Source organism: Pristiophorus japonicus, chromosome 20, assembly GCF_044704955.1.
Source record: "Pristiophorus japonicus isolate sPriJap1 chromosome 20, sPriJap1.hap1, whole genome shotgun sequence".
Taxonomy (NCBI): Eukaryota; Metazoa; Chordata; class Chondrichthyes; family Pristiophoridae; genus Pristiophorus; species Pristiophorus japonicus.
Genome location: NC_091996.1, coordinates 86,589,454 through 86,661,393, shown reverse-complemented (window position 1 = coordinate 86,661,393; position 71,940 = coordinate 86,589,454). Strand labels below are relative to the sequence as shown.

At 52.4% G+C, this 71,940-nt stretch overlaps 1 long non-coding RNA gene across 1 annotated transcript; it reads right to left on the bottom strand.

Annotated features, from left to right (window-relative positions):
- Window positions 1–31,649: 31,649 nt before the first annotated feature.
- Window positions 31,650–65,430, bottom strand: LOC139232650 (uncharacterized). Its single transcript, XR_011588065.1, has 3 exons — window positions 65,355–65,430; window positions 58,821–58,877; window positions 31,650–31,839 (listed from the first exon to the last, which is right to left on the bottom strand). It is a non-coding gene; the product is annotated as an uncharacterized lncRNA (long non-coding RNA).
- Window positions 65,431–71,940: the final 6,510 nt, after the last annotated feature.

The window sequence follows — 71,940 nt, the reverse complement described above, 5'->3', positions numbered from 1 at the left end:
GTCTGATCATTGCCCCCTGATTGCCCTCCCCCTGCTCCGTTTCCCCCCCCCCTCTCCCCGGGGGTACTACCCCGTGCTGGGGTACCAGCTGTAAGGGGGCCCCGATCGCCAGAGTCCAACATCCCTGCCGGGGTGGCTGGGCCATCCCACGCGCGACTGGTCAAGTCGGTGCTATTGGACCGTGGAGGCATCGCCTGAGCTTGTCCTCGTCCCGACTGTTCCCGTGCAGGCGGGCCACTGGATAGCGATTGTGGTGTATGAAATGATACAACGAACTCCGTACTGTGAGCCGGTGACTAGGTGTAACCCCCTGGTCAGTCTTTAATGGCTTCCAGAAGTGAAGATACAAAGGTGACGTTCAGGTTATATACCGGGCCCAGCACGAGAGTCTCTGACGGTAGTGCCCCCTGTTGGTGGGCAGACCTTATGTACATACAGTACAGTGATCACTGGAACCCCCTCAGATATCCACCCTCTTTGCCCACAACCCCCCCCCCAAACCCCGCCCCCCCCACCTCCTCCTTAACCCAGAGCAGTTTTCTAGGCCGCCTACACCACCCATTCCCGCGCAGTGATAACACATAATGTAAGATACTGGCCCTGAAACCCCAGCCTCCCAGGGTCTGTGCGGAGTGTGTCCGGACCCGGGAAGGCATCGGAAAAGCTGGTTTTCGGCGCGCAATGCGCATGCGTTTCTGGCTTGACAGATCTCTCGCATATCGGGAATGGGAACAGTCCCACGGGCAGAGATTGAGCTACTTGCCCATCTCTTGCCCAGCAAATGTCCTGAAAGCTCTTGTGCCTGGTAAAATTCCTGCCCGCTCAGGTAATTTTATTTTAAACCATAATTAAAACTTTTTTAAAAAATCGGCAAATATATTTTTCTTTCAAAAACATTTCTAGCAACTTTAATTTCTATAGTGTATTTATGTGAGGTGATTTTAAACAATGTTTTATGTCGTGTTTGGTACTGTTTCTCATTCATAGTAATAGGGGTTTCGGACTTACGAAACTCCTATTCATCATCATCATAGGCAGTCCCTCAGGATCCAGGAAGACTTGCTTCCACTCTTAACATGAGTTCTCAGGTGGCTGAACAGTCCAATACGAGAGCCACAGTCTCTGTCACAGGTGGGACAGACAGTGGTTGAGGGAAGGGGAGGGTGGGGCTGGTTTGCCGCACGCTCCTTCCGCTGCCTGCGCTTGCTTTCTGCATGCTCTCGGCGACGAGACTCGAGGTGCTCAGCGCCCTCCCGGATGCTCTCCCTCCACTTAGGGCGGACTGGTCTTTGGCCAGGGACTCCCAGGTGTCGGTGGGGATGTTGCACTTTATCAGGGAGGCTTTGAGGGTGGTCCCTGTAACGCTTCCTCTGCCCACCTGGGGCTCGTTTACCGTGAAGGAGTTCCGAGTAGAGCGCTTGCTTTGGGAGTCTCGTAGCTGGCATGCGGACAATGTGGCCCTGCCCAGCGGAGCTGGTCGAGTGTGGGTCAGTGCTTCGATGCTGGGGATGTTGGCCTGGCCGAGGACGCTAACGTTGGGTGCGTCTGTCCTCCCGGGGGATTTGCCGGATCTTGCGGAGACATCGTTGGTGAAACTCCTATTACTATGAATGAGAATATTCTCTACCTGATTGGGCTGCCCAGAGCCATGTGACTCTGGCTCCAGGCCTGCGCGCGTTCTGACGTGCACGCACTGCGACGCGTAGTCAACGGAGGCCGCAGGACCGGGATCCCGAGCGGGAACAGACCGGTGCGCATCTTTTTTCCAGTATCCAGTCGAACGCCTGCGGGAAGGAGAAACTGGGATTTCCGGGCCATTATCTTTAACGTCTCAGAGCTCGAAGCGTTTGAACAATAAGGTGCGAGAATCTGAGTGGAGTCAGGTCACCAACTCGTAAGTAGCCAAGAAGGCCCTAGAGAGGGTGCAGAAGCGATTGACGAGAATGATTCCAGGGATGAGGGACTTCGGTTACGTGGATAGACTGGAGAAGCCGGGGTTGTTCTCCTCGGAGCAGAGAAGGTTGAGAGGAGAATTGATCGAGGTGTTCGAAATCCTGAGGGGTATGGGCAGAGTAGACCGAGAGAAACTGTTCCCATTGGTGGAAGGGTCGGGAACCAGGGGACACAGATTTAAGGCGATTGGCAGAAGAACCAAAGGCGACATGAGGAAAAACGTTTTTACGCAGCGAGTGGTTAGGATCTGGAATGTGCTGCCTGAGAGGGTGACGGAGGCAGACTCAATCGCTGCTTTCAAAAGGGAGTTAGATAAGTAGCTGGAATTCTCTGCCCCAGAGGGCTGTGGATGCTGAGTCCCTGAATATATTCAAGGCTGAGATCGATAGATTTTTGGAGTCTAGGGGAATCGAGGGATATGAGGATCGGGCAGGGAAGTGGAGTTGAGGCCAAGATCAGATCAGCCATGATCTTATTGAATGGTGGAGCAGGCTTGAGGGGCCGAATGGCCGACTCCTGCTCCTAATTCTTATGTTTTTATGCATTTCTACAGCAAAGTTCACAACCTCAGGATGTCCCAAAGCTCTATACAACCAATTTCCTTTAGAGTGCAGTCACTGTTGTAATGTGGGAAACGCAGCAGCCAATCTGTGCACAGCAAGCTCCCACAAACAGCAAAGTGATAATCACCGAATAATCCGTTTTTTATGATGTTGGTTGAGGGATAAATATTGGCTTGGAAATTCCAGCCTCCCGGGTCCGTACGGAGTGTGTACGGAGTGTGTACGGAGTGTGTACGGAGTGTGTACGGAGTATGTACGGAGTATGTACGGAGTGTGTACGGAGTGTGTACGGGCCGTGTACGGGGTGTGTACAGGGTGTGTACGGAGTGTGTACGGGGTGTGTACGGAGTGTGTACGGAGTGTGTACGGAGTGTGTACGGGGTTTATACGGGCTGTGTACGGGGTGTGTACAGGGTGTGTACGGAGTGTGTACGGGGTTTATACGGGCTGTGTACGGGGTGTGTACAGGGTGTGTACGGAGTGTGTACGGGGTGTGTACGGAGTGTGTACGGAGTGTGTACGGGGTGTGTACAGAGTATGTACGAGGTGTGTACGGGCCGTGTACGGGGTGTGTACAGGGTGTGTACGGAGTGTGTACGGAGTGTGTACGGGGTGTGTACGGAGTGTGTACGGAGTGTGTACGGGGTGTGTACGGAGTGTGTACGGGGTGTGTACGGGGTGTGTACGGAGTGTGTACAGGGTGTGTACGGGGTGTGTACGAAGTGTGTACGGAGTGTGTACGGGGTGTGTACGGAGTGTGTACGGGGTGTGTACGGAGTGTGTACGGAGTGTGTACGGAGTGTGTACGGAGTGTGTACGGAGTGTGTACGGGGTGTGTACGGAGTGTGTACGGAGTGTGTACGGGGTGTGTACGGGGTGTGTACGGAGTGTGTACGGGGTGTGTACGGAGTGTGTACGGGGTGTGTACGGAGTGTGTACGGGGTGTGTACAGAGTGTGTACGGGGTGTGTACGGAGTGTGTACGGGGTGTGTACGGGGTGTGTACGGAGTGTGTACGGGGTGTGTACGGAGTGTGTACGGGGTGTGTACAGGGTGTGTACGGGGTGTGTACGAAGTGTGTACGGAGTGTGTCCGGGGTGTGTACGGAGTGTGTACGGGGTGTGTACGGGGTGTGTACGGAGTGTGTACGGGGTGTGTACGGAGTGTGTACGGGGTGTGTACGGGGTGTGTACGGAGTGTGTACGGAGTGTGTACGGAGTGTGTACGGGGTGTGTACGGAGTGTGTACGGGGTGTGTACGGAGTGTGTACGGGGTGTGTACAGGGTGTGTACGGGGTGTGTACGGAGTGTGTACGGGGTGTGTACAGGGTGTGTACGGGGTGTGTACGAAGTGTGTACGGAGTGTGTACGGGGTGTGTACGGAGTGTGTACGGGGTGTGTACAGAGTGTGTACGGAGTGTGTACGGAGTGTGTACGGGGTGTGTACAGAGTGTGTACGGGGTGTGTACGGAGTGTGTACGGGGTGTGTACGGAGTGTGTACAGGGTGTGTACGGGGTGTGTACAGAGTATGTACGAGGTGTGTACGGGCCGTGTACGGGGTGTGTACAGGGTGTGTACGGAGTGTGTACGGAGTGTGTACGGGGTGTGTACGGAGTGTGTACGGAGTGTGTACGGGGTGTGTACGGAGTGTGTACGGGGTGTGTACGGGGTGTGTACGGAGTGTGTACAGGGTGTGTACGGGGTGTGTACGAAGTGTGTACGGAGTGTGTACGGGGTGTGTACGGAGTGTGTACGGGGTGTGTACAGAGTGTGTACGGAGTGTGTACGGAGTGTGTACGGAGTGTGTACGGAGTGTGTACGGGGTGTGTACGGAGTGTGTACGGAGTGTGTACGGGGTGTGTACGGGGTGTGTACGGAGTGTGTACGGGGTGTGTACGGAGTGTGTACGGGGTGTGTACGGAGTGTGTACGGGGTGTGTACAGAGTGTGTACGGGGTGTGTACGGAGTGTGTACGGGGTGTGTACGGGGTGTGTACGGAGTGTGTACGGGGTGTGTACGGAGTGTGTACGGGGTGTGTACAGGGTGTGTACGGGGTGTGTACGAAGTGTGTACGGAGTGTGTCCGGGGTGTGTACGGAGTGTGTACGGGGTGTGTACGGGGTGTGTACGGAGTGTGTACGGGGTGTGTACGGAGTGTGTACGGGGTGTGTACGGGGTGTGTACGGAGTGTGTACGGAGTGTGTACGGAGTGTGTACGGGGTGTGTACGGAGTGTGTACGGGGTGTGTACGGAGTGTGTACGGGGTGTGTACAGGGTGTGTACGGGGTGTGTACGGAGTGTGTACGGGGTGTGTACAGGGTGTGTACGGGGTGTGTACGAAGTGTGTACGGAGTGTGTACGGGGTGTGTACGGAGTGTGTACGGGGTGTGTACAGAGTGTGTACGGAGTGTGTACGGAGTGTGTACGGGGTGTGTACAGAGTGTGTACGGGGTGTGTACGGAGTGTGTACGGGGTGTGTACGGAGTGTGTACAGGGTGTGTACGGGGTGTGTACGAAGTGTGTACGGAGTGTGTACGGAGTGTGTACGGGATGTGTACGGGGTGTGTACGGCGTGTGTAAGGGATGTGTACGGCGTGTGTACAGGGTTTATACGGGCTGTGTACGGGGTGTGTACAGGGTGTGTACGGAGTGTGTACGGGGTGTGTACGGAGTGTGTACGGAGTGTGTACGGGGTGTGTACAGAGTATGTACGAGGTGTGTACGGGCCGTGTACGGGGTGTGTACAGGGTGTGTACGGAGTGTGTACGGAGTGTGTACGGGGTGTGTACAGAGTGTGTACGGAGTGTGTACGGGGTGTGTACGGAGTGTGTACGGGGTGTGTACGGGGTGTGTACGGAGTGTGTACAGGGTGTGTACGGGGTGTGTACGAAGTGTGTACGGAGTGTGTACGGGGTGTGTACGGAGTGTGTACGGGGTGTGCACAGAGTGTGTACGGAGTGTGTACGGGGTGTGTACGGAGTGTGTACGGAGTGTGTACGGGGTGTGTACGGAGTGTGTACGGAGTGTGTACGGGGTGTGTACGGGGTGTGTACGGAGTGTGTACGGAGTGTGTACGGAGTGTGTACGGGATGTGTACGGAGTGTGTACGGGGTGTGTACAGAGTGTGTACGGGGTGTGTACGGAGTGTGTACGGGGTGTGTACGGGGTGTGTACGGAGTGTGTACGGGGTGTGTACGGAGTGTGTACGGGGTGTGTACAGGGTGTGTACGGGGTGTGTACGAAGTGTGTACGGAGTGTGTACGGGGTGTGTACGGAGTGTGTACGGGGTGTGTACGGGGTGTGTACGGAGTGTGTACGGGGTGTGTACGGAGTGTGTACGGGGTGTGTACGGGGTGTGTACGGAGTGTGTACGGAGTGTGTACGGAGTGTGTACGGAGTGTGTACGGGGTGTGTACGGAGTGTGTACGGGGTGTGTACAGGGTGTGTACGGAGTGTGTACAGAGTGTGTACGGGGTGTGTACAGGGTGTGTACGGGGTGTGTACGGAGTGTGTACGGAGTGTGTACGGGGTGTGTACGGAGTGTGTACGGGGTGTGTACAGGGTGTGTACGGGGTGTGTACGGAGTGTGTACGGAGTGTGTACAGGGTGTGTACGGGGTGTGTACGAAGTGTGTACGGAGTGTGTACGGGGTGTGTACGGAGTGTGTACGGGGTGTGTACAGGGTGTGTACGGGGTGTGTACGGAGTGTGTACGGGGTGTGTACAGGGTGTGTACGGGGTGTGTACGAAGTGTGTACGGAGTGTGTACGGGGTGTGTACGGAGTGTGTACGGGGTGTGTACAGAGTGTGTACGGAGTGTGTACGGAGTGTGTACGGAGTGTGTACGGGGTGTGTACAGAGTGTGTACGGGGTGTGTACGGAGTGTGTACGGGGTGTGTACGGAGTGTGTACAGGGTGTGTACGGGGTGTGTACGAAGTGTGTACGGAGTGTGTACGGAGTGTGTACGGGATGTGTACGGGGTGTGTACGGCGTGTGTAAGGGATGTGTACGGCGTGTGTACAGGGTTTATACGGGCTGTGTACGGGGTGTGTACAGGGTGTGTACGGAGTGTGTACGGGGTGTGTACGGAGTGTGTACGGAGTGTGTACGGGGTGTGTACAGAGTATGTACGAGGTGTGTACGGGCCGTGTACGGGGTGTGTACAGGGTGTGTACGGAGTGTGTACGGAGTGTGTACGGGGTGTGTACAGAGTGTGTACGGAGTGTGTACGGGGTGTGTACGGAGTGTGTACGGGGTGTGTACGGGGTGTGTACGGAGTGTGTACAGGGTGTGTACGGGGTGTGTACGAAGTGTGTACGGAGTGTGTACGGGGTGTGTACGGAGTGTGTACGGGGTGTGTACAGAGTGTGTACGGAGTGTGTGCGGGGTGTGTACGGAGTGTGTACGGAGTGTGTACGGAGTGTGTACGGGGTGTGTACGGAGTGTGTACGGGGTGTGTACGGAGTGTGTACGGGGTGTGTACGGGGTGTGTACGGAGTGTGTACGGAGTGTGTACGGGATGTGTACGGAGTGTGTACGGGGTGTGTACAGAGTGTGTACGGGGTGTGTACGGAGTGTGTACGGGGTGTGTACGGGGTGTGTACGGAGTGTGTACGGGGTGTGTACGGAGTGTGTACGGGGTGTGTACAGGGTGTGTACGGGGTGTGTACGAAGTGTGTACGGAGTGTGTACGGGGTGTGTACGGAGTGTGTACGGGGTGTGTACGGGGTGTGTACGGAGTGTGTACGGGGTGTGTACGGAGTGTGTACGGGGTGTGTACAGTTTGTGTACGGGGTGTGTACGGAGTGTGTACGGAGTGTGTACAGAGTGTGTACGGAGTGTGTACGGGGTGTGTACGGAGTGTGTACGGGGTGTGTACCGGGTGTGTACGGAGTGTGTACAGAGTGTGTACGGGGTGTGTACAGGGTGTGTACGGGGTGTGTACGGAGTGTGTACGGAGTGTGTACGGGGTGTGTACGGAGTGTGTACGGGGTGTGTACAGGGTGTGTACGGGGTGTGTACGGAGTGTGTACGGAGTGTGTACAGGGTGTGTACGGGGTGTGTACGGGGTGTGTATGGAGTGTGTACGGGGTGTGTACAGGGTGTGTACGGGGTGTGTACGGAGTGTGTACGGGGTGTGTACGGGGTGTGTACGGAGTGTGTACGGGGTGTGTACAGGGTGTGTACGGGGTGTGTACGAAGTGTGTACGGAGTGTGTACGGGGTGTGTACGGAGTGTGTACGGGGTGTGTACGGAGTGTGTACGGAGTGTGTACGGAGTGTGTACGGAGTGTGTACGGGGTGTGTACAGAGTGTGTACGGGGTGTGTACGGAGTGTGTACGGGGTGTGTACGGAGTGTGTACGAAGTGTGTACGGAGTGTGTACGGAGTGTGTACGGGATGTGTACGGGGTGTGTACGGCGTGTGTAAGGGATGTGTACGGCGTGTGTACGGGGTGTGTACGGGGTGTGTACGGGGCGTGTACGGGGCGTGTATTGAGTGTGTACGGGGTGTGTACTGGGTATGTGCGGGGTGTGTACTGGGCGTGTACAGGGTGTGTATGGGGTGCGTACGGAGTGCGTACTGGGTGCGTACGGGGTGTGTACGGAGTGTGTACGGAGTGTGTACGGGGTGTGTACGGGGTCCGTACGGAGTGTGTACTGGGTATGTGCGGGGTGTGTAGGGGGTGTGAGCATAGTGTGTACGGAGTGTGTACTGGGTGTGTGCGTAGTGTGTACGGAGCGTGTACGGAGCGTGTACTGGGTGTGTGCGCAGTGTGCGCATAGTGTGTACGGAGTGTGTACGGAGTGTGTACGGACCCAGGGAGGCATCGCAAAAGCCGATTTTCGGCACACAATGCGCATGCGCTGAAAACCGTTTTTTTCGATCTGTCTAGATCTAGCTTGACAGATCCTCTGTATCCCCACATCCAGGACATTCACGTGTGCGGTATTTACCCATATCGTGGCCAGAGAATGCCCTGAAAACTCTTGCGCCCGATAAAAGCAGGTGCATAGCCTACTTTTACAGGCTTAAGAGTTTTAAAACATACAAAAACATAGTAAAATAAAATTTTTTTAAATACTTTTTAACGTTAAAAACCCTGCCCACTAAGGTAAGTTTATTCTAACCCATAATTAAAAAAGTTTTTTTTTTAAATCGGAAAAATATATATATTTTAACAAAACATTCATTAACTTTAATTTAAATTAATCTTAAATATGTGGTGTATTTTTTTTTCTATTTTTTATTAGTGTTTTGTGTGTTTGGGGGGGTGTTTCTCAATCACAATAATGGGAACTCCAACCGAGGGGGTTCCCGTAATTGTCAATGAGAAAATACTGTCGCTGGATTGGCTGCCCAGAGCCATGTGACTCCAGCTCCCGCTTACGGATGTGCCGACGTGCACGCGCTGCAAAGCTCAGGGAGAGGAGGCCTCAGGACTGGGATTGCTGGCGGGCGCAGCAGGAACAGGTCGGCACGCCGCGGGAAATAGAGGACTGGAATTTCTATGCCATCGTCCCCAGGACAGTGTGGATAGCTCTTCTTCGAAATAATACCATTGCATCTTTTATATCCACCGCAGACGGGGGCCTCGGTTTAACGTCTCATCCGAAAGACGGCCCCTCCGACAGTGTGGTGCTACTCCATTCCCGCTCCCCCTCATTCCCCCCACCTCACCGACTTTTGCCTTCGGCCTTTCCCAGTGAGGCAGACGTACATCATCACAGGCAGTCCCTCAGAATCGAGGAAGACCTGCTTCCACTCTTAAGGTGGCTGAACAGTCCAATACGAGAGCCACACAGTCCCCGTCACAGGTGGGACAGACAGTGGTTGAAGGAAAGGGTGGGTGGGACTGGTTTGCCGCGCGCTCCTTCCGCTGCCTGCGCTTGGCTTCTGCACGCTCTCGGCGACGAGACTCGAGGTGCTCAGCGCCCTCCCGGATGCACTTCCTCCACTTAGGGCGGACTGGTCTTTGGGCCAGGGACTCCCAGGTGTCGGTGGGGGATGTCGCACTTTATCAGGGAGGCTTTGAGGGTGGTCCTTGTAAACGTTTCCTCTGCCCACCTGGGGCTCGCTTGCCGTGTCGGTGTTCCGAGTAGAGCACTTGTTTTGGGAGTCCCGTGTCGGGGTGTGTGGGACAATGTGGCCCGCCCAGCGGAGCTGGTCGAGTGTGGTCAGTGCTTCGATGCTGGGGATGTTGGCCTAGTCGAGGACGCTAACGTTGGTGCGTCTGTCCTCCCAGGGGATTTGCAGGATCTTGCGGAGACATCATTGGTGGTATTTCTCCAGCGACGTACATCGCCGGAGAGGGGGCCATGATTTGAGGTCAGGGTAATGACTAGTACCCCAGGAAAGCAAAGTTTGGATTATATCGTAGGCATGCAGCATGGCCGACCCATCCTCTAAGCGAACTCTGTGTCCCCTACGAACTGGAGTGCACCTTTGTCTTGTGTCAACAATGGATAGCACACTCCCCGCCTTTGAGTTGGAAAGTCCGGGTTCGAGCCCCACGGCATAATCCAGGCCGACTCTCGGTGCAGTACTGAGGGAGCGCCGCACTGTCGGAGGGGCAGTACTGAGGGAGTGCCACACTGTCGGAGGGGCAGTACTGAGGGAGCGCCGCACTGTCGGAGGGGCAGTACTGAGGGTGCGCCGCACTGTCGGAGGGGCAGTACTGAGGGTGCGCCGCACTGTCGGAGGGGCAGTACTGAGGGAGCGCCGCACTGTCGGAGGGGCAGTACTGAGGGTGCGCCGCACTGTCGGAGGGGCAGTACTGAGGGAGCGCCGCACTGTCGGAGGGGCAGAACTGAGGGAGCGCCGCACTGTCGGAGGGGCAGTACTGAGGGAGCGCCGCACTGTTGGAGGGGCAGAACTGAGGGAGCGCCGCATTGTCGGAGGGGCAGAATTGAGGGAGCTCCGCACTGTCGGAGGGGCAGAGCTGAGGGAGCGCCGCACTGTCGGAGGGGCAGAACTGAGGGAGCGCCGCACTGTCGGAGGGGCAGAACTGAGGGAGCGCCGCACTGTCGGAGGGGCAGAGCTGAGGGAGCGCCGCACTGTCGGAGGGGCAGAGCTGAGGGAGCGCCGCACTGTCGGAGGGGCAGTACTGAGGGAGCACCGCACTGTCGGAGGGGCAGTATTGAGGGAGCGCCGCACTGTCGGAGGGGCGGTGCTGAGGGAGCGCCGCACTGTCGGAGTCTTTCAGGATAAAACATTAAACCGATGCCCCGTCTGCCCCCTCAGGTGGGCGTAAAAGATCCCATGGCCGCTATTTCGAAGAAGAGCAGGGGAGTTCTCCCCGGTATCCTGGGCCCAATATTTATCCCTCAATCAACATCACAAAAACAGATTATCTGGGTCATTATCACATTGCTGTGTGTGGGAGCTTGCTGTGCTCTAATTGGCTGCCGCGTTTCCCAAATTACAACAGTGACTACACTCCAAAAAGTATTTAATTGGCTGTAAAGTGCTCCGAGACGTGCAGTGGTCGTGAAAGGCGCTATATAACTGCAAGTCTTATATTACAATGACTGCCCCTTCAACAGCAAATAGTTTGGCGCGGTGCGCTATGGCACATGACGAGGTTTGGGGTAAGGGGGGTTATATAAAAGACGAGCTCTTTATCTTAAGCCTTACTGCCCCTCCGCCAATTTCCCCGTTTTATTCCCCCTTAAATCCCAGCACGGGTCGGGGATGGAGCAGGCCTGGATTTAGCCCTGGAGGAGATCCTGTCATGGGGGTTCGATTGCTTAGGTCTGGGCAGGCCCATTTCTTGACCGTCAGCCAAATTTAGTCAGGCTTGGTAGACGAAGACTTACGGCAACTCAGCAGTCAGTACAAGGCAAAACAATTTGACCGTTCCTCCAAATTCATTGGATGCAACGCTACAGATGACCTCTTAATTGGTGGCCTTTGTGGACTCTCTGCCAGTTTTAATAGACAGTGAACAGTGTACTGGCCCGGAACATGGTGCCTCGAGGAGGCAATCATCATGGGCATTCCCTCGTATCTAGGATGACTTGCTTCCACGCCAAAAAGGGACGAGTTCACAGGTGTTTCAATGAAGGACCTAATATTCCGGATCCCGAACTACATCCTGAAGGGTGGAAGATGCCTGTGGGTGGATTTTTTTAACGTGGGGTGGCCGTTGCACACCAGCCACCACACGGGGCTTGACAGAGCGAGGTCTTGGTCCAGTGGCAAGGGTTGACCAGGACGACTGGAGACCAGCTCTGCTGCACGGACCCAGTGCGCGCACATATCGCACAGTGTGGGCTGGGCCCCGTGCTGCCCCTGGGCCCCTGGCCTCTTCTGGGCCCCCGAACTCACGCCTCTCCTGGGACCCCCGATCACGTGCCTCTACGAACTCTCGCCGCTCCTGCTGTACCTGCCCGCACTGCAGTCAGCCGTCGCCCTCATGCAACAGCACGCGCTGCTCCCTGCCGTGGTATACCACCGCACGCGGCTAAGACAGTGGCCCAACAGTGCAAGGTCCCTAAACTAATCTTACTGAGCACGAGTTGATCCATATGAACATTGCTCTCTGTCATGTATGTACTTGCTGTTTGTAGCCACCGGATGGTGCCGTTGTTGGAGGCCACTGAGCAGCACGCACTGGTATAAAAGGCCAGCCATTTTGTGAGTCAGGCACTTTGGGCCTGAATAAAGCAGAGCCAAGGGTGTTCCTTGTTCAGTTAAATAGGACTCAGTTTGTCCCTTTATTGCATACATAGCACCCTCCCAGTCAGACTCTCCCTCGCCTCTGAGTCAGAAGGTCGAGGGATTCACATAGGCTTGCTTTTCACCACCACCGGACGCCCCAAAGCGCTTTACAGCCAATGAAGTACTTCTCGGAGTGCAGTCACTGTTGTAATGTGGGAAAGCCAATTCGCGCACAGCAAGCTCCCACACACAGCACCGCGATAATGACCCGGATAATCTGCTTTTAGTGTTGTTGGCTGAGGGATAAATATTGGCCCCAGGATACCGGGGGGGGAACTCCCCCTGCTCTTCTCGTGGCCGTGGGATCTTTTACGTCCACCCGAGAGAGCAGGCGGGGCCTGCGTTTAAGGTCCGGGTCTGGGTGTCACCTCCTGCGGGGCAAAGGGAAGAGAAGATGGAGAAACGGCCCCAAAAATAAAAAATTAAACTCGGGGGGGAATTAAGAGGGAGACAGGCATAAGAACATAAGAAATAGGAGCAGGAGTCGGCCATACAGCCCCTCGAGCCTGCTCCGCCATTTAATACGATCATGGCTGGTCTGATCATGGACTCAGCTCCACTTCCCTGCCCGCCCCCTTATTCCCTTATCGGTTAAGAAACTGTCTATTTCTGTCTTAAATTTATTCAATGTCTCAGCTTCCACAGCTCTCTGAGGCAACGAATTCCACAGATTTACAACCCTCTGAGAGAAGAAATTCCTCCTCATCTCAGTTTTAAATGGGCGGCCCCTTATTCTAAGATCATGCCCCCTAGTTCTAGTCTCCCCCATCAGTGGAAACATCCTCTCTGCATCCACCTTGTCGAGCCCCCTCATAATCTTATACGTTTCGATAAGATCACCTCTCATTCTTATGAATTCCAACGAGTAGAGGCCCAATCTACTTCTGTGTGAGGCAAATCCACTCCAGACCAGGCACTAGAGCTCAGCCAGTCCTGAATTTTCACCAGAAGGCAATCTCATCTGGTTCAGTAACTGTGTTCAGTCCTGGGCCCCTGCCCCTGAGGAAGGATATACCGGTCTTGGAGTGGGAGCAGCAGAATGATACCCGGGGCTACAAAGGGTTACGTTTCGAGGGCAGGTCGCACAGACTGGGCTTGTGATCCCTCGAGTATAGAAGATTAAAGAGGGGATCTAATCGAGGTGTTTAAGATGATTAACGGATTTGATCGGGTCGATAGAGAGAGACAGAAACTATATCTTCGAGTGGGAGGAGTCCAGAACAAGGGGGGCGTCACCTTAAAATTAGAGCCAGGCCGTTCAGGGGTAATGTCAGGAAGCACTTCTTCACACAAAGGGTGGTGGCAATCTGGAACTCTCTCCCCCAAAAAGCTGTTGAGGCTGAGAGGACAATTGGTGCCTTCAAGATGCAGATCGCTAGATTTTTGCTGGGCAAAGGGTACCGAGGGATGTGCAGCACAGGCGAGGAAATGGAGTTAGATACGGATCAGCCACGATCTCATTGAATGACGGAACAGGCCGGAGAGGCTGAACGGCCTCCTCCTGGTCCTCGATAATTGCAGCCTGTCGCTCACAGGGTGGCGTTCCTCCACACGAGATCCAGACGGGTCGGTTTAACCGGTTTGGTTGCTGGTATCACAGTCAGAATGTGAATGAAATGGCATTTTCTATCACCCATTTCACAACCTCAGCTTACATAAGAACATGAGAAATAGGAGCAGGAGTCGGCCATTCGGCCCCTCGAGCCTGCTCCGCCATTCAATAACATCATGGCTGATCCGATCATGGACTCAGCTCCACTTCCCCGTAACCCCTTATCCCCTTGTCGCTCAAAAATCTGACTCCACCTTAAATATATTCAATGACCCAGCCTCCACAGCTCTCTGGGGCAGAGAATTCCAAAGATTTATAACCCTCTGAGAGAAGAAATTCCTCCTCATCTCAGTTTTAAATGGGCGGCCCCTTATTCTGAATCTGTGCCCCCTAGTTCTAGATTCCCCCACGAGGGGGAAACATCCTCTCTGCATCCACCCTGTCCAGCCCCCTCAGAATCTTACACGTTTCGATAAGATCACCCCTCATTCTTCTAAATTCCAATGAGTACAGGCCCAACTTGCTCAACCTTTCTTCATAAGACAACCCCTTCATCTGAGGAATTAACTGAGTGAACCTTCTCTGAATGCAACGCAAGTCTATCCTTCCCTAAATATGGAGACCAAAACTGCACGCAGTACTCCAGGTACGGCCTCACCAACACCCAGGTTCGGCCCAAAGCATGACGTACTTTTGGAGTGTAGTCACTGTTGTAATGTGGGAAACGCGGCACAGCAAGCAAGCTCCCCCACACAGCAACGTGATAATGACCCACATCATGGTATGGGCCTCGGTTTCACGTCCCATCCGAAAGACAGCACCTCCGACAGTGCGGCGCTCGCTCAACACTACCCCTCCGAGTGTCAGCCTGGATTTATGGGCTCAAGCCCCTGGAGTGGGACTTGAACCCACAACCTTCTGACTCCGAGGTGAGCGAGAGAGAGAGAGAGTGCTGCCCACTGAGCCACAGAAGCAGCAGGGACCACAGCCCCAGGAGAGCATGCACTGCCCCGTGAAGGTTTCCTCGCTCTTGTTTTGACGTTTCACTCGTCCCAAGGGACATTAAGTCTTCCAACATGGTGTTTAGACTGAGTAAAAACGAGTTCGTGTGGATTGGTGCTCTACCTCCCTCTGCTGGTGGCGAAGGGAATTGCTCACGTGCACGTCATCCTCCACCAGGCCTTTCTGCCACGAGCTCGCATTATATATATGTGGCAGTTCTCCCGGCTACTGCCAGCCGTGGCTCAGTGGGCAGCACCCTCACCTACTGGGTCAGAAGGTTGTGGGTTATAGGCTGGGTCATTGAATATATTTAAGGCGGAGATAGACAGATTTCTGAGCGATAAGGGAGTGAAGGGTTATGGGGAGCGGGCGGGGAAGTGGAGCTGAGTCCATGATCAGATCAGCCATGATCTCATTGAATGGCGGAGCAGGCTCGAGGGGCCAGGTGGCTGACCTCTGCTCCTATTTCTTATGTTCTTTGCAAGAGCTGGCCAACTGGCCTCTTTCTGTGCTGTACGTTGGTCTGCTTCTGCAAGACTGACATTTATAGGAAACGTTTTGGGTGTCTAGTTTGTTGGCTCCACTGGTCAACAAGAGAATGAAGGGCTGTGTTTTCCCAGTGGGGATTGACAGGGTAGATGCAGGGAGGATGTTTCCCCTCGGGCTGGGGAGTCTAGAACCAGGGGTCACAGTCTCAGGATAAGGGGTCGGCCATTCAGGAATGAGATGAGGAGGAATTTCTTCACTCAGAGGGTGGTGAATCTTTGGAATTCTCTGCCCCAGAGACTGTGGATGCTGAGTCTCTGAATATATTTGTTATGTATGTAAACATTGTAACTTTGAAGACTTGCCACCAGAGGGCGCAACTGTTGGAGGCCTTCATGCGAGAAGGTATAAAAGGTTGTCTGTCATGGAGTTGTATTAAAGAGATCAAGGTCACATCAGTTTTAGCTCACAATAGCTCACGAAGGCAGAATATTATCTGAATGGCAACAGATTAGGAAAAGAGGAGGTGCAACGAGACCTGGGTGTCATGATACATCAGTCATTGAAAGCTGGCATGCAGGTAAAGCAGGCGGTGAAGAAGGCAAATGGCTTGTTGGCCTTCATAGCGAAAGGATTTGAGTATAGGAGCAGGGAGATCTTACTGCAGTTCTACAGGGCCTGGGTGAGGCCTCACCTGGAATATTGTGTTCAGTTTTGGTCTCCTAATCTGAGGAAGGATGTTCTTGCTATTGAGGGAGTGCAGCGAAGGTTCACCAGACTGATTCCCAGAGACTGTATCGACTGGGCCTGTATTCACTGGAGTTTAGAAGGATGAGAGGGGATGTCTTAGAAACATATAAAATTCTGATGGGACTGGACAGGTTAGATGCGGGAAGAATGTTCCCGATGTTGAGGAAGTCCGGAACCAGGGCACACAGTCTAAGGATAAGGAGTAAGCCATTTAGGACCGAGATGAGGAGAAACTTCTTCACCCAGAGAATTGTGAACCTGTGGAATTCCCTGCCGCAGAGAGTTGTTGAGGCCAATTCACTAAATATATTCAAAAGGGAGTTAGATGTGGCCCTTACGGCTAAAGGGATCAAGGGGTATGGAGAGAAAGCAGGAATAGGGTACTGAGGGAATGATCAGCCATGATCATATTGAATGGCGGTGCAGGCTCGAAGGGCCGAATGGCCTATTCCTGCACCTATTTTCTATGTTTCTATGTTTACTCAGTCTTGTGGAGTTCTTCCACACTTAACAATATTCAAGGCTGAGATCGATAGATTTTTGGACTCGAGTGGAATCGAGGGATACGGGGATCGGGCGGGAAAGTGGAGTGGAGGTCGATGATCAGCCGTGATCTTATTGAATGGCGGAGCAGGCTCGAGGGGCCGAATGGCCGACTCCAGTAGTCCTGGTTAACCCTTGCCACTGGACCAAGACCTTGCTCTGTCAAGCCCGTGTGGTGACTGGTGTGCAACGGTCACCCCACGTTAAAAAAATCCACCCCCAGGCATCTTCCACCCTTCAGGATGTAGTTCGGGATCCGGAATATTAGGTCCTTCATTGAAACACATGTGAACTCATCCCTTTTTGGCGTTGGAGCAAGTCATCCTCGACACGAGGGAACGCCTATGATAGCGATGAGGCCTGTGTATTTTCTTTTTATCCAGCAGGAATTGATTGAGGATTATTGCCTCTTGTCTGTGAGTGACTCCAGCTCGCTGTGTCAGACTCTAACCAGATCTCCGCTCTCTCTTTCTCTCTCTCTCTCTCGCTCCCCCCCAGCTGACTGACGTCCTGCTGATTTACACTACCTGCCGATTGGGGGGCGGGGAGGAAGAAGAAGGGTAATGTGTGAGGAGGACATAAAGAGGCTGCAAAAGGACATAGACAGTCTAAGTGAGTGGGCAAGAATTGGGCAGATGGAGTATAATGTGGGAAAGTGTGAGGTTATGCACTTTGACAGAAAAAATCAAAGAGCAAATTATTATTTAAATGGAGAAAGATTGCAAAGCGTCGCATGAAACACAAAAGGATAATATGCAGGTACAGCAAGTGATCAGGAAGGCCAATGGTATCTTGGCCTTTATTGCAAAGGGGATGGAGTATAAAAGCAGGGAAGTCTTGCTACAGTTATCCAGGGTATTGGTGAGGCCACACCTGGAGTACTGCGTGCAGTTTTGGTTTCCATATTTACGAAAGGATATACTTGCTTTGGAGGCAGTTCAGAGAAGGTTCACTCGGTTGATCCCGGGGATGAGGGGGTTGACTTATGAGGAAAGGTTGAGTAGGTTGGGCCTCTACTCATTGGAGTTCAGAAGAATGAGAGGTGATCTTATCGAAACGTATAAGATTATGAGGGGGCTCGACAAGGTGGGTGCAGAGAGGATGTTTCCACTGATGGGGGAGACTAGAACTAGGGGGCATGATCTTAGAATAAGGGGCCGCCCATTTAAAACTGAGATGAGGAGGAATTTCATCTCTCAGAGGGTTGTAAATCTGTGGAATTCGCTGCCTCAGAGAGCTGTGGAAGCCGGGACATTGAATAAATTTAAGACAGAGATAGACAGTTTCTTAACCGATAAGGGGATAAGGGGGCGGGCGGGGAAGTGGAGCTCAGTCCATGATCGGATCAGCCATGATCGTATTGAATGGCGGAGCAGGCTCGAGGGGCCGTATGGCCGACTCCTGCTCCTATTTCTTATGTTCTTATGTTCTACAGGCCCAGCTCTATTGAAGGGATCATTGTGAGGACCAGTGGAGCCGTTATCCCAGGTAAGGGGGGGTGATAGAGATGCTCGTTTCCCCCAATGATGGGGATGAGGGGGAGGAATTTCCCCCAGTGACGGGGAGCGGGGGTTTGTGAGTTGGAAGTAAAGCTGTTCCTTCCCACGGGAAGAGGAGGATGCACAGCAATGCAATCGAGCCCCGCTGGGTCGCGTGCTTCTCCGCCAAGGGGGCCAAGGGACGTCTGTCGATCTCGCTGCGTCTGATAACGGCTGAGTGAGGGCCAGTTGTCTACCATGTAAATTGGTAACCCTTCCTTGGAACTGAGTGAGGTACTGAAGCTCAGTCTCTCTCTCACTCTCGTGTGTTCCAGATGACTGGCGTGCAAAGCGTGCCTCCAATATTTACCGCCTGGGTGACCTCATTCCCATCGAGGTCTCTGCTGTGGCCGTGAACCACACGCCTCCGAGGCTCTACATTGACCGCTGCATCGCGACACTGAGCCCAGACCAGGACTCCACCCCCAGATACCAAATCATTGACTACAGCGGGTAAGGTCTTGAGCTGGCCTCCCACATTCTATCCTACGTAAACTAGAGGTGATCCAAAACTCGGCTGCCCATCTCCTAACTCGCACCGAGTCCCGCTCACCCATCACCCCCTGTGCTCACTGCCCCGTGTCCTAACTCGCACCGAGTCCCGCTCACCCATCACCCCCTGTGCTCGCTGCCCCGTGTCCTAACTCGCACCGAGTCCCGCTCACCCATCACCCCCTGTGCTCGCTGCCCCGTGTCCTAACTCGCACCGAGTCCCGCTCGCCCATCACCCCCTGTGCTCACTGCCCCGTGTCCTAACTCGCACCGAGTCCCGCTCACCCATCACCCCCTGTGCTCGCTGCCCCGTGTCCTAACTCGCACCGAGTCCCGCTCACCCATCACCCCCTGTGCTCGCTGACCCGTGTCCTAACTCGCACCTAGTCCCGCTCACCCATCACCCCCTGTGCTCACTGCCCCGTGTCCTAACTCGCACCGAGTCCCGCTCACCCATCACCTCCTGTGCTCACTGCCCCGTGTCCTAACTCGCACCGAGTCCCGCTCACCCATCACCCCCTGTGCTCACTGCCCCGTGTCCTAACTCGCACCGAGTCCCGCTCGCCCATCACCCCCTGTGCTCACTGCCCCGTGTCCTAACTCGCACCGAGTCCCGCTCACCCATCACCCCCTGTGCTCGCTGCCCCGTGTCCTAACTCGCACCGAGTCCCGCTCACCCATCACCCCCTGTGCTCACTGCCCCGTGTCCTAACTCGCACCGAGTCCCGCTCACCCATCACCCCCTGTGCTCGCTGGCCCCGTGTCCTAACTCGCACCGAGTCCCACTCACCCATCACCCTCTGTGCTCGCTGCCCCGTGTCCTAACTTGCACCGAGTCCCGCTCACCCATCACCCCCTGTGCTCGCTGGCCCCGTGTCCTAACTCGCACCGAGTCCCACTCACCCATCACCCTCTGTGCTCGCTGACCCACATTGGCTCCCGGTTAAACAACGCCTCGATTTCAAAATTCTCATCCTTGAAAACAAATCCCTCCATGGCCCTCGCCCCCTCCCTATTTCTGTAATCTCCTCCAGCCCCCACAACTCCCCGAGATGTCTGCGCTCCTCTAATTCTGCCCTCTTGAGCATCCCTGGTTGTAATTGCTCCATCATCGGTGGCCGTGCCTTCTGTTGCCTGGGCCCCAAGCTCTGGAACTCCCTCCCTAAACTCTCCACCTCTCTTTCCTCCTCTGTTTGAGCTGGATCTGAATTCTAGCCCAAGAGATTAGAGATAGACTTGCAATTCTCTAGCGCCTTCATGACATCCCAAGGAGCTTCGTAGCCACAATGAAGCACTTTTTGTCAGCTGTGGCTCAGTGGGTAGCCCACTCGCCTCTGAGTCACAAGGTTGTTGGTTCGAGTCCCATTCAGGTACGCTCCAAAAGTACTTCATTGGCTGGTCCAGTGGTCGTGAAAGGCGCTATATAAATGTCAATCATTCTTTCTTTTTGGAGTGTCGTCACTGTTTGTAATGTGGGAAACGCGGCAGCCAATTTGCGCACAGCAAGCTCCCACACACAGCAATGTGATAATGACCCAGATAATCTGTTTTTTAGTAATGTTGTTTGAGAAAAAAATATTGGTCCCAGCACACCGGGGAGAACTCCCCTGCTCTTCTTTGAAATAGTGGCCCTGGGATCTTTTATGTCCACCCGTGAAGGCAGACGGGGCCTCGGTTTAACGTCTCATTCGAAGGACAGAACTTCCGACAGTGCGGCGTTCCCTCAGTACTGTCCCCCCGACAGTGCGGCGCTCCCTCAGCACTGCCCCTCCGACAGCGCGGCACTCCCTCAGTACTGCCCCTCCGACAGTGCGGCGCTCCCTCAGCACTACCCCTCCGACAGTGCGGCACTCCCTCAGCACTGCCCCTCCGACAGTGCGGCACTCCCTCAGCACTGCCCCTCCGACAGTGCGGCACTCCCTCAGCACTGCCCCTCCGACAGTGCAGCACTCCCTCAGCACTGCCCCTCCGACAGTGCGGTGCTCCCTCAGTACTGCCCCTCCGACAGTACGGCACTCCCTCAGCACTGCCCCTCCGACAGTGCGGCACTCCCTCAGCACTGCCCCTCCGACAGTGCGGCACTCCCTCAGCACTGCCCCTCCGACAGTGCGGCACTCCCTCAGTATTTCCCCTCCGACAGTGCTGCACTCCCTCAGTACTGCCCCTCCGACAGTGCGGCACTCCCTCAGTATTTCCCCTGTGACAGTGCGGCGCTCCCTCAGTATTTCCCCTCCGACAGTGCTGCACTCCCTCAGTACTGCCCCTCCGACAGTGCGGCACTCCCTCAGTATTTCCCCTCCGACAGTGTGGCGCTCCCTCAGTACTGCCCCTCCGACAGTACGGCGCTCCCTCAGCACTGCCCCTCCGACAGTGCGGCACTCCCTCAGTATTTCCCCTCCGACAGTGCTGCACTCCCTCAGTACTGCCCCTCCGACAGTACGGCACTCCCTCAGTATTTCCCCTCCGACAGTACGGCACTCCCTCAGCACTGCCCCTCCGACAGTGCGGCACTCCCTCAGTATTTACCCTCCGACAGTGCGGCGCTCCCTCAGTATTTCCCCTCCGACAGTGCTGCACTCCCTCAGTACTGCCCCTCCGACAGTGCTGCACTCCCTCAGTACTGCCCCTCCGACAGTACGGCACTCCCTCAGTATTTCCCCTCCGACAGTACGGCACTCCCTCAGCACTGCCCCTCCGACAGTGCGGTGCTCCCTCAGCACTGCCCCTCCGACAGTACGGCACTCCCTCAGCACTGCACCTCCGACAGTGCGGCACTGGGAGTGTCGGCCTGGATTTATGTGCTCACATCTCTGAAGTGCGGCTCAAACCCACGACCTTCCGACTCCGAGGCGAGAGAGCAACCCACCGAGCCACGGCTGACACCGAAGAGAGCATCACTGCCACCACTTTTCTAACCCACGTATAAAATCGCAGAAAGCGCCAGGGAAAAAAAAAAAAGATATTGGGCTGGATTCTCTGGTGCTGTCCGCCTCTGTTAGCGCCCCGAACTGGCGGCAACGGCAGCGGCCAGTTTCCAGCGCCCTGCCGGGGGTTCTCGGGGGACTAGTCACGGCGGGGGCGCGGAGCGTCGCTGCCCGCGAGAGGCGAGCCGGCGGGCAGCGCCCCCTGCTGGCGACACAGACTCGATTTTTCGGCTCCCGCCCGACCCGTAGCGCCCCACAGCGCCCCCCTGCTGGGACCGCCTGTGACAGCGGGCGGCTTGATCTGTCGCGGGCTGCATCGGTGTAAATCACGTCCACCTCAGGTAAGTGTGATCGTTTTTTTTTTTATTGTTAGCTATGTTTTGCGATTTGCGTCGTGGTGAGTTCTTTATCGGGAATGTTTTGGCCTCTCGCAGAGCGCTCCCGAGGCCGGCTGTTAAGCGCCGTGTTTTTCCCCTGCTCGGCCGGCCGAGGGAGCTAAGAGAGGTGTAACACCTCCCTCAGCGCTCCGCCCCACCCTCAGGGCCCGGCTGCCCAATTTTGCTGATGGAGGCGCAAACTGTTCACCAGGCGGAGTGACCGCCCTGAAATGAGCTGAAAATTAGCCCGGCGATGTGCTGTCTTCATTTCTTTTATTGAAGCATCCGTCAATGTGGTTTATGCAACGGGCCCGTACTTCAGGAAGGCAGCCAATGTAGCGCAGAACAGAACCCCAAACACCAGCATCAAGCCGCCGAACACCGCCATTTTAGAACTGCTACCACCTGGAAGGAACAAAAGCCAGTTACTTGGTCTGAAGGATCGAGACTGATGATGACATGCGGTCAGCCTTGACGGATATAGCGCGGGGGGAAATGCAAGTTCCCAACCAATCCCTCGCCCACCGCCCCAACCTGGAAGTGGTTGCACACGCGCAGTTCCTGTGTACTCTGTTAAAAGGCGGTTAAGTTACACATGCTTAGATGTTAGGAAAGGTCTTATTTAAAAAAAAAACAGGAACACATAAAGAACTTGAGATAAAGTTGAACCTGGATTGCCAATGGGAAAATGATACATTTTTCATTTTAAAGAAAGACTTGCATTTATATAGCCGCACTGTCGGGGGGGGGCAGTGCTGAGGGAGCGCTGCACTGTCGGAGGGGCAGTGCTGAGGGAGCGCCGCACTGTCGGAGGGGCAGTGCTGAGGGAGCGCCGCACTGTCGGAGGGGGCAGTGCTGAGGGAGCGCCGCACTGTCGGAGGGGGCAGTGCTGAGGGAGCGCCGCACTGTCGGAGGGGGCAGTGCTGAGGGAGCGCCGCACTGTCGGAGGGGGCAGTGCTGAGGGAGCGCCGTACTGTTGGAGGGGCAGTGCTGAGGGAGCGCCGCACTGCCGGAGGGGCAGTGCTGAGGGAGCGCCGCACTGTCGGAGGGGGCAGTGCTGAGGGAGCGCCGCACTGTCGGGGGGGCAGTGCTGAGGGAGCGCCGCACTGTCGGAGGGGCAGTACTGAGGGAGCGCCGCACTGTCGGAGGGGGCAGTGCTGAGGGAGCGCCGCACTGTTGGAGGGGCAGTATTGAGGGAGTGCCACACTGTCGGAGGGGCAGTACTGAGGGAGCGCCGCACTGTCGGAGGGGCAGTACTGAGGGAGCGCTGCACTGTCGGAGGGGCAGTGCTGAGGGAGCGCTGCACTGTCGGAGGGGCAGTACTGAGGGAGCGCCGCACTGTCGGAGGGGCAGTACTGAGGGAGCGCCGCACTGTCGGAGGGGCAGTGCTGAGGGAGCGCTGCACTGTCGGAGGGGCAGTACTGAGGGAGTGCCGCACTGTCGGAGGTGCCATCTTTCGGATGAGACGTTAAACCGAGGCCCCGTCTGCTCTCTCAGGTGGACGTAAAAGATCCCACGGCCACTATTTCGAAGAAGAGCAGGGGAGTTCTCCCCGGTGTCCTGGGGCCAATATTTATCCCTCAATCAACATCGCTAAAAACACAAATGATCTGAGTCATTATCACATTGCTGTGTGTGGGAGCTTGCTGTGCGCAAATTGGCTGCCGCGTTTCCCACAATACAACAGTGACTACACTCCAAAAGTACTTCATTGGCTGTAAAACGCTTCGGGACATCCGGTGGTCGTGAAGGCTTTATATAAATGCAAGTCTTTCTTTCTGTTCTGTAGCTTCCAGTTCGTTGGCAGGAGTCATAGGACGCGACTGCTGCCAACGGACCGGAGTTGTTGCGCATGGGCAATTGCAGTGTTTTTTTTAGATGATAGGCAAGATCTTAAACAAAAAAACAGAGGAACAAGCGTTAGCAAGCAATTAGGAAGACAAATGGCATGTTGGCCTTTATTGCAAGAGTGTTGGTGTACATAAGAACATAAGAAATAGGAGCAGGAGTAGGCCATTCGGCCCCTCGAGCCTGCTCCGCCATTTAATAAGATCATGGCTGATCTGATCATGGACTCAGCTCCACTTCCCTGCCCGCTCCCCATAACCCCTTATCCCCGTATCATTTAAGAAACTGTCTATTTCTGTCTTAAATTTATTCAATGTCCCGGCTTCCACAGCTCTCTGAGGCAGCGAATTCCATAGATTTACAACCCTCTGAGAGAAGAAATTCCTCCTCATCTCAGTTTTAAATGAGCGACCTCTTATTTTAAGATTATGTCCCCTAGTTTTAATCTCTCCCATCAGTGGAAACATCCTCTCTGCATCCACTTTGTCAAGCCCCCTCAGAATCTTATACGTTTCGATAAGATCACCTCTCATTCTTCTGAATTCCAATGAGTAAAGGCCCAACCTACTCAACCTTTCCTCATAAGTCAACCCCCTCATCTCTGGAATCAACCTAGTGAACCTTCTCTGAACAGCCTCCAAAGCAAGTATATCCTTTCGTAAATATGGAAACCAAAACTGCACGCAGTACTCCAGGTGTGGCCTCACCAATACCTTATATAGCTGTAGCAAGACTTCCCTGCTTTTATACTCCATCCCCTTTGCACTAAAGGCCAAGATACCATTGGCCTTCCTGATCACTTACTGTACCTGCATACTATCCTTTTGTGTTTCATGCACAAGTACCCCCAGGTCCCGCTGTACTGCGACACTTTGCAATCTTTCTCCATTTAAATAGTAACTTGCTCTTTGATTTTTTTTCTGCTAAAGTGCATGACCTCACACTTTCCAACATTATGCTCCATCTGCAAAATTTTTGCCCACTCACTTAGCCTGTCTATGTCCTTTTGCAGATTTTTTGTGTCCTCCTCACACATTGCTTTCCCTCCCATCTTTGTATCATCAGCAAACTTGGCTACGTTACACTCAGTACAAGAGTAAGGAAGCCTTGCTACAATTGTACAGGGCCTTGGTGAGACCACACCTGGAGTACTGTGCACAGTTTGGATCTCCTTATCTCAGGAAGGATATACTTGCCTTGGAGGCGGTGCAACGAAGGTTCACCAGACTGATTCCTGGGATGAGAGGGTTGTCCTATGAGGAGAGATTGTGTAGAATGGGCCTATACTCTGGAGTTTAGAAGAATGCGAGGTGATCTCATTAAAATGTGCAAGTTTCTGAGGGGATTGACAAGGTAGATGCAGGGAGGATGTTTCCCCTGGGCTGGGGGGTCTAGAACCAGGGGTCACACAGTCTCAGGATAAGGGGTCGGCCATTTAGGACTGAGATGAGGAGAAACGTCTTCACTCAGAGGGTGGTGAATCTTCGGAATTCTCTGCCCCAGAGGGCTGTGGAGGCTCAGTCGTTGAGTGTATTAAAGGCTGAGACAGATAGATGTTTGGACTCGAGGGGAATCAAAGGATATGGAAATCGGGCGGGAAAGTGGAGTTGAGGTGGAAGAACAGCCGTGATCTCATTGAATGGCAGAGTAGGCTCGAAGGTCCTATTTCTTATGTTCCTATGGAGGAGGTTACAGAGATGGGGAGAGGACAATGCCATGGAGGGATTTGAACACAAGGATGTGAATTTTAAATTCGAGTCGCTAGATGGACTAGGTGCCAATGTAGGTCAGGGGTTGATGGTAATCATAATTAGACTTTGCGCACAGCAAGGTCCCATAAACAGCAATGAGATGAATGATCACAAAATTGTTTTTTCTTCACTGTTTGTTGGTAACTTGGATAAATATTGGCCAGGACACTGGGGAGAACCTCTCTGCTGCTCTTCCATTGGTCGTGGGATCTTTTGCACCCTCCTGAACTGGCGACAGGACCTGGTCTTATTTGAAAGACGGCACCTCCGACAGTGCAACGCTCCCTTGGTACTGGCACTGGGAGGGTCAAGTCCCAGTGTGTCAAACCAAGACTGTCATGGGGCGGTGGCTGAACGCTCGCTTGTTGGAGGTGGTCATTGCCTGGCACTTGAGTGGCACGAATGTTACTTGCCACTTATCAGCCCCAGGCCCGAATGCCGTCCAGGTCTTGCTGCAAGCGGTCACAGACTGCTTCATGATCTGAGGGAGTTGCGAATGGAACTGAACACTGTGCAGTCTTCAGCGAACATCCCCACTTCAGACCTTAGGGCGGAGGGAAGGTCGTTAGCCCCATGATCTTGGAGCCAGCCTTGGTCATGGAGCCAAGCTGACATTGTGCAGCTGCAATTGAAGGATTTATGGCGATAATAAATTGTTAACATTTATAGGACTAAGCAAGACTGCCCACGGATTCTATCTTGATAAGATGTAAGGGGGATATCTGCACAGAGATATCTTCTGACACCTCGCACCTCAAGCCCCGTGTGGTGGCTTGTGTGCAACGGCCACCCCACGTTAAAAAAATCCACGCACAGGCATCTTCCACCCTTCAGGATGTAGTTCGGGATCTGGAATATTAGGTCCTTCATTGAAACACCTGTGAACTCATCCCTTTTTGGCGTGGAAGCAAGTCATCCTCGATACGAGGGAACACCTATGATGATGGTCCTCTGATGGAGCAACACGTTTGGGATTTGTTGTTACAGTCGCTATCTCATCAGTAGGGACCATGGTTTATACTGTGTTCACACCGAGCACTCGAGTCGTAATCTATGTTCCTTATGTAGATACTTGTAGGCATGAGATAAGTCTCGCACAATTAGCCTCCATCTCGCAATGGGGCAACTTGCAGTGGGCATGTATTGACACATCATTATCATAGGCAGTCCCTCGGGATCGAGGAAGACTTGCTTCCACTCTTAAAATGAGTTCTCAGGTGGCTGTACAGTCCAATACGGGAATTACAGTCTCTGTCACAGGTGGGACAGACAGTGGTTGAGGGAAAGGGTGGGTGGGGAGTCTGGTTTGCCGCACGCTCCTTCCGCTGCCTGCGCTTGATTTCTGCGCGCTCTCGGCGACGAGACTCGAGGTGCTCAGCGCCCTCCCGGATGCTTTTCCTCCACTTAGGGCGGACTGGTCTTTGGCCAGGGACTCCCAGGTGTCGGTGGGGATGTTGCACTTTATCAGGGAGGCTTTGAGGATGTCCTTGAGGGCCCTAACTCTGGGTCTCAGTTGAGAGTACTGTGAGCAATATTGGGCTCCACACGATAGGAAGGATATTGAGGAGTGAGAGAGTTATCTAGGGTTGCTTCCTGGAGTGAGGAGCCAGAACAGGAAGAAAGACTTGGAAAATCTGGGTCTTTCCTCAAGAGAATCACGCAGAGTCTGGGGCGATGGGACAAGAGGTGTGAAAGGGCAAAGCAGGGTAGAGAGAAACAGACCATTTTATAAGAACATAAGAATTAGAAGCAGGAGTCGGCCATTCGGCCCCTCAAGTCTGCTCCACCATTCAATGAGATCACGGCTGATCTTCGACCTCAACTCCACTTTCCTGCACTATCCCCATATCCCTCGATTCCCTTAATATCCAAAAATCTATCGATCTGTCTTGAATATACTCAACGACTGAGCCTCCACAGCCCTCTGGGGCAGAGAATTCCAAAGATTCACCACCCTCTGAGTGAAGAAGTTTCTCCTCATCTCAGTCCTAAATGGCCGACCCCTTATCCTGAGACTGTGACCCCTGGTTCTAGACTCCCCAGCCCGGGGGAAACATCCTCCCTGCATCTACCCTGTCGAGCCCTGTCAGACTTTTGTATGTTTCAATGAGATCACCTCTCATTCTTCTAAACTCGAGAGAATATTGGCCTGGTCTACTCAATCTCTCCTCATAGGACAACCTCCCCGTCCCTGGAATCGTTCAATCATTACAGAATCTGGAACGAGGGGGACCATGGATACAAGATTAAATGTAAGCGGTTTAGAAAAGGGCATCAGACAATCTTTGTACGGAGTCTTTGAGTTCGACAAAATTCACTTCCAGGTTTGGTAGTTGAGGCAGAGTCAAGATTAAACGGGATGTGGGATAAAGGGCATGGGTGAATGTGATCGGGACTATTTGCTCGCATGAACGGTAAAGGCCAACGTGGATTGGTTGGGCCGAATGGCCTACTCCTCCTTTTATTGGTAACTTTCCAGGTAGCTTGCGGCAGGAATCTGGGCGATGAGTCGGTTTACCTCTGCACCATGTCCGACCTTGAAATCTTTCCTTCCACCTCCATCCCGGCCCCCACCCCACCCCACCCTCCCCACCCCACCCCTTCCCAGTTGGATTCACTTCCATTTTGGACCGACTCGAGACGCTCAAATTCGGCAATTTGCCATGATCCGTGGTCGGAGATGCTCCTTTCTCCGACCAGCTCCTCACGTGCTTGTAACGGCCCCACCCGCGGGGTGAAAGGGGAAGTACCTACTGGCTTACTTCTTCAGAAAGGCCCCTCCTCCCAACCACCGGCCTATAGCAAAAGCAACCGTCGATCAGGTCCTGGGAGAAGGTTTGTTGCACCCCCCTAACTGCACCCCCCCGCCCCCCATACCCCAACCCCCCCCACCATCCCATCCCTGCCCCACTATCCCCCCACCGCCTGCCTCACAACCGCCCCCTGACCCCCGTACCCCAACCCCCCCACCATCTCACCTGTTCCCCCTGCCCCACTACCCCCCCGACCTCCCCGCCCCATCACGCCCCCTGACCCCGTTGCCCCACACACCCCGCCCACCACCCCACCGCCCCCACCCAACCACAGATCCTGTAGCCATATCTTTCATGGGCTGACTTTCTACTTTTCTGGGTATACTCTACCCTGCGTAAACTAGAAGTGATCCAAAACTCGGCTGCCCCGTGTCCTAACCCGCGCCGAGTCCCGTTCACCCATCACCCGCTGTGCTCGCTGCCCCGTGTCCTAACTCGCACCAAGTCCCGTTCACCCATCACCCGCTGTGCTCGCTGCCCCGTGTCCTAACTCGCACCGAGTCCCGCTCACCCATCACCCCCTGTGCTCGCTGACCCCGTGTCCTAACTCGCACCGAGTCCCGCTCACCCATCACCCCCTGTGTTCGCTGCCCCATGTCCTAACTCGCACCGAGTCCCGCTCACCCATCACCCCCTGTGCTCGCTGCCCCGTGTCCTAACTCACACCGAGTCCCGCTCACCCATCACCCCCTGTGCTCGCTGCCCCGTGTCCTAACTCGCACCGAGTCCTGCTCACCCATCACCTCCTGTGCTCGCTGCCCCGTGTCCTAACTCGCACCGAGTCCCGCTCACCTATCAACCCCTGTGCTCGCTGCCCCGTGTCCTAACTCGCACCGAGTCCCGCTCACCCATCACCCCCTGTGCTCACTGACCTCCATTGGCTCCCAGTTAAGCAATGCCTCGATTTCAAAATTCTCATCCTCGTTTACAAATCCCTCCATGGCCCTCGCCCCCTCCCTATCTCTGTAATCTCCTCCAGCCCTACAAACCCCCCAGAGATCTCTGCACTCCTTCAATTCTGGCTCCTCGAGCATCCCTGATTATAATCGCTCCACCATCGGTGGCCGTGCCTTCTCTGGAACTCTGGAACTCCCTCCCTAAACCTCTCCGCCTCTCCATCTCTATTTCCTGCTTTCCGACCTGTTTGACCAAGCTTTATGTCACCTGCGCTAATTTCTACTTGTGCGGCTCGGTGTCAAATTTTTATCGCGTAATACTCCTGTGAAGCACCTTGGGACGTTTCACTATATTAAAGGCGCTATATAAATATATGTTGTTGTTGTTGTTACTGTGCCACACTGGGAGGCCTGGTTACTATCAGGACCTGCTAGATGCTGTTGGAGACCTAACACATCTCCAGCCCCACTTTCCCTCTCTGTAAGCAGCTGGGAAATGCCCATTGACCCGATACGACAGACAGGCAGGCTTATCAGGGCCGATTTATTAACTTTTTCAATCTTTTCAAAAGGCAACACTTTGCTCTTGGCCAACCAGCAATTGCTAATGTGGCCGGTTGTTATGGGGAGCCCAGAATTCCTGCCAGCCAGCTCGGTCGGTAAGGGGTAACCAGCTCCAGCTTAATGCCAGCTGGGCCTTACTACAGGCCGCTGCTCTGCATGTTCTTTGTGGACATGAAACCATCAGCAGGCCGGGACCATTAGAGGGAGCAGCGTGAGGCGGCCTACCACGGCAGGGAGCAGTGCGTGCTGCTGCAGGAGGGCGACGGCTGACTGCAGCGCGGGCAGGTACAGCGGGAGCGGCGAGGTCGGGGCGAAGGAGCGGCAAGAGATTGTAGAGGGACGCGATCGGGGCCCAGGAGAGGCGTGAGTTCGGGGCCCAGGGGCAGCACGGGCCCAGGGGCAGCACGGGCCCAGCCCACACTGTGCGATATGAGCGCGCACTGGGTCCGTGCAGCAGAGCTGGTCTCCAGTCGTCCTGGTTAACCCTTGCCACTGGACCAAGACCTCGCTCTGTCAAGCCCCGTGTGGTGGCTGGTGTGCAACGGCCATCCCACGTTAAAAACATCCACCCACAGGCATCTTCCACCCTTCAGGATGTAGTTCGGGATCCGGAATATTGGGTCCTTCATTGAAACACCTGTTAACTCATCCCTTTTTTGGCGTGGAAGCAAGTCATCCTCGACACGAGGGACTGCCTATGATGATTATTGTGTTCCTAACACAGATGAGGCTGCACACAGGGAGATGAAAGTAACAGTGACCTCAGTCTTTAATAAGACACTCCAGAGTGAGGAACAGGCCTTAGGGGCCGGCTTATATACAGTGCTCCCAAGGGATGCTGGGATCCCTTGGGACTTCAGGGGATGCGCCCCCTGGTGGCGGAACATGGGAGTGCATGCTTTACAGATACACAACAATGATGATGATTACAGACCATTATGTCGGCCTCACTACAGTGGCCGTGTTTGCCTCTATTTACAGTGACCGCGTGGGCCTTATTCCAGCGATCAGTCAGGCCTAATCCACGTAGGCCCTATTATCGCGATCATGTAGGCATGCAGGTACAGCAGGCAGTTAAGAAAGCAAATGGCATGTTGGCCTTCATAGTGAGAGGATTTGAGTATAGGAGCAGTGAGGTCTTGCTGCAGTTGTACAGGGCCTTGGTGAGGCCACACCTTGAGTATTGTGTGCAGTTCTGGTCTCCTAATCTAAGGAAGGACATTCTTGCTATTGAGGGAGTACAGCGAAGGTTCACCAGACTGATTCCCGGGATGGCAGGACTGACATGAGGAGAGACTGGATCGACTAGACTTATATTCACTGGAATTTAGAAGAATGAGAGGGAATCTCATAGAAGCATATAAAATTTTGACGGGATTGGACAGGTTAGATGCAGGAAGAATGTTGGGGAAGTCCAGAACCAGGGGTCACAGTCTAAGGATAAGGGGTAAGCCATTTAGGACCGAGATGAGGAGAAACTTCTTCACTCAGAGAATTGAGAACCTGTGGAATGTGGCCCTTACGGCAAAAGGGATCAAGAGGTATGGAGAGAAAGCAGGAGTGGAATACTGAAGTTGCATGACCAGCCATGATCATATTGAATGGCGGTGCAGGCTCGAAGGGCCGAATGGCCTGCTCCTGCACCTACTTTCTATGTTTCTATGATTATTACAGCATCCGTGTCAGCTCGAATGACTGAGCACCATCACGAAGAGTTACGGCCTACTGGAATGAGGCCTAGGGTAAGTGCCTTGATTCTGTTGTTGGAGTTTATTGAACGCTAGCGATAGAACACAAGTCACCATAACCAAAAACTCACAGTGTTTACAAAATCCTTAAATAGGAGTAAAACATTTATAAATGTCAGTCTTTCGTCAACCAGTCAAACAATTTATGGGATACAACTTCTTAATCAAGGCACTACATAAGGCAGGTATTCAACAGAATCAAATGCTCCAGGGCACAGAGTTTTGTGGAGGCACTAGCAAATGGAATAGGTTGGTAGCAATCCTTGGGAGCCCAGAAAGTGATGCACTGCCTTCTTTGGGCTGGGATCTTGACAGTATTCTGCGGAAGAGAGAAAGCATGTCAGATCCGTGAGGAAAGGGAGCTGAGCTACACAAACGGTTTTTATTTCATCTTCCCGTCCTGTCTGCTTTTAATCCCGCCCTCTTTTGGGCTGTCCCTCCAACAAAGCACGCTTCCCCCGCCCCTACTCAACCGACGTGGGGAGTCAACAAAGAAAGACTTGCATTTATATAGCGCCTTTCACGACCACCGGACGTCCCAAAATGCTTCACAGCCAATTGGGTACTGTTTATGGAGTGCGGTCGCTGTTGTAATGTGGGAAACGCCAATTTGCGCACAGCAAGCTCCCACAGACAGCAATGTGATGATGACCCAGATAATCTGTTTTTGTTGTGTTGGTTGAGGGATAAATATTGGCCCCAGGACACCGGGGAGAACTCCCCTGCTCTTCTTTGAAATAGTTTTCTCTTTGGCAGTTGCCCGGAGTCGAGGAATATTTTGCTTCCAGATTAATGAGTTCTAAGGTTCTAAGACTGATGAGACCAACGTGGGATCTTCAGTCTCTGTCACGTCACAGGTCAGGGCAGACGGTGGTTGGAGGGACGGGTGGGTCGGGGGGGCTTGGTTTGTGCCGTGGGATATTTTACGTCCACTTGAGAGAGCAGGGCTAACAAGCCAAGGGAACACACATTAAATGGCAGGACACTGAGAAGTGTAGAGGAACAAAGGGACCTGGGAGTGCAGGTCCACAGATCCCTGAAGGTAGGCCAGATAGAGAAGGTGGTTAAGAAGGCCACCTTGATAAAGCGCAACATCCCCACCGACACCTGGGAGTCCCTGGGCCAAAGACCAAGACCGCCCTAAGTGGAGGAAGTGCATCCGGGAGGGCGCTGAGCACCTCGAGTCTCGTCGCCGAGAGCGTGCAGAAAACAAGCGCAGGCAGCGGAAGGAGCGTGCGGCAAACCAGTCCCACCCACCCCTTCCCTCAACCACTGTCTGTCCCACCTGTGACAGAGACTGTAATTCCTGTATTGGACTGTACAGTCACCTGAGAACTCACTTTTAGAGTGAAAGCAAGTCTTCCTCGACTCCGAGGGACTACCGATGATGATGGCGATGGTTAAGAAGGCATATGGAATACTTGAGGACCAATGTGAGGTTCCTCCGGAGCTCGGGGGTGGGGGGGGGATGGAACGTGCTAACCCAACGGCTTGACCAAGGCCTCATGTGGGACCTCTGGGGATAGTTCGGCCCGGCCTTCAGTCAAAGGGCCTCTAAATCCAAGCCAAATGGGGATGTCAAGACTCAGCAAGGCGCGAACGTTGGCAGGTCCCAATGCAAGAATTGGGGAAAGCGCTTGGCTCAGGACACGATGTAGCACGGGACGGAGACGAGTAAAGCACGCGGGACCAGGATGTGACCAGGGCGGGTCTTCTCGGGTCCGAGGTCGTCGAGAGCAGTGGCTTTAATCCCTTCGCCGAGGAAGACCGTTTACTCAGAACCACACGCGTGCCGGAACAGGGCGGCAAGTTCGGGGCACTGAGCCGGTTTGTGAGGTCTTCCTTCAACTATCTTGGAGTGGTAATTGTGATAATAACCAGATAATCTGGGGATTTTTTTTGTTCTGTTGATTGAGGGATAAATATTGGCCCCAGGGCACCGGGGAGAACTCCCTCTGCTCTTCCTCAAAATAGTGCCACGGGATCTTTTAGGTCAACTTGAGAAGGCGGGGCTAATGAGGCAACCCCCACAATACTGAAGTGGCGCTTTGCTTGACTGGAAGTGCATCGGTGCATCGTTGTGGCCAGTAACCAGGTTAGAATCGTGGCGGCTGACAGCACAGAAAATGATAGTTGTGGCCATCGTGCCGAAAGAGCTGTCCGATTTCATCCCACAGCCCAGCTTTCCAATCCCCCCCCGCCCCCCCGCTCCCTATAACCCCACAACCGAGTCCGCTTCAAGTACATGTCCCTTTGCCTTTCGAGACTTCCTCTGGTTTCCGCGAGCTTTCCGAAACGCGGGTGTGGCAAGTCTTCCCCGATTTCGAGGGACCGCCGACGATGATGATGTAATGCAGCAAGAGGCATGGGAGTTCTGTTTGAGATCGGAGGCGACAGCGAGGCCAATAGATTCGGTAGATGAAGAGGGTCCAGGGAGAAGACTTAGCACAGGTGGTAGATGGTGGTTGGACTTAGGAAAGACATGAATGAAGCCCACGCCTTTCAAGGAATGAGCGGTGAATGAGTTTCCACACAAGATTTCACAGGAAACAAGTTACACCACAAAACGATATCCTTTCAAACCGTCCAAAAGTCAGCTTCCAACATAACCACTAGAGGCACCCTTTCTTATACATGTCTTTGTGCGTGTTATATATGTGTGCGTACGCAAATATAGAATCAATTTTCACACAGTGTCAGCTGTGGCTCAGTAGGTCGCACTCTCTCGCCTCGGAGTGGGGTTCGAGACACAAGAATCCGTGCCGACACTCCCAGTGCTGAGGGAGCGCCGCACTGTCGGAGGGTGCCGCCTATCGGATGAGAGGATAAACCAAGGGCCTGCCAAGTCCAGTGGAAAAAAGCGGTCACGGTTTTATCTGAAGATCAGCGAGGGAGAGACGTGAGTGGTGGGGGTGTGGTGGGGGGATTGGGCGGGAAGCTCACACAGTGTCATAGAAACATAGAAACATAGATAATAGGTGCAGGAATAGGCCATTCGGCCCTTCGAGCCTGCACCGCCACTCAATAAGATCACGGCTGATCATGCAACTTCAGTACCCCTTTCTCTCCATACCCCTTGATCCCTTTAGCCGTAAGGGCCACATCTAACTCCCTTTTAAATATATCTAACGAACTGGCCTCAACAACTTTCTGTGATAGAATTCCACGCGTTCTCAATTCTCTGAGTGAAGAAGTTTCTCCTCATCTCGGTCCTAAATGGCTTACCCCTTATCCTTAGACTGTGACCCCTGGTTCTGGACTTCCCCAACATCGGGAACATTCTTCCTGCATCTAATCTCATCAGAATTTTATATGTTTCTATGAGATCCCCTCTCATTCTTCTAAATTCCAGTGAATATAAGCCTAGTCAATTCAGTCTTTCTTCATATGTCAGTCCTGCCATCCTGGGAATCAGTCTGGTGAACCTTCGCTGTACTCCCTCAATAGCAAGAATGTCCTTCCTCAGATTAGGAGACCAAAACTGTACACAATATTCAAGGTGTGGCCTCACCGAGGCCCTGTACAACTGCAATAAGACCTCCCTGCTCTTATACTCAAATCCTCTCGCTATGAAGGCCAATATGCCATTTGCCTTCTTCACCGCCTGCTGAACCTGCATGCCAACTTTCAATGACTGATGTACCATGACACCCAGGTCTCATTGCATCTCCCCTTTTCCTAATCTGTCACCATTCAGATAATAATCTGCCTTCCTGTTTTTGCCACCAAAGTGGATAACCTCACATTTATCCACATTATACTGCATCTGTCATGCATTTGCCCCCTCACCTAACCTGTCCAAGTCACCCTGCAGCCTCTTAGCATCCTCCTCACAGCTCACACTGCCACCCAGCTTAGTGTCATCTGAAAACTTGGAGATATTACATTCAATTCCTTTGTCTAAATCATTAATGTATATTGTAAAGAGCTGGAGTCCCAGCACTGAGCCCTGCGGCATCCCACTAATCACTACCTACCATTCTGAAAAGGACCCGTTTATCCCGACTCTCTGCTTCCTGTCTGCCAACCAGTTCTCTATCCACATCAGTACATTACCCCCAATACCATGTGCTTTGATTTTGCACACCAATCTCTTGTGTGGGACCTTGTCAAAAGCCTTTTGAAAGTCCAAATACACCACATCCACTGGTTCTCCCTTGTCCACTCTACCAGTTACATCCTCAAAAAATTCTAGAAGATTGGTCAAGCATGATTTCCCTTTCATAAATCCATGCTGACTTGGACCGATCCTGTCACTGCTTTCCAAATGTGCTGCTATTACATCTTTAATAATTGATTCCAACATTTTCCCCACTACCAATGTAAGGTTAACCGGTCTATAATCCCCTGTTTTCTCTCTCCCTCCTTTTTTAAAAAGTGGTGTTACATTAGCTATCCTCCAATCCATAGGAACTGATCCAGAGTCAATAGAATGTTGGAAAATGACCACCAATGCCTCCACTATTTCTAGGGCCACTTCCTTAAGTACTCTGGGATGTAGACTATCAGGCCCTGGGGATTTATCGGCCTTCAATCCCATCAATTTCCCGAACACAATTTCCTGACTAATAAGGATTTCCTTCGGTTCCTCCTTCTCGCTAGTCCTGGTCAATAATCAGCACCACTAGAAGCGGGCCGATCTCCTCGCTGCTTGCGCTGTGTGCAAACATGATGGCCAACACTTCAAAAAAAAAAACACGGCGCTTCGGAACGGCCTTAGGGATGTGAAGGTGCTAAATGAGTGCAAGTTCCAGCTTCGTGCTAAGGGTCGGTTGCTATCCCCATATCCCAGCAGGCGTGGGTCGCTACTCTGTGTTTTAGGTCACGGTCGGGCCGATGGGGTGAAGTGATGTCTCCCAATTATAACCATAACTTCTGCCCATATCTTTTCTCCCCTTTCTCCCTTGTTTTTATCTTTCCCACGGCAGCTGCCGATGATTCCACCATTCACACCCTATCTAGACTCATCTTTTGTTTCTTAACTTGTGCCGTTACCGTCTCATTACTTCCCATCATCTCTTTTGTCTCTCTAATCTCTCCTGCCTTCCACCCTATCCCCGACCTTCCCTTTTGTTTGTTCCTCCCCTCCCCCCTTTCCCCGCCCCAGCACTTACATAAGAACATAAGAAATAGGAGCAGGAGTCGGCCATTCGGCCCCTTGAGCCTGCTCCGCCATTCAATAAGATCATGGCTGATCTGATCATGGACTCAGCTTCACTTCCCCACCCGCTCCCCATAACCCTTCACTCCCTTATCGCTCAAAAATCTGTCTGTCTCCATGTTGAATATATTCAATGACCCAGCCTCCACAGCTCTCTGAGGCAGCGAATTCCACAGAATCACAACCCTCTGAGAGAAGAAATTCCTCCTCATCTCAGTTTTAAATGGGTGGCCCCTTATTCTGAGACTATGTCCCTTAGTTTTAGTTTCCCCTGAGCGGAAACATCCTCTCTGCATCCACCTTGTCGAGCCCCCTCATTATCTTATAAGTTTCAATAAGATCACCTCTCATTCTTCTGAATTCCAATGAGTAGAGGCCCAACCTACTCAACCTTTCCCCATAAGTCAACCCCCTCATCCCCGGAATCAACCGAGTGAACCTTCTCTGAACTGCCTCCAAAGCAAGTATATCCTTTCGGAAATATGGAAATCAAAACTGCACGCAGTACTCCAGGTGTGGCCTCACCAATACCCTGTACAACTGTAGCAAGACTTCCCTGCTTTTATACTCCATCCCCTTTGCAATAAAGGCCAAGATACCACTGGCCTTCCTGATCACTTGCTGTACCTGCGTACTATCCTTTTGTGTTTCATGCACAAGTACCCCCAGGTCCCGCTGTACTGCGGCACTTTCAACCAAGCCTTTTTTTTTGTTCTTCCTTCCGTTGACGACCCTGTGACCCTATCTCACTTGCAAATGACTCCTTAGATGTTTGGTACCATACCACTTTGGGCCCACGTCACTGGCCCCAACCCCGATCCCACCTCCTCCTCCCCGCCTCCCCCCAATGACACAGCCACAGTCTTTAGCCTTCCGTTGACATGCTTTCCAGGCCCCCTTTTAATGCCCCTTTCCTTCCCCCTCTCTTACTTTCGACCACCCAGCAAAAAAGAAGTATCGCTGTCCTCTCCTCTGTCTGTCTCTCTCTCTCTCTCTCTCACTTGGTCGCTGGCTCGGTTCCCGTTCATGGTAGACAACAGCATTTGCCGATCTTCCTGATCAGTGCTTCCTGCCAGGCCACGCGGCGATCGGACAACTGGGTAGCAGAGGCGGAGGCTGCGGCAGTGACAGAGACAGCGTCAGATTCAGATGGCGACATTCCCTCCGCAAGCTTCTCAACGGGTCCCTGCCAAGCTCCCACCCCCCCCCCCCCCCCGCCACCCCAGAGACCGACCGTCGTGGTCACAGGCCTTTTAATTACAAGACACCGTGACCTCCCTACACCCCCAACCCCTCACTGTTTCAGTGTCAGAGTCCCTCGTGTAATGTATACACCCATGAGTATGCTCACAGGTTTCTGGAGCTGTTCAATTGGGAGTGGCTTAGCCAGTCACATGATGTTCACCGCACTCAATAAAACCCCAACCAGTTGGGGCTAGGTCATCCAACGATGAGGTATGCAGTTGTGAGCCTAGTGGATGAACTGGTAATGTGCAGTGTGATTGTTAAATCTTTTGCTAATAAACCAACTCGTTCTGAATAGCAATGTGTTGCCATGAATTCTTAAGCAAAGAACCCATGAAGCAAATACATTACAGCTATAACCACCGCACAATGAACACAGTGCCTCGGTCACTTGAATCCCTGCTTTGTCCGAGTTCCAATCTCTTGTTACCCCCCACCCAGCACCTAGACGGGGCAAATGGCCACACACCTAGACGTATCAACGGGCCGATGGGTGGGGTGTTTGGGGGGGGCTGTTGGGGTGGGTGGGATTGTTAGGGGGGGTGTTGGGGGTGGTGTTAGGGTGGGGGTGGTGTTAGAGTGGGGGTGTGTTGGGGTGGGGAGGTACTGAGGTGGGGGGGGTGTTGGGGAGGCGGTGTGTTAGGGTGGGGGGGTGTTAGGGGGTGGTGTTGGGGTGGGGGGGCGTGTTATGGTGGGGGGTGTTAGAGTGGGGGGGGTGTTGGGGTGGGGGGGTGTTGGGGTGGGGGTGCGTTGGAGTGAGGGGTGTTGGGGTGGAGGGGTGTTGGGGTGGGGGGTGTTGGGGTGGGGGTGGTGTTGGGGTGGAGGTGCGTTGGGGTGGGGGGGTGTTGGGGTGGGAGTGTGTTGGGGTGAGGGGTGTTGGGGTGGAGGGGTGTTAGGGTGGGGAGGTGTTGGGGTGGGGATGGTGTTGGGCGGGGTGTTGGGGTGGGGGGGCGTGTTATGGTGGGGTTGCATTGTGGTGGGGGGGTGTTGGGGGGGATGTTGGGGTGGGGGGGGCGTGTTATTGTGGGGTGGGGGGGTGTTGGGGGGGATGTTGGGGTGGGAGAGTGTTAGGGTGGGGGGGTGTTGGGTGGGGGTGGTGTTGGGCGGGGTGTTGGGGTGGGGGGGCGTGTTATGGTGGGGTTGCATTGGGGTGGGGGGGTGTTGGGATGGGGGGTGTTGGGTTGTGTCTTGTGTGGGGGGGGTGTTAGGGTGGGGGTTTGCTGGGCAGCAATCGTGAGTGGTCACTCTGCGGCTGATTTCCCCGCTCTCTCAACCCAGGTGTTTGGGGGGTGGGGGGGACACTGAAGCCAATCGCAGCCCTCCTGCACGGCGGAGACCAGTGGGGCCGCCATGGGCTTGGGGACAGACCCTCGGGGACCCTGGAGGACTGAGAGGCCGCGGCGGGGAAATGGGCTGCAAATTGGACAGTGCTTGCCGACGATGCCTCCTACAGGTGAATAGTCAGTCCTTTTGGGCGCTGGGCGGACAGGGGGCTTGAGCGGCCTGTGGAACTGTGCCCTCCAGAAAGCAGCAGGAGGAAATTGGAAGGATCTGCCAATGTTTTGTGAGGATCTTGGCAACACGATGGCAAGGGCACTCACTACAAGTGGTGTCTATGCCAATGAACCAGGGAGCAAGGCAGGGGCGGGGGGCGGAAATAAGATTGGGTTCCCATGTGGATGTCATATGAGGACGATCCAAAACTCGGCTGCCCCGTGTCCTAACTCGCACCGAGTCCCACTCACCCATCACCCCCTGTGCTCGCTGCCCCGTGTCCTAACTCGCACCGAGTCCCGCTCACCCATCACCCCCTGTGCTCGCTGCCCCGTGTCCTAACTCGCACCGAGTCCCGCTCACCCATCACCCCCCTGTGCTCGCTGCCCCCGTGTCCTAACTCGCACTGAGTCCCGCTCACCCATCACCCTCTGTGCTCGCTGCCCCGTGTCCTAACTCGCACCGAGTCCCGCTCACCCATCACCCCCTGTGCTCACTGCCCTGTGTCCTAACTCGCACCGAGTCCCGCTCACCCATCACCCCCCGTGTTCGCTGCCCCGTGTCCTAACTCGCACCGAGTCCCGCTCACCCATCACCCCCCGTGTTCGCTGCCCCGTGTCCTAACTCGCACCGTGTCCCGTTCACCCATCAACCCCTGTGCTCACTGACCTACATTGGCTCCTGGTTAAGCAACGCCTCGATTTCAAAATTATTATCCTTGTTTAGAAATCCCTCCATGGCCCTCGCACCTCCCTATCTCTGTAATCTCCTCCAGCCCCACAACCCCCCGAGATGTCTGCGCTCCTCTAATTCTGCCCTCCTGAGCATCCCTGATTATAATTGCTCCACCATCGGTGGCCGTGCCTTCTGTTGCCTGGGCCCCAAGCTCTGGAACTCCCTCCCTAAACCTCTCCGCCTCTCTCTCCTCTTTAAGACGCTCCTTAAAACCGACCTCTCTGACCAAGCTTCCTGCACTAATTTCTCCTTATGTGGCTCGGTGTCAGGTTTTTTTTTCTGTCTTACGTGAAGCGCCTTGGGACGTTTTATAATGTTTAAGGCGCTATATAAATACAAGTTGTTGTTGTTGAGAGAATCATTGCCGTTCCCCTCCCCCGGAAGCAAACTCCACTTTCAAAAAGGGAACTGGATATATCTTTAAAAAAGGAGACGTCTGCAGGACTATGGGGAGGAATGATCCCGGCTCGGCAACGATGGGCCGAATGGCCTCCTCCTTCCCAGGACCACGCGGGAACCATGGGCCAGTGGGTGAGGTCCCGGGCAGATGGAGTATAATGTGGGAAAATGTGAGGTTATCCACTTTGGTAGGAAAACTAACTCAGCAAATTAGTATTTAAATGGAGAGATTACAGAATGCTGCAGTACAGCGGGACCTGGGGGTCCTTGTGCATGAAACACAAAAAGTTAGCATGCAGGTACAGCAAGTGATCAGGAAGGCCAATGGAATGTTGGCCTTTATTGAAAGGGGGATGGAGTATAAAAGCAGAGAAGTCCTGCTACAACTGTACAGGATATTGGTGAGGCCACACCTGGAGTACTGCGTGCAGTTTTGGTCTCCGTATTTAGGGAGAGATATACTTGCATTGGAGGCTGTTCAGAGAAGGTTCACTCGGTTGATTCCTGAGATGAGGGGCTTGTCTTATGAGGAAAGATTGAGCAGGCTGGGCCTGTACTCATTGGAGTTTAGAAGAATGTGAGGTGATCTTATTAAAACGTGTAAGATTCTGAGGGGGCTGGACAGGGTGGATGCAGAGAGGATGTTTCCCCGCGTGGGGGAATCTAGAACTAGGGGGCATAGTCTCAGAATAAGGGGCCGCCCATTTAGAATGGAGATGAGGAGGAATTTCTTCTCTCAGAGGGTCGTGAATCTTTGGAATTCTCTGCCCCAGAGAGCTGTGGGGGCTGGGACATTGAATATATTTAAGGCGGAGATAGACAGATTTTTGAGCGATAAGGGAGTGAAGGGTTATGGGGAGCGGGCGGGGAAGTGGAGCTGAGTCCATGATCGGATCAACCACGATCTTACTGAATGGCGGAGCAGGCTCGAGGGGTCGAATTAATAATTTGAGAATCTGCCCGTGATAGATTTTTGCAAGTCAAGGGGTATTAAGGGTTATGGAACCAAGGTGGGTGGGATGGAGATCGGACGCAGATTAAGCATGATCTGATTGGATGGCGAAACAGCCTCAAGAGGCTGACTGGCCTCCTCCTGTTCCTACATCCCCGTGTTTCTTGCCTTCGCAGTCCTCCCCAAATGGACCACCAGACCTTCACGAGCCTCCCAATCCCAGCCTGGCGACTCCCAGAAATCCTGCACTGACCCCCGAACTCCCAGTCCTGCCGGCACCGCCCTGCTCCGTCGGGAGGTCGGAGGTCGAAGGTTGGGAGCTACTACAACCTAGCCCCCGGTGACTGTGAAGGAACGCCACATGGGCCACAACCACAGCCGCCTGCACATCGACAGCGCCTTTTAACGTACGTGTAGTAAAATAAAGCCCCAAGGCGATAGCTGTGAGGAAACCGCGCTCAGGGAGGGAGGGGTTGACTGAATGTTTGGTCAAAGGAGACATGCTTTTGAGGTTTTTAAAGGTGGGTGGAGAGGTGGAGAGGGGTGTCATAAGTGAGGGAGGGCAGCCTAAAGAGGGGTCAAATAACGAAAGGAAACTAAGGTCGGACTCGCTGACACTCCACGCCCTTCTGTCCAGAAACAGTCGTCCCGCGCAAAGCTCAGACACGGCGCGAAACCACCCGGCTATTCTGTCGCGTGGGGCGTTCGACTGTTTTTAGCTCCTTCCCGTTCCTGGAGGAGGAGGAGAACGAGGAAATGGGGAGGGCGAAGAGGAGGAGGAGGAGGAGGAAGAGAGGAAGTCAAAGAGGAGGATGAGGAGAACGCGGAGGAGGAGGCACAACAACAACAACTTGTATTTATATAGTGCCTTTATATAGTGCTTCGCACGGGTGTTGTAAGACAAAACAGATAAATTTGACACTGAGTCACTGAAGAAGAAATTAGGGCAGGTGACCAAAAGCTGGGTCAGAGAGGTCGGTTTTAAGGAGCGCCCTGAAGGAGGAGAGAGAGGCGGAGAGGTTTAGGGAGGGAGTTCCAGAGCCTTGGGGCCCAGGCAACAGAAGGCACGGCCACCGATGGTGGAGCGATTATAATCAGGGATGCTCAAGAGGGCAGAATTAGAGGAGCGTGGTGTGGAAGCTGTCATAAGCCACGTAATCCCCACCGACACCTGGGAGTACCTGGGCCAAAGATCAGTCCGCCCTAAGTGGAGGAAGTGCATCCGGGAGGGCGCTGAGCACCTCGAGTCTCGTCGCCGAGAGCGTGCAGAAAGCAAGCGCAGGCAGCGGAAGGAGCGCGCGGCAAACCAGTCCCACCCACCCTTTCCTTCAACCACTGTCTGTCCCACCTGTGACAGGGACTGTGTGGTTCTCGTATCGGACTGTTCAGCCACCGAATGGACTCATTTTAAGAGTGGAAGCAAGTCTTCCTCGGTTCCGAGGGACTGCCCATGGTGATGATGACGATGAATGGACGGCGGCCGAGAGAAACCAATCGCGCTTGCGGCGCGAGCCCTCACCGGGATCGCCTGACACCCACGCGCAGATTGAAAAGGGCGCGGTCGCCAAAGTGTTTGGGGCTCAAGAAAATTCCAACAGTTCCTGATCGGCAGGAAGCTCACCCTGATAACAGATCACAAACTGCGCCGAGCAACACTGGGGGGCCCAAATCTGCCATCCCTGCAATGGCTGCCTCGAGGCTGGGCAGTGCAGTGTTGTCACAGTAGCACTACACGGCTGAATATCGCACTTCGAAGCAGAGCGCAATTGCAGAGGCCTTGTCCAGGGTGCCGCAGCAGGAGGACTCGTGTATTGGGGACGGGGGAGTGGGGGGGAACGGTGTGATTTTCAGTGCCGTTGACAAAGACTTTCCCCTGAGTGCAACTGAGACAGCCAAGGAGACTCAACAGGCCACCGTACTGAAAGGAGTGTATGAAAGCACCTCGAATGAATGGGCGGGTGAGTGTACGGACACAGAGTTGAAACCACTCCACAGCCGTCGCACTGAATTAGAAACATAGAAACATCGAAAATAGGAGTAGGCCATTCGGCCCTTCGAGCCTGCACCGCCATTCAATAAGATCATGGCTGATCATTCACCTCAGTACCCCTTTCCTGCTTTCTCTCCATACCCCTTGATCCCTTTAGCCGTAAGGGCCACATCTAACTCCCTCTTGAATTGTCGAGTGAGCAAGTTTTGTATCAAGAGGGGAAACAGTGTGGTGCTAACTACTTCTTTGGGTTCGGAACCAAAACAAAACAGTCCAACAATTAGATCAACACGCAAGCCAGTAGATCAGCAAAACCTGTTACTAAACTGGATTTGTAGTTCATTTAGCAACAACAGCAACTTATATTTATACAGCGCCTTTAATGTAGTGAAACATCCCAAGGTGCTTCACAGGAGTGTTTAAAGACAAAACGAATAAATTTGACACCGAGCCACATAAGGAGAAATTAGCGCAGGTGACCAAAAGCTTGGTCAAAGAGGTCGGTTTTAAGGAGTGTCTTAAAGGAGCAACGAGAGGTAGAGACGGAGAGGTTTAGGGAGGGAGTTCCAGAGCTTGGGGCCCAGGCAGCTGAAGGCACGGCCACCGATGGTTGAGCGATTATAATCAGGGATGCTCAGGAGGGCGGAATTAGAGGAGCACAGACATCTCGGGGAGTTGTGGGGCTGGAGGAGATTACAGAGATAGGGAGAGGCGAGGGCCATGGAGGGATTTGTAAACCATTTTGAAATCGAGGCGTTGCTTAACCGGGAGCCAATGTAGGTGGGCGAGCACAGGGGGTGATGGGTGAGCGGGACTGGGTGCGAGTTAGGACACGGGGCAGCGAGCACAGGGGGTGATGGGTGAGCGGGACTCGGTGCGAGTTAGGACACGGGGCAGCGAGCACAGGGGGTGATGGGTGAGCAGGACTCGGTGCGAGTTAGGACACGGGGCAGCGAGCACAGTGGGTGATGGGCGAGCAGGACTCGGTGCGAGTTAGGACACGGGGCAGCGAGCACAGGGGGTGATGGGTGAGCGGGACTTGGTGCGAGTTAGGACACGGGGCAGCGAGCACAGGGGGTGATGGGCGAGCAGGACTCGGTGCGAGTTAGGACACGGGGCAGCGAGCACAGTGGGTGATGGGTGAGCGGGACTCGGTGCGAGTTAGGACACGGGGCAGCCGAGTTTTGGATCACATCTAGTTTACGTAGGGTAGAATGTGGGAGGCCGGTCAGGAGTGCGTCGGAATAGTCCAGTCTGGAGGTAACGCAGATAAAAGCCAGGAGTTTCGGTTATGTAATGTTATGCTGGGAAAAGTGGAGCCATTGTTTTTTGGTACTGGGGAGGGGAATATATAATTATATTTCAGGGGGAGAGCAGTGTAATGTATCATCACATGGTTTGTCACATGATTTAGTATGAGCATGCTCAGTTCACTCTGGTCTGATAAAACATGCACATGGACAAATCACTCGCCTGACATTTGTTCTACCCAAGTATATTACAGCATCTATTAAACAACACTAACATGGGACTAGTATCGATGCAGTTAAGGAGAAGCTGAATAAACACATGAGGGAGAAAGGAATGAATGGATATGGTGATGGGATGAGATGGAGAGGGATGGGAGGAGGCTGGTGGAGCATAAACACCGGCACGGAGCGGTGGGGCCGTCTGGCCTGTTCCTCTGCTGTAAATACTATTTTTTTTACTTGTTCATGGGATGTGGGCGTCGCTGGCAAGGCAGCAGTTATTGCCCATCCCTTAATGGCCCCTTGAGAAGGTGGTGGTGAGCCGCCTTCTTGAACCGCTGCAGTCCCGTGTGGTGAAGGTGCTCCCACAGTGCTGTTAGGGAGGGAGTTCCAGGATTCTGACCCAGCGCCGATATATTTCCAATTCGGGATGGTGTGTGACTCATAGAAACATAGATAATAGGTGCAGGAGTAGGTCATTAGGTCCTTCGAGCCTGCACCACCATTCAATATGATCATGGCTGATCATTTTTGCAACTTCAGTATCCCATTCCTGCTTTCTCTCCATACCCCTTGATCCCTTTAGCCGTAAGGGCCACATCTAACTCCCTTTTAAATATATCTAACGAACTGGCCTCAACAACTTTCTGTGGTAGAGAATTCCACAGGTTCACAATTCTCTGAGTGAAGAAGTTTCTCCTCATCTCGGTCCTAAATGGCTTACCCCTTATCCTTAGACTGTGACCCCTGGTTCTAGACTTTCCCAACATCGGGAACATTCTAACCTGTCCAATACCGACAGAATTTTATATGTTTCTATGAGATCCCCTCTCATTCTTCTAAATTCCAGTGAATATATGCCTAGTCGATCCAGTTTTTCTTCATATGTCAGTCCTGCCATCCCGGGAATCAGTCTGGTGAACCTTTGCTGCACTACCTCAATAGCAAGAATGTCCTTCCTCAGATTAGGAGACCAAAACTGTACACAATATTCAAGGTGTGGCCTCACCAAGACCCTGTACAACTGCAGTAAGACCTCCCTGCTCCTATACTCAAATCCTCTCGCTATGAAGGCCAATATGCCATTTGCCTTCTTCAGCGCCTGCTGTACCTGCATGCCTACTTTCAATGACTGATGTACCATAACACCTAGGTCTCGTTGCACCTCCCCTTTTCCTAATCTATCACCATTCAGATAATATTCTGCCTTCCTGTTTTTGCCATCAAAGTGGATAACCTCACATTTATCTACATTATACTACATCTGCCATGCATTTGCCCACTCACCTAACCTGTCCAAGTCACCCTGCAGCCTCTTAGCATCCTCCTCACAGCTCATACCGCCACCCAGCTTAGTGTCATCTGCAAACTTGGAGATATTACATTCAATTCCTTCGTCCAAATCATTAATGTATATTGTAAATAGCTGGTTTCCTAGCACTGAACCTTGCGGTACCCCACTAGTCACTGCCTACCATTCTGAAAAGGACCCGTTTATTCCTACTCTTTGCTTCCTGTCTGACAACCAGTTCTCTATCCACGTCAGCACATTACCCCCAATACCATGTGCTTTAATTTTGCACACTAATCTCTTGTGTGGGACATTGTCAAAAACCTTATGAAAGTCCAAATACAACACATCCACTGGTTGTCCGTTGTCCACTCTACCAGTTACATCCTCAAAAAATTCTAGAAAATTCTCGAAGGCTCGGAGGGGAACGTGGAGGTGGTGGTGTTCCCATGCCCCTGCTGCCCTTGTCCTTCTAAGCGGTAGAGGTCGCGGGTTTGGGAGGTGCTGCCAAAGAAGCCTTGGCGAGTTGCTGCAGTGCATCTTGTAGACGGTGCACACTGCAGCCAGGGGGCGCCGGTGGTGGAGGGAGTGAGTGTTGAAGGTGGTGGGTAGCATGCCCATCAAGCGGGCTGCTTTGTCCTGGATGGTGTCAAGCTTCTCGAGTGTTGTTGGAGCTGCACTCATCCAGGCAAGTGGAGAGTGTTCCATCACACTCCTGACTTGGGCCTTGTAGATGGTGGAAAGGCTTTGGGGAGTCAGGAGGTGAGACATTTGCCGTAGAATACACAGCCTCTGACCTGCTCTTGTAGCCACAGTATTTAAGGGGCTGGTCCAGGTAAGTTTCTATCTGCTATAGAATCACAGAAAGTTACAGCACGGAAGGAGGCCATTCGGCCCATCGTGTCCGCGCCGGCCGACAAAGAGCCACCCAGCCTAATCCCACATTCCAGCTCTCGGTCCGTAGCCCTGCAGGTTACGGCACTTCAGGTACACATCCAAGTACTTTTTAAATGTGGTGAGGGTTTCTGCCTCTACCACCCTTTCAGGCAGTGAGTTCCAGACCCCCACCACCCTTTGGGTGAAGACATTTCCCCTCAAATCCCCTCTAAACCTCCCCCCAATTACTTTCAATCTATGCCCCCTGGTTGTTGACCCCTATGCTAAGGGAAATAGGTCCGTCCTATCCACTCTATCTAGGCCCTAATTATTTTATACACCTCAATGAGGTCTCCCCTCAGCCTCCTCTGTGCCAAGAAAAACAACCCCAGCCTATCCAATCTTTCCTCATAGCTAAGATTCTCCACTCCTGGCAACATGCTCGTAAATCTCCTCTGTACCCTCTCCACGTCCTTCCTGTAATGCGGTGACCAGAACAGCACACAGTACTCCAGCTGTGACCTAACCAGTGTTTTATACCATGCAACATGACAGCGGTGCTTCACAAAAGTGGCAACCAGACACCGAGCAGAGATGAGAGAAGGGTTAATGGAGGTGGCCAATGAAGATCAAAGAGGGTAGGTTTTGGGTGGGATGGGGCTTCTTGAAGGAAAGGAGAAGGGTTGGCCAGGATAAGAACATAATAACATAAAATATAGGAGCAGGAGTCGGCCATTCGGCCCCTCGAGCCTAATCCCCCATTCAATATGATCATGGCTGATCCGATCATGGACTCAGCTCCAGTTCACCGTCCGCTCCCCATAACCCCTTATTCCCTTATCCCTTAAGCAACTGTCTATCTCTGTCTTAAATTTATTCAATGACCCAGGTTCCACAGCTCTCTGAGGCAGCGAATTCCACAGATTTACAACCCTCTGAGCGATGAGGGGGTTGACTTATGAGGAAAGGTTGAGTAGGTTGGGCCTCTACTCATTGGAGTTCAGAAGAATGAGAGGTGATCTTATCGAAATGTAAAAGATTATGAGGGGGCTTGACAAGGTGGATGCAGAGAGGATGTTTCCACTGATGGGGGAGACTAGAACTAGGGGGCATGATCTTAGAATAAGGGGCCGCCCATTTAAAACTGAGATGAGGAGGAATTTCTTCTCTCAGAGGGTTGTAAATCTGTGGAATTCACTGCCTCAGAGAGCTGTGGAAGCTGGGTCATTGAATAAATTTAAGGCGAGGATAGACAGTTGCTTAACCGATAAGGGAATAAGGGGTTATGGGGAGCGGGCGGGGAAGTAGACCTGAGTCCATGATCGGATCAGCCACAATCGTATTAAATGGCGGAGCAGGCTCGAGGGGCAGTATGGCCTACTCCTGCTCCTATTTCTTATGTTGGAAGAAATTCCTCCTCATCTCAGTTTTAAATGGGCGGCCCCTTTGTCATGTCTGTAATGCACTTATGAATGACTCCACGAGGCAATGGTGTTGTACTCAAACTGTAGTGACTTCGGTCCTTTATTCGTAACTCCAGAGTGAGGCACATGCATGGTGAGCAGCCTTTTATACTGGGCCCTGCACACCTATGCAGGTAACCCTCAGGTCTCCCACCCCAGTGCCCTCTGGTGGACAGCCCCTGCCACAGGGGCAGGAAACCCCGGTCTCCACCAGTTGCACCCTCTAGTGGTGCCAGCATAGTATATACACAGTGTAAACCTTATTGATAGTACATCAGGTAACAAGTCTCCATCTTATGCAACTATACAGTGACTACACAGAGAGTATATCTATAGTCTGCATATATAACATCACTCTCCCCCAAGTCCTTTGTGCTGATTACCTTTGCACTATGTGCTCTGGCTTAGCTGTCCCCAGACTTAAGTGCCAATAGCCCTTGCACCTTGGCTGCGCTTTGGTTTGGCTCTCTCCCTGTTAACCCCCAAGTCCTTTTGCCACAACGTTGGGTGGCGGTTACCAGTTTGGATGGTTTGATGATGCAGTGGAGGTTCCAGTGGGTTCTGGGTGTGGTCCATGTGTGTGTCCATGGCTACATACATCCATTTCCACCCCCTCCCCCCAAAGCGGGATCATGCAGCTGGCCCGTTACATTAACATACAGGATCAGACACAGTGCAAGTACAAAGAAAGGAAGTTACAGTTTGTATCGTGACACCTTGGTTCCGTGACTTATATTCGTTACGTTTTGCGGTCGTGCGCCAGGATTGGGTAGATTGCATTCATGGTTCAGTCATGGCCAGTACTGAGGTAGCAGTACAGGTATGCGAGGACGCATGTTCCAAAGCAACCGGCCAGGATCCTAGTCGTCTGATAGCAATGCTGCGCCCCCTGCCAGTGGGGTGGGCCAGGACTCAGGGCCTTTGCCATTGCATACTGGTGGGCAGAGCCGCAGATGTGTGTGGCCTCCCTGTCCTCCTTTGAGGGCTGCAGAATCTTCTGCCTGCTCTCTAACGACATGGCCGAGGTAGCGACTGGGTCTGGGGGCTGCACCGTCTCCACCCGGGTGGTGGGCAACGGCGGCCGACTGCGCGTATTGGCGCCGTTTTCGTTTCCAGGTCCGAGGCGAATAGTGCCATCGGGTGCCTGCAGCGTGGGATAGACCTGGGGCAGGGTATCAGGATCAGTGCCTTCACCCTCCTGAGGTCGCTGGCCTATAACCTGTGGGGACACCTGGGACAGGGCATCAGGATCAGCGCCTTCACCCTCCCGAGTTCGCTCGCTTGCTACTTTTGGGGACACTCTATTCCCGACATCTCGCAACAACATTTTGTTCACAATCTTAATAGGTTCGTTACAAGAGCATACAATGTCTCTTTAAGTTCAGTTGGCTGCAGGTCTCCTTTAAGGGAACGCTGCTGGCTCTACCCCAATCAAATCCTTTGTTAGACACCAGGTGTTGGTCCCTCAGCGTTGCACCTCGTGCTATGGCCGCGGCCATCTTTTCTTTCAGCCACGCTGCCCCTCGCCGCAGCAGGGACGCCATCTTGCCTCTGTCCTCGAGGTCGACTGCCTTGATCCTTCGCTCCCGCGATTCTGCCACAAAAGCTGGAAGAGTGCCTCTGAATTCGATCTTCCTCCCCAGGAGTCCTGCCACTGGAGCCGGGAAGGTGCTTTTAGGTCGTTCCGGTCGGATCATTGCCACGCAGTCGTGATGGACGGTCTGTGCCTCAGGTGCTGCGCTGGTCTGTTCTCTGGTGCCTGGCCCAAGCGAAGGTGAGGTTTCGCTCTGTCTCTGAGCACAGGGGACATCGATTGCTGGAGTGAAGAGGTCTTCCCATTTCCACTGGATCTTCCCCATCCACCTTCTTCCGAGTAGCATTGGACCATCACCTGCAACAATCCACAGAGGTAACTTGTGCACCACGCCATTATGGATTACACTTACATCCGCACTACCAAGGACTGGGATCAGCTCCTTGGCGCAACTTTTCCTGTACTGGAACCAGCTCGGGTCGTTTTTCGTTCCATAGCCTCTCAAAGGCCTCCTGGCTCATCACTGACTGGCTCGCTCCCGTGTCCACTTCCGTGAAGACTGGAACGCCGTTTATCTCGACTTCCATCTTCACTGGCGGACAATCGGTGGTGCAGGTAAACACTCCATACACTTCTTCTGGGGCTGAGCTGTCAATCTGGCCAAATCATCATACCCCCCCCGCTGGATTCAAAGTCATCTACCGACTCCTCTGCTAGACGGTGAGTCATATTTTTTTTACACATACACTGGAGGTGGCCCTTCGTGTTACAAGCTTTGCATACGTACTCAGCAAACCGACGCTGGTGAGCCCTATGGTTTCCTCCGCAATGGCAGCATGGTGCTACTCGGTTAACATCCCTCGGCGGACTCTGAGTTCTGGAACCCTGAGGTCTGTGCTCTCTGCCCTGGGCAGAGCCACGTTCTACAGCCTTACCTGTGAAAGGCACCACTCTGTGTACAGTACTTGCTGAGTTTGAGTCCACAGGATGAATAATTTGCTTGGTGCTGCAGGTCGAGGTCATGAACACCTGACCGATGCTGATGGCCTTCTGCAGGTTGACTGTGGTGTTGGCAGATAATAGCTTGTGAAGGAGGCCCTCGCGGCCAATTCCTATAACGAAGATGTCTCGCAATGCTTCGTTGAGGTGTGTGCCGAAATCACACGGTGCCGCAAGTTTCCTGAGGTCGGCAGCATATTTTGCAATCTCCTGGCCCTCAGGTCTATGGTGAGTGTAGAATCTGTGCCTGGCCGTGAGGATGCTCTGTTTTGGTTTTAGTTGGTCACGAATGAGTTCAGTCAGCTCCTCGTATGTCTTATCCTTTGCCTTCATGGGTGCCAGCAAGTCCCTGATGAAGCGGTAGACCTCGGGCCCACAACTGGTCAGCAGTATAGCCTTGCGCTTCTCCGCCAATGTGTCCGTCTCCCCTGCCAGGTCGTTTGCCACGAAATATTGCTCGAGCCGTTCCGTGAAGGCATCCCAATCATCACCCTCTGCGAAGTCTTTCAGTGTGTCAAAGATAGCCATAATCATGTGAAAGTCCATATTCTCGTCGCCAGTTGTTATGTCTGTAATGCACTTATGAATGACACCACGAGGCAATGTGTTGTGCTCAAACTGTAGTGACCTTGGACCTTTATTCGTAACTCCAGGGTGAGGCACATGCATGGTGGGCAGCCTTTTATACTGGGCCCTGCACACCTATGCAGGTGACCCTCAGATCTCCCACCGCAGTGCCCTCTGGTGGACAGCCTCTGCCACAGGGGCAGGAAACCCCGGTCTCCACCAGTTGCACCCTCTAGTGGTGCCAGCATAGTATACACAGTGTAAACCTTATTGATAGTACATCAGGTAACAAGTCTACATCTTATGCAACTATACAGTGGCTACACAGAGAGTATATCTATAGTCTGCATATATAACACCCTTATTCTAAGATTGGGCCCCCTAGTTCTAGTCTCCCCCATCAGTGGAAACATCCTCTCTGCATCCACCTTGTCAAGCCCCCTCATAATCTTATACGTTTCAATAAGATCACCTCTCATTCTTCTGAATTCCAATGAGTAGAGGCCTAACCTGCTCAACTGGGTGAAAGAGGTCGGGGAAGGCTGTGCTGATCGGGAGGGCAAGGAGGCCAAATGCTCGGTGGTGGGAAGGGAATGGGATTGCCAAGGAGAACCGAGATGGAAGAGTTGACATAGAATTGGAGGTGATGGGAGGGGCAGGCCGCGAAGCAGTGTATCAATTTTGAATGTGCCACATCGGGTTACCGGTGTAGTTAGCGGAGGGTAAGGGTGATAGAGGAGCAGAATAGAGTGTGGGCAAGTGCTAGACACACCAACGTTAGCGTCCTCGACCAGGCCAACATCCCCAGCATCGAAGCACTGACCACACTCGACCAGCTCCGCTGGGCAGGGCCACATTGTCCGCATGCCCCGACACGAGACTCCCAAAGCGAGCGCTCCACTCGGAACTCCTACACGGCAAGCGAGCCCCAGGTGGGCAGAGGAAACGTTACAAGGACCACCCTCAAAGCCTCCCTGATAAAGTGCAACATCCCCACCGACACCTAGGAGCCCCTGGGCCAAAGACCAGTCCGCCCTAAGTGGAGGAAGAGCATCCGGGAGGGCGCTGAGCACCTCGAGTCTCGTCGCCGAGAGCATGCGGAAAGCAAGCGCAGGCAGCGGAAGGAGCGTGCGGCAAACCAGTCCCACCCTCCCCTTCCCTCAACCACTGTCTGTCCCACCTGTGACAGGGACTGTGGTTCCCGTATTGGACTGTTCAGTCACCTGAGAACTCATTTTTAGAGTGGAAGCAAGTCTTCCTCGATTCCGAGGGACTGCCTATGGTGATGGTGATCTCAAGCCTGCAGCTCCGCAGTAGGGGAGGATTGAGAGCTCGACCAGCTCTCTACTTTGTCTTTCTTCCCCTCCACCCGATGACACCCGGGCTAACTTGTACCAACCATTGCCACAGCCCTTCGCGATCTGGCACCATACCAGCCTGGCATGTGGGAGGGGTGGCAGGAAGGCTGACTGACTTCGCCCCGACAAAAAGACACATAACACACAATGATTGGCACAAACGACCCACCCACCCCCGCTCCCCCCCCTCCCCCGCCACACCCCTCCACCCTCCCCGCCCGATCCACACCCACATGCCATGAGGTTAATGCCGGTTAGGGAAATGGGCCATTCGGGGAACGGGCTTTGAACTTCAATGGCCCACGCACAGCTCAGGGGTCAGACTACGCTGTTCAGTCCTTCCGAGAGAGTCAAGGGTTATGGGGAGCGGGCGAGCAAGTGGAGTTGAGGCCAGGATCAGATCAGCCCTGATTTCATTGAATGGTGGAGCAGGCTCGAGGGGCTAAATGGCCGACTCCTGCTCCTATTTCTTATGTTCCTAATAGACTCTTTCTCCCAGTTTCCAACCCTCGCTTCTGAGGCAGTCCCTCGTATCGAGGATGGCTTCCTTCCACGCCAAGAAAGGGATGAGTTCACAGGTGTTTCAATGAAGGACCTAATATTCCAGGTCCTGAACTACATCCTGAAGGGTGGAAGATGCCTGTGGGTGGATTTTTTTAACGTGGGTTGGCCGTTGCACACCAGCCACCACACGGGGCTTGACAGAGCGAGGTCTTGGTCCAGTGGCAAGGATTAACCAGGACGACTGGAGACCAGCTCTGCTGCACGGACCTAGTGCGTGCACATATCGCACAGTGTGGGCTGGGCCCGTGCTGCCCCTGGGCCCCTCGCCTCTTCTGGGCCCCAAACTCACGCCTCTCCTGGGCCCCGACCCCCATCACGACTGCAACCGTTGACTATTTGCTTGTGCATGGCTACCAGTTGGTCAACCTCTGCCCTCCCACCCAGTACCTCATGCAATTCTTCACATGTCAGGCTGGGGCAGGGAGTGTCTGCACGAGTATTTGACGGCGGAAGGGTTGGGAGGTGGGTCGTGGGGTGGGGGGTGGGGGTCACGTGACTGACCCTCGCTCGATGTCCGCAGGCGAGCACGTTCCGGCAGCTAACAGAAGCGGGGACTCTGGTTCTTCCTGGCACAGGGCCATTGCCCTGCGGCTGGAGGGAGTTCCTCGGCCCCGGGTTGGAGTGGGAGAGGGCCCGGCGAGTCTTGATCTCCGCTCGGATGGACAGAGGAGGTGGGAGCACAAAACATGGAGCACCCGGAGCCTAGTCTTGCAAAGGATGGAAATGAGAGGGAGTGAGTATCAGACAACAAGGCTTTGACTTACATAAGAACATAAGAACATAAGAAATAGGAGCAGGAGTCGGCCATTTGGCCCCTCGAGCCTGCTCCGCCATTTAATATGATCATAGCTGATCCGATCATGGGCTCAGCTCCCACTTCCGCATCCGCTCCCCATAACCCTTCACTCCCTTATCGCTCAAAAATCTGTCTATCTCCGCCTTAAATATATTCAATGACCCAGCCTCCACAGCTCTCTGGGGCAGAGAATTCCAAAAATTCACGACCCTCTGAGAGAAGAAATTCCTCCTCATCTCAGTTTTAAATGGGTGGCCCCTTATTCCAAGTCTATGTCCCCTAGTTCTAGTCTCCCCCATCAGTGGAAACATCCTCTCTTCATCCACCTTGTCGAGCCCCCTCATAATCTTATACGTTTCAATAAGATCACCTCTCATTCTTCTGAATTCCAATGAGTATAGGCCCAACCTACTCAACCTTTCCTCATAAGTGAACCCCTTCATTTCTGGAATCAACCTAGTGAACCTTCTCTGAACTGCCTCCAATGCAAGTGTATCACTCCTTAAATACGGAGACCAAAACTGTACGCAGTACTCCAGGTGTGGCCTCACCAATACCCTGTACAGTTGTAGCAGGACTTCTCTGCTTTTATACTCTATCCCCCTTGCAATAAAGGCCAACATTCCATTGGCCTTCCTGATCACTTGCTGTACCTGCACACTAACTTTTTGTGTTTCATGCACAAGGACCCCCAGGTCCCTCTGTACTGCAGCACTTTGCAATTTTTCTCCATTTAAATTATAATTTGCTTTTCTATTATTTCTGCCAAAGTGGATAACCTCACATTTTCCCACATTACACTCTATCTGCCAAATTTTTGCCCACTCACTTAGCCTGTCTATATCCCTTTGCAGATTTTTTGTGTCCTCCTCACAATTTGCTTTCCCATCCAACTTTGTATCATCAGCAAACTTGGCTACATTACACTCGGTCCCTTCATCCAAGTCATTAATATAGATTGTAAATAGTTAGGGACCCAGCGGCACTCCACTAGTTACAGGTTGCCACCCGGAAAATGACCCATTTATCCCAACTCTCTGTTTTCTGTTCGTTAGCCAATCCTCTATCCATGCTAATATATTACCCCCAACCCCGTGAACTTTCAACTTGTGCATCCCCTCTAGCGTGCCAAGAGAGACTTGGGTTCAACAGAGTTGGTGAGAGGTTTGGCGGATTGCGTATAAGCAGCGCCTTTAAAGGCAGAAAAACATCCCAGGAGCTTCAGCAGACAAAATCGGGATAGGTGAAAGGGGGAGGGTTTTCAGTGGGGCTCGATGGAGGAATGGGAAGGCGGAGAGGCTGAGAGAAGGGAATTACAAAGCATAAGGCCTCGTGAGCTGGAGGAACGGCTGGCACAACCGATTATGTGGTCATTATCACATTGCTGTTTGTGGGAGCTTGCTGTGTGCTAATTGGCTGCCGTGTTTCCCACAATACAACAGTGACTACACTCCAAAGTACTTCATTGGCTGCAAAGCGCTTTGATATGGCCGGTGGTCCTGAAAGGAGTGATATAAATGCAAGTTCCTTCCTCCCTTCCTCCCTCTCTCTCCTTCTTGACTCTTTCTCTCCTTCTCTTTCTTTCTTTTTTTTCTCCCTCGCTCTGAAAGAGGAACCCAAACTCCTTGGAGGAAATTGTGGCACTAGTTCGGAGATCCACTGGCGAACAAGGGAGGCAAGCAAGGCCACGAATGTCAGCTGATGGCCAAGTTGGGGCCGTCAAGGGCGAGGGATGGGAGCTGTTGGTCGCTGCCAACAAAGGAGATATGAAGAACTGAATGGAACAAGATCTCGTTGGCTCATGAAGGAACTTGCAGGATGTCCAGACTCAGTCCAGCCAGGAAGAGACAAATGGAGCCGATGGGCACTGAGGGCTTATGATCTGTGGAGCGTGGACAAATGCACAGGGGAATCGTCAGCAAGAGGGTGGGTTGGTTTGGTCGAAGAGTAGAGGAGTGAAGAAACTAAGGAGGAGAGTGGGCCATCCTCTGCATTCTTCAACACAGCTCCAAGAGGAGCTACACTCTGTATCTAACCCCGTGCTGTACTTTCCCTGGGAGTGTTTGATGGGACAGTGTAGAGGGAGCTTTACTCTGTATCTAACCCCGTGCTGTACCTGCCCTGGGAGTGTTTGATGGGACAGTGTAGAGGGAGCTTTACTCTGTATCTAACCCCGTGCTGTACCTGCCCTGGGAGTGTTTGATGGGACAGTGTAGAGGGAGCTTTACTCTGTATCTAACCCCGTGCTGTACCTGCCCTGGGAGTGTTTGATGGGACAGTGTAGAGGGAGCTTTACTCTGTATCTAACCCCGTGCTGTACCTGCCCTGGGAGTGTTTGATGGGACAGTGTAGAGGGAGCTTTACTCTGTATCTAACCCCGTGCTGTACCTGCCCTGGGAGTGTTTGATGGGACAGTGTAGAGGGAGCTTTACTCTGTATCTAACCCCGTGCTGTACCTGCCCTGGGTGTGTTTGATGGGACAGTGTAGAGGGAGCTTTACTCTGTACCTAACCCCGTGCTGTACCTGCCCTGGGAGTGTTTGATGGGACAGTGTAGAGGGAGCTTTACTCTGTATCTAACCCCATGCTGTACCTGTCCAGGGAGTGTTTGATGGGATAGTGTAGAAACATAGAAACATAGAAACATAGAAACATAGAAAATAGGAGCAGCAATAGGCCATTCGGCCCTTCGAGTCTGCACCGCCATTCAATATGATCATGGCTGATCCTCTATCTCAACACCATATTCCCGCTTTTTCCCCATACCCCTTGATGCCTTCTGTTCTCGAAATCTATCTATCGCCCTCTTAACTATATTCAGTGACTTGGCCTCCACAGCCTTCTGTGGTAGAGAATTCCACAGGTTCACCACCCTCGGAGTGAAAACATTTCTCCTCATCTCGCTCCTAAATTTCCTACCCCGTATCCTGAGACTGTGACCCCTTGTTCTAGACTTCCTAGCCCAGAGAAACATCCTCCCCGCATCCAGTCTATCCAACCCAGTCAGAATTTTATACGTTTCAATGAGGTCCCCTCTCATTCTTCTAAACTCCAGTGAATACAGGCCTAGTTGACTCAATCTCTCCTCAGATGACAGTCCTGCCATTCCAGGAATCAGTCTGGTGAACCTTCGCTGCACTCCCTCTATGGCAAGTAAATCCTTCCTTGGGTAAGGAGACCAAAACTGCACACAATACTCCAGGTGTGGTTTCACCAAGGCCCTGTATAACTGTAGTAAGACATCCTTGCTCCTGTACTCAATTCCTCTTGCAATGAAGGCCAACATACCATTTGCCTTCCTAACTGCTTGCTGCACTGGCATGTTTGCTTTCACTGACTGGTGTACAAGGACACCCAGGTCCCTCTGTACATCGACACTTCCCAAGCCATCACCATTTAAATAATACTTTGCCCTTATGTTTATCCTACCAAAGTGAATAACTTCACATTTATCCACGTTATACTGCCTCTGCCATGTGCTTGCCCACTCACTCAACCTATCTAAATCGCCTTGCAGCGTGTTTGCATCCTCCTCACAACTCACAATCCCACCTAGTTTTGTGTTGTCAGCAAACTTGGGAATATTACATTTGCTTCCCTCATCCAAATTATTTATATATATATTGTGAATAGCTGGGGCCCCAGCACTGATCCCTGTGGTACCCCACTAATCACTGCCCGCCACCCTGAAAAAGACCCGTTTATTCCTACTCTCTGTTTCCTGTCAGTTAACCAATTTTCAATCCATGCCAAAACATTACCCCCAATCCCATGTGCTTTAATTTTGCACACTAACCTCTTATGTGGGACTTTATCAAAGGCCTTCTGAAAATCCAAATACACGACATCCACTGGTTCTCCCTTATCTATTCTATCAGTTACATCCTCAAAAAACTCCAGGAGGTTTGTCAAACATGATTTTCCTTTCATAAATCCATGCAAACACTGTTTAATCCCGCTGATATTAAACAAGTGTGCCGTTATCACATCCTTTATAATAGACGCCAGCATTTTCCCTACTACTGATGACAGACTAACCAGTCTGTAGTTCCACGTTTTCCCTCTCCCTCCTTTTTTAATTAGTGGGGTTACATTTGTCATCCTCCAATCTGCAGGAACTGTTACACAATCTATAGAATTTTGGAAGATGACAACCAATACATCTACTATTTCCATGGCTACCTCTTTTAGTACTTTTAGTTCTCTGGGATGCAGATCATCAGGCCCTTTACTGCGGAACTTTACTCTGTATCTAACCCATGCTGTACCTGCCCTGGGAGTGTTTGATGGGACAGTGTAGAGGGAGCTTTACTCTGTATCTAACCCCGTGCTGTACCTGCCCTGGGAGTGTTTGATGGGGCAGAGTAGAGGGAGCTTTACTCTGTATCTAACCCGTGCTGTACCTGACCTGGGAGTGTCTGATGCTGATCCGGTCCCTTGTACATATACCCCTCATCTTGATCAGCTGGGGAAAGAAATCATACCAAAAGCATAAATTAGAAAAATGAAACATACTATCTATTCTAGTGGGATGATGTTTTGGGTGTTCAACGTACCCTGCTCGCATCATTGGCTTCAATCTGAATGATTTCTGAAGTAAATCAGGATGGAGTGTATTAATTCTCTAGCTTGGCAATGCAACGGTTATACAGGTTGAACTTTCCTTATCCGGCACCCTCGGAGCCTGGCCTGTTCCAGATCAGGGATGTTTCCGGACGAGGGGTGGTCACGTTAAATTGGATGGTACAGGTACTGAGCAAGGGGATATCGGGGTTGGCTGGCTTGGGGCTGGGAGTGTGGCATAGAGATCGTGGGGGGAGCGGGGGCGGTGGATCGCGGGGTCAGGCTAGCGATTGCCAGAGTCGGCAGCGAGGAAAGGACTTCAATTTGTTCAGGTCGGAGTTCTGCGCATACGCCACCCGATGGCCGGAAATGGTTCCGGACGAGGGGTGGTTCCGGATAAGGGAGTTCTGGATATGGGAGTTCTGGATTAGGGAGATTCAACCTGCAGTACTGGACTCTGTAACCTCGAGGTTGGGAGATCAAATCCCACCAGGGCAAGTTGTGGAATTGCATCGATAAAACCTGGTAATGTGTCGGCTTGTCCCCAGGGGAAAACAGTGAAGCCGTTGAAAGCTGTTGGATTGCCGTAGAAACAGAACTGGTTCACAAACACACTTCAGGGAGCGGAACCTGACTTGCCCACAGGGCTTGGACCTATTGGCTCTTACTGCCCTCTGAGGGAACAATCAAGAAGGTGGCCCATCAGGTTGTCAGGGCAACGTCTGCCATCACTGCACACACCCTCACACCAGGTCACACCCTCGGCCATCGGCCAGTAGCATCCTCGAACCACTCGTCCGCTTGTCCCCATCAACGCAGAGGGGCAGGCACCAGACAGGCTTGCCGGCGGGCAAGTACCATTCACCCAGTTTCTCCGCCGTCCTCCCCCAAAGACCCCATGATTCTGAGCTGGTTTGTGGTATCATGCCCACCCTGCAGAACCTTGCTCGCCCGCCAACACCCCCCCCCCCCCGCCCCAAGGGGCATCCATTCTTCATCCGGCCATCCGGGCAATGTCCGCCCAATTTGACCGTGGGGGGTATTGCCAGCGGCCGAGCCCTATCCTGTGCCCGTCTGGCATTCTGAAACATGCCAGTGTTTTCCAGTGTGATCACTGGACCATGAAAGGCAGCGGTCTGTTTTTTATTTCTTGGTTTGCACCCTCCCTCCCACCGGGTCCAGAGGCTCTGAGGCCAATTGTAGTTAAGATCTACTAAGGTTTGAGATGGGAGCTTGTAAAGGACTGGATGGCAGACTCCATCTGAGTGACGTGCACCAAGCTTGCCTTGGCCGATGTTGATACGCAGTGCCAAGGCTAAGTGGCCCGCGGCACAAGGGCACTGTCAAGTGGCACACAGGGCATCTCTGGCGATGCCCAGGCGTTGCGTCACACGCAACGGCCACCAACCGTGCAATAAGTGCTGGCTTCCACCATTCACCATGATTATATTGAGGGAGGCCAACTAACCAGATGTGCAGTGAACAGATATCTCCCTCTCCAACACTGAACAAAACTTGAAATCAAAGCAATTGTCGTGTCCTCACATACAATGGATCAAGGTCTCTGAGTTCCTGGCCTGGGCCAATATTTATCCCTCAATTAACGTCACAAAAATACCAGATTATCTGGCTCATTATCACATCGCTGTTTGTGGGAGCTTGCTGTGCGCAAACTGGCTGCCGCGTTTCCCATATTAGAACAGTGACTACACTCCAAAAAAAGTACTTCATTCGCTGTAATGCGCTATGAGACGTCCGGTGGTATTGGAAGGTGCTATATAAATGCAAGTCTTTCTTTCTCAGGGAGATATCTGTACGCTGACTGGTGTCTATCAGTCCCTCTCTCTCAGGGAGGTATCTGTACACTGACTGGTGTCTCTCAGTCCCTCTCTCTCAGGGAGATATCTGTACACTGACTGGTGTCTCTCAGTCCCCTCTCAGGGAGATATCTGTACACTGACTGGTGTCTCTCAGTCCCTCTCTCTCAGGGAGATAGCTGTACACTGACTGGTGTCTCTCAGTCCCTCTCTCTCAGGGAGATATCTGTACACTGACTGGTGTCTCTCAGTCCCCTCTCCCTCAGGGAGATATCTGTATGCTGACTGGTGTCTCTCAGTCCCCTCTCCCTCAGGGAGATATCTGTACACTGACTGGTGTCTCTCAATCCCTCTCCCTCAGGGAGATATCTGTACACTGACTGGTGTCTCTCAGTCCCTCTCTCTCAGGGAGATATCTGTACACTGACTGGTGTCTCTCAGTCCCCTCTCCCTCAGGGAGATATCTGTACACTGACCGATGTCTCTCAGTCCCTCTCCCTCAGGGAGATATCTGTACACTGACTGGTGTCTCTCAGTCCCCTCTCCCTCAGGGAGATATCTGTACACTGACTGGTGTCTCTCAGTCCCCTCTCCCTCAGGGAGATATCTGTACACTGACTGGTGTCTCTCAGTCCCTCTCTCTCAGAGAGATATCTGTACACTGACTGGTGTCTCTCAATCCCTCTCCCTCAGGGAGATATCTGTACACTGACTGGTGTCTCTCAGTCCCGCTCTCTCAGGGGGATATCTGTACGCTGACTGGTGTCTCTCAGTCCCTCTCCCTCAGAGAGATATCTGTACACTGACTGGGGTCTCTCAGTCCCTCTCCCTCAGGGAGGTATCTGTATATTGACTGGTGTCTCTCAGTCCCCTCTCAGGGAGATATCTGTACATTGACATAGAAATATAGAAACATAGAAAATAGGTGCAGGAGTAGGCCATTCGGCCCTTCGAGCCTGCACCACCATTCAATATGATCATGGCTGATCATGCAACTTCAATACCCCATTCCTACTTTCTCTCCATACCCCTTGATCCCTTTAGCCGTAAAGGCTACATCTAACTCCCTTTTGAATATATCTAACGAACTGGCCACAATAACTTTCTGTGGTAGTGAATTCCACAGGCTCAAAATTCTCTGAGTGAAGAAGTTTCTCCTCATCTCGGTCCTAAATGGCTTACCCCTTATCCTTAGACTGTGACCCCTGGTTCTGGACTTCCCCAACATCGGTAACATTCTTCCTCCATCTAACCTGTCCAGTCCCGTCAGAATTTTATATGTTTCTATCAGATCCCCTCTCATTGTTCTAAATTCCAGTGAATATAAGCCTAGTCGATCCAGTCTTTCTTCATATGTCAGTCCTGCCATCCTGGGAATCAGTCTGGTGAACCTTCGCTGCACTCCCTCAGTAGCAAGAATGTCCTTCCTTAAATTATTCAAGGTGTGGCCTCACCAAGGCCATGTACAACTGCAATAAGACTTCCCTGCTCCTATACTCAAATCCCCTCGCTATGAAGGCCAACATGCCATTTGCCTTCTTCACCGCCAGCTGTTCCTGCATGGCAACTTTCAATGACTGATGTACTATGACACCTAGGTCTCGTTGCACCTCCCCTTTTCCTAATCTGTCACCATTCAGATAGTATTCTGCCTTTCTGTTTTTGCCATCAAAGTGGATAACCTCACATTTATCTACATTATACTGCATCTGCCATGCATTTGCCCACTCACCTAACCTGTCCAAGCCTCTTAGCATCCTCCTTAGCTCACACTGCCATCCAGCTTAGTGTCATCTGAAAACTTGGAGATATTACATTCAATTCCTTTGTCTAAATCATTAATGTATATTGTAAATAGCTGGGGTCCCAGCACTGAACCTCGCGGTACCCCACCAGTCACTGCCTGCCATTCTGAATTTATTCCAACTCTTTGCTTCCTGTCTGTCAACCAGTTCTCTATCCATGTCAATACATGAACCCTGTGCTTTAATTTTGCACACTAATCTCTTGTGTGGGACCTTGTCAAAAGCCTTTTGAAAGTCCAAATACACCACATCCACTGGTTCTTCCTTGTCCACTCTACTAGTTACATCCTCAAAAAATTCTAGATTTGTCAAGCATGATTTCCCTTTCATAAATCCATGCTGACTTGGACCGATCCTGTCACTGCTTTCCAAATGCGCTGTTATTACATCTTTAATAATTGATTACAACATTTTCCCCACTACCAATGTAAGGTTAACCGGTCTACAATTCCGTTTTCTCTCTCCCTCCTTTTTTTAAAAAGTGGGGTTACATTAGCTACCCTCCAATTCATAGGAACTGATCCAGAGTCGATAGAATGTTGGAAAATGATCACCAATGCATCCACTATTTCTAGGGCCACTTCCTTAAGTACTCTGGGATGCAGACTATCAGGCCCTGGGGATTTATCAGCCTTCAATCCCATCGATTTCCCTAACACAATTTCCTGACTAATAAGGATTTCCTTCAGTTCCTCCTTCTCGCTAGACCCTCGATCCCCTAGTATTTCCGGAAGGTTATTTGTGTCTTCCTCAGTGAAGATAGAACCAAAGTATTTGTTCAATTGGTCGCCATTTCTTTTTTCCCCTTTATAAATTCATCTGATTCTGACTGTAAGGGACCTACGTTTGTCGTCACTAATCTTTTTCTCTTCACATAGAAGCTTTTGCAGTCAGCTTTTATGTTCCCTGCAAGCTTCCTCTCATACTCTATCCCCCCCACCCAATTAAACCCTTAGTCCTACTCTGCTGAATTCTAAATTTCTCCCAGTCCTCAGGTTTGCAGCTTTTTCTGGCTAATTTATATGCCTCTTTCTTGGATTTAACACTATCCCTAATTTCCCTTGTTAGCCACAGTTGAGCCACATTCCTCCTTTTATTTTTACACCAGACAGGGATGTACAACAGGGAGAGGGGTCTCTCAGCCCCCTCTCAGGGAGATATCTGCACACTGACTGGTGTCTCTCAGTCCACTCTCAGGGAGATATCTGTACACTGACTGGTGTCTCTCAGACCCCTCTCTCTCAGGGAGATATCTGTACACTGACTGGTGTCTCTCAGTACCCTCTCTCTCAGGGAGATATCTGTACACTGACTGGTGTCTCTCAGTCCCCTCTCAGGGAGATATCTGTATACTGACTGGTGTCTCTCAGACCCCTCTCTCTCAGGGAGATATCTGTACACTGACTGGGGTCTCTCAGTCCCTCTCTCTCAGGGAGATATCTGTACACTGACTGGTGTCTCTCAGTCTCCTCTCTCTCAGGGAGATATCTGTACACTGACTGGTGTCTCTCAGTCCCTCTCTCTCAGGGAGATATCTGTACACTGACTGGTGTCTCTCAGTCTCCTCTCTCTCAGGGAGATATCTGTACACTGACGGGTGTCTCTCAGTCCCTCTCACTCAGGGAGATGTCTCTACACTGACTGGGTCTCTCAGTCCCTCTCTCTCAGGGAGATATCTGTACACTGACTGGTGTCTCTCAGTCTCCTCTCTCTCAGGGAGATATCTGTACACTGACTGGTGTCTCTCAGTCCCTCTCTCTCAGGGAGATATCTGTAAACTAACTGGTGTCTCTCAGTCCCCTCTCCCTCAGGGAGACATCTGTACACTGACTGGTGTCTCTCAGTCCCTCTCACTCAGGGAGATGTCTCTACACTGACTGGGTCTCTCAGTCCCTCTCCCTCAGGGAAATATTGTACACTGACTGGTGTCTCGAAGTCCCTCTCTCAGGGAGATATCTGTACACTGACTGGTGTCTCTCAGTCCCCTCTCCCTCTGGGAGATATCTGTACACTGACTGGGGTCTCTCAGTCCCCTCTCCCTCAGGGAGATATCTGTACACTGACTAGTGTGTCTCAGTCTCCTCTTTCTCAGGGAGATGTCTGTGTACTGATTGGTGTCTCTCAGTCCCTCTCTCTCAGGGAGATATCTGTACACTGACTGGTGTCTCTCAGTCCCATCTCAGGGAGATATCTGTACACTAACTGCTGTCTCTCAGTCCCTCTCCCTCAGCGAGATGTCTGTACACTGACTGGTGTCTCTCAGTCCCTCTCCCTCAGGGAGATATCTGTACACTGACTGGTGTCTCTCAGTCCCCTCTCCCTCAGGGAGATATCTATACACTGACTGGTGTCTCTCAGTCCCCTCTCAGGGAGATATCTGTACACTGACTGGTGTCTCTCAGTCCCCTCTCCCTCTGGGAGATATCTGTACACTGACTGGTGTCTCTCAGTCCCCTCTCCCTCAGGGAGATATCTATACACTGACTAGTGTCTCTCAGTCTCCTCTCTCTCAGGGAGATGTCTGTACACTGACTGGTGTCTCTCAGTCCCTCTCTCTCAGACATTGACAGTGGTCTCCTCATCGCGCTCTCACTGATGTCTGGTCTCCCAGTCTCCTGTCCCTCAGGAACATCCATCTACTCTCGTGCTGGGCCTCACAGGGCCAAATGGATCACACCTCTTGTACCGTTATTGTTCTCACAGTTAGCTTACGCACATCTGACAAAATGAACACTGGTGCAAGGTTTAGTTACTCACAATCGGAATCTTCTTCCTCCTCACGAGCAATCATTTCTCGAGCCCGCTTTATGTTCATCCCTTCATCGTACATCTTCTTCCGTCTTAACTCAAACTGCCGTCTCCTTTCTTGGGAGAAGGGAGGAAAAATGGTAGATAAATTCCTGCGGGAATAAATCAGGGCATACAAACAAAGACGCTCGAGGCAGGTATAGCATGGGGATAGATACAGAGTAAAGCTCCCTCTACACTGTCCCATCAAACACTCCCAGGGCAGGTACAGCACAGGGTTAGATACAGAGTAAAGCTCCCTCTACACTGTCCCATCAAACACTCCCAGGGCAGGTACAGCATGCTTTATCTGTAGCTAACCCATCATGTACCTACCCCTGGGCGTGGTTACGATGATTAAAGGAGTTGATAGGGATGGATCGAGAGAGAGACTGTTTCCTCTGGTGGGGTGGAATCCAGAACACAGGGGGCTTAACCTTAAATTTAGAGCCAGGCCGTTCAGGGGTGATGTCAGGAATCACTTCTTCACAAAAAGAGCGGTGGGAATCTGGAACTCTCTCCCCCCCTCAAAAGCTTTTGAGGCTGGGGGTCAATTGAAAATTTCACAACTGAGCTTGAGAGATTTTTGCTGGCCAAGGGTATTAAGGTTTATAGAACCAAGACAGGTAGCTGGAGTTAAGATACAGATCAGCCGTGATCTAAATGGATGGAGGAGCAGGCTCGAGGGACTGAATGGCCTCCTCCTGTTCCTATCTATATTAATAACTTCGATGAAGGGACCAAGTGTATTGTATCCAAGTTTGCTGACTATACAAAACTAGGTGGAACAGTAAGCTATAAGGAGGATATATCGAGCCTGCAAAGGGATATAGGCAGGTTAAGTGCGTGGGCAGGAAGGTGGCAGATGGAGTTTAATGTGGGGAAATGTCAGGTTATTCACTTTGGTAGGAAGATTCGAAAAACAGAATATTTTTAAATGGTGAGAAACTGATGAATGTTGTTCTGAGAGATTTGGGTGTCCCTCGTAGAGGAAGCATAGAAAGCGAGCGTGCAGGTACAGCAAGCAATGAGGGAGGCAAATGGCATGTTGTCCTTTATTGCAAGGGGGTTGGTGTACAAGAGTAAGGAAGTCTTGCTCCAATTGAACAGGGCCTTGGTGAGACCACACCTGGAGTACTGCGCACAGTTTGGATCTCCTTATCGAAGGAAGGATATACTTGCCTTGGAGGCGGTGCAACGAAGGTTCACCAGACTGATTCCTGGGATGAGAGGGTTGTCCTGTGATGGGAGATTGTGTAGATTGGGCCTATACTCTCTGGAGTTTAGAAGAGTGAGAGGTGATCTCATTGAAACATAGAAGATTCTGAGGGGGATTGACAGGGTAGATGCAGGGAGGATGTTTCCCCCCCGGGCTGGGGAGTCTAGAACCAGGGGTCACACAGTCTCAGGATAAGGGGGCGGCCATTTAGGACTGAGATGAGGAGGAATTTCTTCACTCAGAGGGTGGTGAATCTTTGAAATTCTCTGCCCCAGAGGGCTGTGGAGGCTCAGTCGTCGAGTATATTCAAGGCCGAGATAGGTGGTTTCTGGACTGTAGGAGAATGATGGGATATGGGGAGCGGACAGGAATGGCTGATCTTCGACCACAACTCCACATTCCCACCCAATCCCCATATCCCATCGATCTCCTACAGTCCAAAAATGTATCAATCTCAATGGTCAGATCAGCCATAGAAACATAGAAAATAGGTGCAGGAGTAGGCCATTCGGCCCTTCGAGCCTGCACCACCATTCAATATGATCATGGCTGATCATACAACTTCAGTACCCCATTCCTGCTTTCTCTCCACACCCCTTGATCCCTTTAGCTGTAAGGGCCACATCTAACTCCCTTTTGAATATATCTAACGAACTGGTCCCAACAACTTTCTGTGGTAGAGAATTCCACAGGTTCACAATTCTCTGAGTGAAGAAGTTTCTCCTCATCTCGGTCTTAAATGGCTTACCCCTTATCCTTAGACTGTGTCCCCTGGTTCTGAACTTCCCCAACATCGGGGACATTCTTCCTGCATCTAACCTGCGATCTAACCATGATCGTATTAAATGGCGGAGCAGGCTCGAGGGGCCGAATGGCCTGCTCCTGCTTCTAGTTCTTGTGTTCTTATACGCAAAGACAATGTCGCTGATATGCTCACCTTTCTCAACCATTGGGATATCATCCTCGTCATACTCCATGTCTTCAGGCACCACTGTATGCACTTTGGGATTGTTTTTCGTCTGCAGAGTGTTCATCCTAAATCAGGCACAGACAGTTACAACCTTGGAACACCACCCTCCCTCCATTCGTAGCACGCTCCCCCTCTAGCAAACCGCTATTAGCAAAAGCACAGACCCGAAGGGGGTGGGACTGTTCCCGGGGCGGTAAAGCCAAGCGGGGCGATGGTGAATCAGCAGATCGTGCAATTCATTGGCTGCCGATTCATCGCTCGTCTCTGTTGCCGCTGACACCCCCTTCCCCCCCTCCCACACCCCCACCCTCCCCCCCAGAACCCTCGGCAATTGTGACGATGTCTTCCACTGAAGTCCCACTGTCATGTATCTTACATTATTATATATAACTGAATCCTAACATGCTACACATGACTGTAATAAGATATGACCTGTAACCACCAGCATACCTTACCACCAGGGGTGCACTTGCAAGAGACAGGTATATAAGGGCAGGTCTCAGGCAAGTGCAGCATTCCAGAGCTGTGAAATAAAGGTGCAGGTCCAGAGTGACGTTGACTTCACTACATGCCTCGTGTGAATCTGTACTGAGGGGACAGGACTTTACAGTGGCGACGAGTTACGGGATTACAGAATCCACAGAATGGCGAACAACGGATCAGATGAAAAGTACAATGCGGGAGACAATTGGGAGGACTTTATAGAAAGGCTCCAGCAAAGCTTTGTAACCAAAGACTGGTTAGGCGACGATAAGGCAGACAAGAGAAGAGCCCATCTCTTGACCAGCTGTGGCTCGAAAACATACGCTTTAATGAAGGATCTGTTGGCACCCGAGAAACCAGCAAGCAAGTCATTTGAAGAATTGAGCACACTGGTAAGAGACCACCTGAAGCCAGCGAGCAGCCTACACATGGCCAGACACAGGTTCTACAACTACAGACGCTGTGTGGGCCAGAGCATACCCGACTTCGTGGCGGAACTTCGGAGGTTGGCTAGTTTATGTGAGTTCTCCGATGAACTGAGGAGAGAAATGCTGAGAGACTTTTTCATTGAAAGCTCATAGAGACCAAGAACCTGACCTTAGAGGCAGCAGCACTGGTTTCACAGACATTCTTGGTAGGGGAAGAAGAAACGAGGTTGATTTATAATGCAGGTACGACAACTAACGAAATATCGGAACAAGAAGTTCACAGCACTAAACAAGCTGCTACCCCCACACACAAACAAAACCGGGAGAACAGGCTCTCGACAGCAGGCAGAAGCCATCAAGGGCCACAGGAACGGCCGTTCACACCTCATCAACCCACAATGCGATCAATCAACTAAAAACTGAGAGAAGCTCAAGAGAGATCAGCCAGACGCAGCTCATTCTTTGGGAACTCTTTGAACAATGGAACAGGTCTGTGCTGGAGGTGTGGGGGTGGGCACTCGTCAAGGGAATGTCGATTTCAGCAGGCTGTTTGCAGAAATTGTGAATATACAGGGCATTTGTCCCGCATGTGCAAAAAAACGGCAGCTCGGCTGGTATACGAATCGGATGGGTCGGAAAGTGGACCAGAAGATGGTGGGGACAGTACCCGGGACACCGATGTACAGCGGGTGAACACGATCAATGGCCGCTGCTCCTACAACAGGACGCCTCCTATAATGATGAGGGTCCTACTCAACGGGATATCTGTCAACATGGAGCTGGATACAGGAACGAGTCAATCTCTCATGGGCGCTCAACAATTTGAACGACTGTGGCCGCATAAAAGAGACAGACCAAAACTCACAAGGGTCGACACCACACTAAGGACCTATACCAAAGAAATCGTACCAGTCCTCGGCAGCGCCATGCTCTCTGTCACACACAAAGGGACAGTGAACCGACTTCCCCTGTGGATTGTCCCCTGAGACCCCCCAACACTGCTGGGGAGAAGCTGGCTGGCAAAACTAAACTGGAATTGGGATGATGTCCATGCCATGTCATCAGAGGAACGGATCTCCTGCTCAACAGTTATAAAGCGATTTGAACATCTCTTTCAGCCAGGTGTGGGCACTTTCAAAGGGGCCAAAGTCAAAATCTACATCACACAGGATGCTAGACCGGTCCATCACAAGGCCAGAGCTGTACCCTATGTGATGAGGGAAAAGATTGAACACGAACTAGACAGGCTTCTGCGGGAAGGCATTATATCTCCTGTGGAATTTAGCGACTGGGCAAGTCCCATCGTCCCAGTCATGAAGCCTGATGGACCCGTACGAATCTGTGGGGACTGCAAATCTACCATAAACAGAGTCTCCCTACAGGACCAGTACCCGCTGCCCAGAGCGGAGGACTTATTTGCCACATTGGCTGGAGGTAAACTTTTCTCAAAATCACATCTGCGTATATGATGCAAGAATTGACCGAGGAATCCAAGCTACTCACCACCATCAACACACATCAAGGCCTTTTCATGTACAATCGATGCCCATTCGGCATCAGGTCGGCAGCTGCCATATTCCAGTGCAACATGGAGAGTCTGCTCAAGTCCATCCTGGGGACGGTTGTATTTCAAGGCGACATACTTATCACGGGCAGGGACACCGACTCCCATCTCCGTAATTTGGAGGAAGAACTAAAGCGGTTGGATCGGGTAGGCCTACGAGTCAAGAAATCCAAGTGCCTGTTTCTCGCACCCGAGGTTGAATTTTTTGGCAGAAGGATTGCCGCTGATGGAATCCGCCCAACAGAGTCCAAAACAGAAGTAATTCGCCTGGCACCCAGGCCCCGGAATGTCTCAGAACTGCGCGCCTTTCTCGGGCTACTCAATTACTTTGGGAACTTTATGCAGAACTTAAGCACGCTGCTGGAGCCTCTCCACGTACTACTCAGAAAGGGGTGTGATTGGTTTTGGGGGGACGCCCAGGAACGCGCCTTCAATAAGGCACGCAACCTTCTGTGTTCCAACAGTGTTTTGACTTTCTTTGACCCAGGTAAAAAGCTAGTTCTCACATGTGATGCGTCAGCGTATGGGGTCGGGTGCGTTTTGCAACATGTCAATAGTGCGGGCAAATTACAACCTATAACTTATGCCTCCAGGTCACGTTCGCGGGCAGAGCGCGGGTACGGAATGGTAGAGAAGGAGGCGCTCGCATGCGTGTTCGGTGTCAAAAAGATGCACCAATACCTTTTCGGGGCCAAGTTCGCGTTAGAAACCGACCACAAGCCCCTCACATCCCTCCTATCTGAGAGCAAGGCAATAAATGCCAACGACTCGGCGCTAATTCAACGGTGGGCACTCATGCTGGCGTCCTACGACTACACAATAAGGCACAGGCCAGGCACAGACAACTGTGCTGACGTGCTTAGCAGGCTACCCCTGGCGACCACAGAAGGGTCTGACGAGCAGGACTGTGAGATAGTCATGGCAATCAATGTCTTTGAGTCCACAGGTTCGCCCATGACAGCTCGCCAAATCAGAGCCTGGATGGCCAGCGACCCCATGTTATCCTTAGTAAAAAGATGTGTCCTAACCGGTGACAGGGCAGAGGCTCACGATGCCTGCCCCGAGGAATTAAAACCCTTTCACAGGCGCATGCATGAGCTATCACTACAAGCAGACTGCCTGATGTGGGGCAGCCGAGTAGTCATGCCTCTGCGAGGCAGAGAGGCATTTGTCCGGGAGCTCCCCGCGAGCACCCTGGGATCGTTCTCATGAAGGCCATCGCCAGATTCCACGTCTGGTGGCCTGGTATTGACGCGGACTTGGAGCTCTGCGTCCGAAGGTGCACCATTTGCCCAACTCAGCAATGCCCTCAGGGAGGCTCCACTGAGCCCCTGGCCCTGGCCTACCAAACCGTGGTCGCAGGTGCACGTAGACTATGCGGGCCCATTCATGGGCAAAATGTTCCTCGTAGTTGTAGATGCATTTTCAAAGTGGATCGAATGCATCATTTTAAATTCGAGCACAACCTCCACCACTGTGGAGAGCCTCGCAACCATGTTTGCAACGCACGGAATCCCTGACACATTGGTCAGTGACAATGGTCCGTGCTTCACCAGCGCAGAATTCCAAGACTTTATAATTGACCACGGCATAAATCACGTCAAGACGGCACCGTTCAAGCCGGCCTCCAACAGCCAGGCGGAGAGAGCAATGCAAATCATTAAACAAGGCGTGCTTAAAATCCAAGGTCCCACGCTGCAGGGTCGCCTGTCGCGACTGCTGCTGGCATACAGATCTCGTCCGCACTCATTGACTGGGATCTCCCCGCGCAACTGTTGATGAAAAGGACTTTAAAAACAAGGCTCTCATTAATCCTCCCAGACATGCACGAAATCGTTGAGGCAAAGCGCCGCAAGCTGACTGAGTACCATGACAGAAATTCGAGGGGGAGA